Source organism: Rattus norvegicus, chromosome 17 (assembly GCF_021556685.1).
Source record: "Rattus norvegicus strain SHRSP/BbbUtx chromosome 17, alternate assembly SHRSP_T2T, whole genome shotgun sequence".
Lineage (NCBI taxonomy): Eukaryota > Metazoa > Chordata > Mammalia > Rodentia > Muridae > Rattus > Rattus norvegicus.
The window spans coordinates 65663430-65735518 of NC_141550.1; the positions used below are offsets into that span (position 1 = coordinate 65663430).

At 40.4% G+C, this 72089-nt stretch overlaps 1 long non-coding RNA gene across 1 annotated transcript; it reads left to right on the forward strand.

Annotated features, from left to right (window-relative positions):
• The first annotated feature begins 16171 nt into the window (after positions 1-16171).
• LOC120097813 (uncharacterized) lies at positions 16172-44754 on the forward strand. The gene is made up of 7 exons (XR_015641312.1): positions 16172-16328; positions 16700-16811; positions 19179-19417; positions 23683-23855; positions 25274-25457; positions 35561-35714; positions 43197-44754. It is a non-coding gene; the product is annotated as an uncharacterized LOC120097813 (long non-coding RNA).
• Positions 44755-72089: the final 27335 nt, after the last annotated feature.

The following is a 72089-nucleotide window of genomic DNA, read 5'->3' on the forward strand; positions in this document are numbered from 1 at the left end:
AGTCAGGTTCATCTGGGAAGAAGGAACCACAGCTGACAGAAAATGCCTCCATCGGACTGACCTGTAGCCATGTCTAGTGTATTTTGTTGGCCAGTGACTGAGGTGGGAGGGCATGATTCATTATGGATGGTGCTAGCCCCAAGGTAGTGGTCCTGTGTTGCAGAAGACAGCAGGCTTAACAGCCGAGGTAAACAATCCATGGGGCAGCATCCTTCCACAGCTTCAGCTTAAATTCTACCACTAGATACATGTTCTGTGTTCCTGCCCTGACTTTGCTTCATGACATGTAAGTAAGTCAAATAAACACTTTATTTCCCAAATTGCACTAAGTTATGGTATCTTATCACTGCAACAGAAGCCAATTGGAAGGGCTCTACAGAACACTGAAGATACAAGATAGACATATCTCTGACAGATAAAGGAGTATATGGTATAATGAGAGTAAGATTTAGAATTTGCCTTCATTTATAGTCAGAGTTCTCTAGGGCAGTGATTCTCAACCTTCCCAATGCTGCTGCCCTTTAATACAGTTCCTCATGTTTTGGTGACCCCCATCCGTAAATTTATTTTCATTGCTACTTTAGTACTTTTTTTTTTGCTACTGTTATGAATCATAATGTAAAGACCTGTGTTTTTACTGGCTTTTGTCAATCTGAATAGAACTAACCACCACAGTTCCTGTTTTTATGCTGCTTATAGCGAAAGAAATGAAGAAAGAGGAGGCTTAAAAGAGGGAGATTGGCAAGGCAGCTAGACAGGTTTTAAGCAACCTCTGTAAAAGGGTCATTCTTCCCCCAACAAGGTTAGGGAGCAGAACTAATAGAATGAATCTCTCTCTCTCTCTCTCTCTCTCTCTCTCTCTCTCTCTCTCTCTCTCTCTCTCTCTCTCTCTCTGTGTGTGTGTGTGTGTGAGAGAGAGAGAGAGAGAGACAGAGAGACAGAGAGACAGAGAGACAGAGAGAGAAACCTGAAACCTGATATAGCTATCTCCTAAGAGGCTCTGCCAGAGCATGATAAATACAGAGGCAAATGCTAGCAGCAAACCATTAGACTGAGAACTGGGTCCTCATTGGAGGAGTTAGAGAGGGGATTAAAGGAGCTGAAGGGGCTTGCAACCCCATAAGAACAGCAATACCAATTCCAACCAACAGAGCTCCCAGGAACTAAACCTTTACCCAAAGACTGCATATGGACAGATCCATGGCTCCAGCTACATTTGTAACAGAGGATGGCCTTGTTGGGCACCAATGGGAGGAGAAGCTCCCTCACCTCCCAACATACACGAAGCTTACAAGTTATGGTCCAGTTAGTCCAAAAATGGCTGTCATCCACCAATGGAAAGTCAAGAATCCAGAAGTTGTTAGGTCCATGAGGCTGGATGTCTTGACTGATCTTCAGTAAATGTTGGAGTCTGGAAGGAGTAGGCTTTTATGTTATTGAAGGATTGGACTTGCCAGCGTGGGTGAGGACAAGAACTTAAGATCAAAAGCGTCCTTCTTCCATGTTCTTTATATAGGCTGCTAGCAGATAGCTTGGCCCAGATTAAAGATGGCTTTTCCCACTTCAAAAGATGTGTGTTAGAGGCAGATCTTTAGATGACTTAACTAAAATTCCCTCTTAGGTGCAACCAGTGGCTTGGGTTTTAGTTAATTCCAGATATAGTCAAGTTGACAACCAAGAGCAGCCATCACAAACTGAAACTCAACAACAGTCATAATAGGAGCTTAGTGTGTGTATGTTGTAGCATGATTATGTTGAGTTGTGCATGGTATACAGAATCAGTAGGTAACTTTATCACTTGTCAGATCTACCTGCTAGGGTGTTATCACTTTCGTGGGACAAAAAATCAATAGTAAAGAATGAGCCCTTAATATTAATTAATCAATCTTAAAGCTTAATTATATTATTTTTAGTTATTCTCGTGGCTAGATTTCAAGCCACAACAGCTGAGAGAGTACTTATGATGACATTATGGTTTCCAGTAATTTACAAGATTAAAGTTGACCTCATAAAGACTTCTCACAGCAGTAATTGTAAGAACACATCAGAACATCTCATCTGAGATCTAATTAAGCCAATTCATAAGTAATTAATACAAACTCCTAGTTTTGAAAAACGCATCAAGAGAGAAAAGAAAAATCTTCCTCAGTTTGACAATTCAAGGCTGGAGCAATTTCAACTCTTTTCATCAAAACAGCTTCTTCATGTGATAAAGACTACATTAAAAAACATGAGGTTTCATATTGATTCTCCCTGTCTCTGTGGGTCTTCATCATTATGCATTATGACTTCAATCTCCAGAATTCACAGGATTTGTTGCAGGGGGAGCAAAATGACTGGAGCCTCATCATTTTTGACGCAGGCTACAATCTGCAAGCTCAGTCCGAACTGTGTGCGGTGAGTAGTTACTTGAAATTCATATTTAAATGGCTCTTCAATGGTATGTTGGAATGAAGCAATTTAAATCCATAAAATTAGAGTTAAACAATGCCACCTCAATACCATCCACCAGAGATCATTGCCTACTGAAGAAGAAATCTATCCAACAACTCTTTCAACTTCATATTTTCTCAGAGCTTTATATGGCTGTTCAGGTACACCAATCCATGTACAAATACACATAGTAGGTGAAGCTGCAACGTACACTTCTTTATTTAATTACCGCTTAATGCATGTTATTGGTACTGTGAGCAAAGACAGGAAGCAAAGAGCCCAAAGAACTGTCCTGTATAATGCAGAGTTAAGAGACCTGCATCAGGAAGCTTTGGAACAGGGCTCTGGTAGAACATTCTGGGTGCATGTCAGAATGGAATGGAGAATAGAAGAAGTGCTACACCTCCCAGAATCTATGTGCCCTAGAATTTTCAGATGAAAAGAGTGAGTTTAATATGTGACATTTAATGCTATTAATGCTGCAGTCTTCAGCAGATGTGTGTGCGTGTTTGTATTGTACACATGTGTATGCTGTGTGTCTGCTTGTTGTGTGTGTTGTGTATACTAGAATGCACTTGTGTTGTATGTATTGTATATTGCATATGTGTTATGTACAATCATCTGTGTTGTGTGCATACATACATCTATGTATGTTATAATTATGGTATATATTAATTATATAGTTTTGTGTGTGTAGTGTGTATGTTTTGTGTGTGATTGCATGTGTTGTGAGCATGTTTGTAGGTTGTGTGCATATATATGTTTGTGTGTATATGTGTCATTGCATGTGCATGTTGCATTTATGTCATTTGTATATGCTGTGTATGATTATGTATGTTAAGTACATATATTTCTTTTAGTATTTTTACACCTTGTTCTATGCCAGCATTTATTTTTGGACAGGCATTCTTCCAAGCTTTTTTCATATGATATATGTCATAGAAGTCATGTTATAAAAGCCAGGCCAACTTATTTTTCAAACTGGAGTCTTTGGTGAGAAATAACTCCCATCTATCTTACCCTGTCAAAGTTCAATGACTCAAAAATATTCAGAGTTCACCTTATATTACTTCTCTCAATTTTACAAGTTTCCATTGGCTTAATAAGAAGGCCCTGTACATGAAAATCATTCCAATACACACTTTGAACTTTGAACTTGAATATGTGACTCAACTTCTCTGGTTATGTTTCCTCAGCATAACAATGAAAGAAGAGATGTCATATACCTATTTGGTTGTTAAAACTAAATAGATAAATACATTTTTTTGTATAGTATTAGTTTCTTTTCCTCTTGCTCTGATAAAGCACCCTGGCAAAAGCAACCTAAAAGGTTGGCTTCTTTGGCTCAGAATTCCAATCGACAGCTCATTACAGCAGAGAAATCACAGCAGCGACAAACTGAGAACTGGTCACACTGAGAAAGAAGAGTTAAGAGCAGAACAGTGAACTAGGGCATGCCGCGGCTCAGCTTGCCTTTCCATTTCATACAGCCCAGGATTCCTCCAACAGTTAAGATGGCTTTTCCCATATCAATTGGCATGATTACAACAACCCCTCACAGACATTCTCCAAGGCTTACTTGAATTTAGATGATTCCTCATGGTGTGCCCAGAGACTTGCTCCCTAGGTGTCTAATCTGCAATTAATACTAAGCTTCCCAGAGGTCTTAGAGGTTCGTGCCCTTTGTTGATAGTGACAGAGCTTCTTTTAAAGGCTGTAAATATCACAGCATGTGCATGTTACATGCTTTCTATATCTATTCACCCACTGACAGATATAGGGATGGTTCCACACCTTGTCTGTGGTGACCAACAAGTCTGTGAGGAAAGGAGATATTTGGTTCCGTTTCTGCACAGTATACACCTAAAAGAAGTATCCTAAAGATTACTGATGAAATATAAAACTCATGACATGAGTTAGTTGCTTATAACTAACTCATGACCCTCAATTAATTTGATCTATTTTAAAAAGGGTTTAAAAAACAACTTTAAGATTTGTACAAGATCAAACCAATTAAAAGTCCAGCATGGACGGAGAAGGGGGCTCCAAGACCCCACTCGTCCTGGCTGAGGAACTATTGGCAGTTGATGGCTTCTGGGGGAGGAAAACTCTCTTTCTCTTGGAAATTGGGTTACTGGTAGGATGTCCAAGCACTTAGGGTTAGCACCAATTCAACTCTGTGGGATATATATGAATAAGACATGAGTTAGGAACATGTGTTGGGACAAACTAGGGGGAGAAGGGTAGATATGAGGATGATACATTGTATATATGCATGAAGATTTCAAAGAATAAATGAAAAATATAGTTGAAAGCAAAAATCACCCCTAAAACAAATATGCAAAAAATATAAAGCAGTATCTTTTTAAAAGTGAATAAAATATTCAACCATATCAGACACTGAGTAGCAGCAATTCCAAGAAACAAACAAGCCTGGAGTTGTGAGGTGATTAGTGGGATACAAATCCACTAAGTGCTGAATTTGAGTTACTTTTTAAATTGTGTTTTTGGTTTCAGTCACCTCCCATCTGCCCTATCTGTGTTCTAGATCAGGAAGCACTCAGTTCTCCTAATCCATGCCTGATCTTTGTAGAAATAAACAAAGACAGTAAATGACAAAAGCCAGGAATATTTACTGAGCACTGGCTATGGCAGAGAAAGTCGAGATCATCACTTGGCCTGGCAGAGACACCAGGCAGTGAGACAACTAAGGGAAACCTAGCAAAAAGGACCAGGTGTTCCCTGACTGGATACTGTGGGCATGGAGCAGCCAGGCCCAAGCAGGTGGAGTGTTCTCTGTGAATGCTTTTAGATGTAGATTTACTCTAGTTGGCGCTAAGTAGGAAATGCAAACCCAAATAGAGAAGTCATTAAGGATTAATCAAGCCATGTCTACTCAGAGACCATTTTCTCAGAAGCAAGTTTTGGATGCCATGGATTAATGCTAGTGAGAGCAGTCTGATGCCCCACAGTGTGACTTATCCTCAACTCATATGGAAAGATAGGCCAACTGCTCAGAGGGTCCAGGCACTGCTGCATATGTCTACCCATTGTCCTTTAGGACAGTAAGTCTCCTTCTTCTTCTTCTTCTTCTTCTTCTTCTTCTTCTTCTTCTTCTTCTTCTTCTTCTTCTTCTTCTTCTTCTTCTTCTTCTTCTTCTTCTTCTTCTTCTTCCTCCTCCTCCTCCTCCTCCTCCTCCTCCTCCTCCTCCTCTTCTTCTTCTTCTTCTTCTTCTTCCTCTCTCTCTCTCTCTCTCTCTCTCTCTCTCTCTCTCTCTCTCTCTCTCTCTCTCTTGACCATTTCAGAACCTATCTCATCTCCAGGATAAATTCATAGACCTGAATAGGCCACTCACAAAATTCTTGAGTGTTTTATTTTTACCATGTTTCCAGCCTCATCTAAAGTAGGGGCCTGTACTCTAAGAGCAAGAACAGTGTCGGGCTGGAGAGATGGCTCAGCGGTTAAGAGCACCCGACTGCTCTTTCAGAGGTCATGAGTTCAATTCCCAGCAACCACATGGTGGCTCACAACCATCTGTAAAGAGATCCGATGCCCTCTTCTGGTGTATCTGAAGACAGCTACAGTGTACTTATATATAATAAATAAATAAATCTTAAAAAAAAAAGAACAGTGTCTGACTTTCTCCTTCTTTGTGCATTAGACTGCTTGACAGTCCAGCTGCCTATCGTCTGTTCAAGGAAATCTCCCTTGCTTCTTCCAGAATCAGCTCAGCCTCTGCCCACTTTGGAAGTCACTGTGCTCCTCATTTGGAGCACAGAATCTCTTGCCTCACATGTGATATGTGCATGTGTGTGCATGTTTTCCTATATATGTACATACATGTGTGTGCACTCAAGTGGAGGCCTGAAAATGACATCGGATGTCTTTATTCATTTACTGGAACAGTGTCTCCTTCTGAACCTGGAGTTCCTCAGTCCAGGCTCATATCGTAGCTAGCTAGATCCAGGGTTTCTCTGTGCTGCCTTCCAAGTTCCAAAATTGCAGCCAGTCATCATTACACCTATAAAGAGTTTTGCATGAATTCTGGAAATCCAAACCCTGATCCACGTCTTTTCTCAGCCAAGTGCTTTATGGATCAAGGAATTTCTTCCGAACTCTGTGACCTGATCTCAATAAGCGTCTCACCCATCCTAGACAGTGAGTTTATCAAAGACAAGTGCCATTGTTTGTCTAGATCTCCGCACTCTGGTCAGCATACTATTAATGCACAGCATCAAATAAAAAAGCGGGGTTGGGGAGCAACACTTTCAGACTTCCTTTGGAAAGTTCTTCCAACACACTGCATGGTATGAAAATGTGACATTAGAAATGAACACTGGAAGATCAACTCAAGTGGTCAAGCAGAACGGACATGATTAAAATATTTTCAATGGGTCCTCATGACATTTCAGAAAATGTCTCTATTCTGAGTTTATTAATTGAGCAAATTTAAAGGTAAAGCCTGGTCTCTGCCTGGCATTCAAAACTTGAGTAAGGGGTTCTTTTTAGCAACATTTAGGTTGTTCTCTGGAATGGAAATACCCTCCTTTTCCTGGTTAAGACTTGCATAATAAACTTGGCACCCTGAGGTAAGAAGTAGTGTGAGGGGGTGACATTGAATCTCAGAAATGACCTTGATTTAAAGGACTTCAGTTTCTGAACTCTCACTGATGGAGAGTGATGAAGTTTTGTTCACATATTGGGCTTTGGTGGTAATAAGAGAATATTCTTAGTTGAAGGGCAGAGACTATCATTCCATTGAGGGAAAACCCATCAAAGCCTGGGCAACGAAATGAGAAAAAAGGGGTGTGGGCATGGTTCAGAGTTAAAGAGCTTGCTTCACAAGCAAGAGGACCTGAGTCTGTATCCCCAACTCCCATGTTAAAAAACTAGAAAATGAGGTGGACAGCTGTAATCTAAAAACTGGCTGACTGGTTGGGGGAGAGAAATGAGGATCCCTGGAGCTTTTTAGGTAACCAGACTAACCAATAGTAAGCTTACAGTCCTATGGTAGACAATATCTCAATAATTATTATAGAGGAAGATAACTGGTTATGACTTCTGATCTTTTGTATACAGCCAGATATCTACACAAACAGATGAGCATAAAACACACACACACACACACACACACACACACACACACACACACACACACACACAGAGAGAGAGAGAGAGAGAGAGAGAGAGAGAGAGAGAGAGAATGAAACAGAGATAGTAGAGAGAGCAGAGAGAATCTTGCTTTGATGTGAAAAACATTGTATTAGATATCAATTTAGAGGTGAAATCATGTCTAATTATGGTTCAGGACTGTATGTTAATTATAGTTCATAATCCTTGAGCTATTAATGGCATGTTTTGTTCTTAAACATAACCACATGTTTAGCTAAGATCCTGTTGTGATTTGAATGTGAAATGTCTGTCAGAGGCTCACATTTGATCATCTGATCGCCATGTGTTGCTGCTGGTTTGGGCATTTGGACTGATGGGATGAAGTGATTTTAAGGTTTATACCCCTGACTTACTTCCATTGTTTTCTCTGCTTCCTGGTCTTCCCAGATAGGAATAGGATCCCAGCTCCTCAGTCACAACCCATCCTTGTCCATATGCCTTCCATACCATGATGGACTTGTATCCCCTGACGCTATGGGCCTACCCGAGTTTTTACTCACTTAAGTTGCACAAGTCAGGCATTTTATCAGAGTCAGGAAAAGGATCCAGGCCAAATGCAAATAATATCAGATTCCGATATGCTAGGAGGAATCCCTACTGAATCCATAAAGTGATAAATTGGTAGGATTTAAACACGACAATGCATATAATCTTGCTTAGAAATGAACGCAGACGACTGTGGGTGCTCTCAACACTACACCTCCAGCAAGCTGTGTGGCACTTGTTTTGTGTTCTACGGTTTACTTGAAACCTAATTACTATCATATCATTAGTTAGCAAAAACACTTCACCCGAATTAATCCATTATCTAATTAATACTTACATAATTTTTTAACAATCGGGGCACATTGGTAAAGGATGACAGATGCTTGTGTGCATAATTGAGAGCGTACCAATTAAGCTCGTCAAATTTGGCAAATTGGAGGAAAAGATAATAGATCCAGGGAGATACTTAATGTTTTGTTTTGTACCTCACAGCTGTGATGTAGAATGAAAAAAATAATAGAATTTGGTATCTGCGAATTCATGCTAGGGTTAGTTATGACTCTGCTATGCTATGGAAGGTGGTTATGTTGAAACGTTACTTTATATGAGTAAATGTGGTCTAATGTGCTGTGTGGCTTTTATTTACTGTCCCCTTACGTTATTTTAAAGGTGTTGTTTTTATTTTTAATTATATGTGTGTGTGTCTATGTCGGGATAGATGTATGTGAGTGGAGTGCCTATGGAGGGCAAAAGGGGGCTCCGGACTCCTGAGAGCTGGAACTACAGGTGGTTGTAAGCCACATGGGTGCTGGGACCTGAATCTGGATCCTCTGAACGAGTGCTCTTGACCACTGACCCATCTTTTCAGCTCTCATGACATGATGTATGACATCATCTATCAATAGCCATCACACACTGGCTTGCTAGGACTGTCCAAGGCAAATGTTGGCCAGTGCTAAACAAAAGTGATGTAAAGAAAAATGAGGCCTTTACTTTTCAGCAGAAAGAGGAGGGCTGTGTGAGTCTCAAAGTTGTCCCTGTGTCAGCAGGTGTCAGAACAAGGATGGCAACTTGTGATCGGTCCTCCTATTCGGATCTCACTACCATTCTTCAGTAGGACCATACTTTAGTAGCAGCCACCTTTGCCCACAAGGACCCATATTATTCTAGGTATTGGAATAATTCTAGAAGTGATGAGTTAATGAAAATGACTGTTATCACATTTATGACTAGATCGTGTGTGTTGGGCAAATCATCAAACACGTGTGAGACTTCAAATCTTATGTGAAGTAGGCTAAAAAGAGAGGTATTTTTGGTTGCTGCCACAAGTGACCAAGTTTAGTGACAAGTTTATTTATTTATATTTGTATATTTATATGTGTGGTGGTTCGTTTTGTGTCAATATGATATAAGCTAAAGTTGTTTGGGGAGAGGGATTGAGAAAATGTCTCCATGATATTGGCCTATAATTGAGTCTGCTGTGCATTTTCTTGATTAATGATTGATTTGGGAAGGCCTAGCCCACTATGTGTGGTGCCACTTGAAGCAAGCTGGTCCTGAGCTGTGTAAGAAAGGAGTGTGAACAACTTAGTAAACAGTGTTCCTCACGGCTTCTGCACTTCACAGCGTTGGAGTGTGACCTGAGAGTTGTAAGCTGTTTCACTTTCCTCCCCAAGTTGCTTTTGGTCATGATGTTTTATCACAGCAATAGAAACTCTAAGACACTATAAGTGTTGCAAACACGGGACCTCAAATTGTTCCATATAAAATATTAATGCTCTTATCTACTTTCTTCATTGGGTTAAACAAACAAAGGAAAAGATACATTTCCATAGGTCTTCGACATTCTGTTGCTCAGGAGAAGGTGGCATAAGTATCAGGATTCCAAGGGCTACAGGCTTAACCCGTCCAGAACCAGAGGGCCAGTACAATCAATACCGCCATTATTAGATACTGAAAGTTGACCTCTTCACACAGCTTCAGATATTGATCCAAATGCGACGAATAATGAGTGCAATCCATTAGGGGTCACAGAACATTCAATTAGATTATAAATGAACTCAGTATGCTGCTTGCTGGTATAGTAGAACTGAATAAATATTTATTAAGATAATTAGGTAATGTTATTTAGGAATGTTTTATTCATTTTAAAGTGCTTCTGATTGATTGAAACATTTTCACGATGCTACCCCTGTTTCTGGAGCTTTCAGTTCTGAATTCTCTTCCTCCTGTATCATTTACTGCAGTCTCTGCTGCTGAGCATCTAATAATTGCTTTTTATATGAAAAATGATAAACTCAGCAAAGAATTCATGAAGGGAAAAAGTAACTATTTTTCATTTTTTTCTGGGTGGGATGCTGAGGTACTCTCAACTTCATTATCTTTTATATATTTTCGTGGTTTCTATGATAAGTATCTACCACTTCATGATTGGTTTAAAATGCTTCTTTTCAAAAAAAAAAGAACAATCAAACGGTTCTACTGAGGATAGATAGATTTACTCAGTAAACAGAATAATGCTGTTTCCTGTATTGGAGATATTATATTGAAAGCTACGAAAATCACTGATGATATTTAGGTGCATAACAAAAATTTTTACAATCAATAAATCTGTGTTATTAACATCATGAACTTCCTAAAAGCAAATGCAGACTTACTGCATCTCACTCTCTAATAACATTATGAGAAGATTGCAGAGCAACCCTGGACTCTTCCACAATCAGCAGTGGTTCCCCAGATAAAAGAATCGTGGCCCCATTTACTGCAGAATCACTCTGTTTAATTATGTGAGAAGAGTTTCTTTCCAGTGGGTTATGCAGGTGAGCATTTCTTCCCCACGACGATCAGGATGTGGTCCAGCCTGCTCACACTTTGAAGAGAGCACTTTTGAGTCTCTCATTTCTGACCGAATTGCTAAAGGTCAGACATTGTGTGGAAATTGATGTGGAGCAACCCACCCCAAGCAGGATCCTTTAGTATGCGGCAGGTGTGCTCGGCTCCCCTTTGAAGTCTGTTCAAGGGAAAGCCGCATGCTTTGCAACAACTCAGAGCTGATTCTTCTGGACTGCACTCAGAGTTTATCAATTTGTGGAGGTCATATCCAGAGCAGAACTACAAAGAATCACATTCTGCAAGCACACATGCCCTCTGCCAGGTGCGGCACTCAGCTAAGGTCCTCTGGGTGGTGATGACCAGGTACAAAGGAAAGGAGAATCAAAGACAATATTGACCACTCGAAATGCATACTTCACTTTTACTCTTTTGTTTCTAAACCCAAGTGTTTAGTTATGATAATATTTATCATCCTCTTACTTGGAATACGTTCTGTTCCTGGTGATTCGGGGACAGTAATGGTAATTGTGATGATGGTGGTGATGACCATGATGGTGATGAGAGGGTGATTGATGAAGGGGATGGTGATGGTGATGATGGTGACTGATAATTTCAAAGTTCACCGTTATGGTGATAATGGTAACAAGAAAATTAGTTTTTGATAATGATGACAATGGGGATGAGGATGAAATGACAGTGATGGCTACTGCTAATGATGGCGAAGACGGGGACAGGGATGAGAGACATTCATATTTTCTGATTTTGTATTCTCACAAGTCTTGGGTTATTTTCATAATTCATGTTTTGAGCCACATAGTCTTTAGGTTTCAATTAGAACCAAATTGTCAGTAACAACCTTTATCCATTGACATTTACCCACAGTGACAGTTGCAAAGGTCCTGGCCTTTGTTAAATATTTATAATGATTTTTGTCACTCTCCAGGGCATGTTCCAAGGATGCTTATGAGAGCATCTAAATTCTTAGGTTAATCCTTAACTTGTTCTTCAGCCATGTTTCTTCTGTCAGCACCACCAAAGCCACTACAAATGAGTCACCACAGGGACATCAGCACAATAAATTTCTGGCCTCTTGACTCTACTGATAGGAAGATACACGATACCTTGATACAGAGATCATCAATCCAAAATTTCCCTTTGGAAACACATCTCTCCATTCTTTTTCCCCGTTCCCCTTTGACTATTATTTAGAAAGCAGCTGGTAGAATCCGAGGACTGTTTCCAGGATAGACCTGGGATGCACCATTAGCTCTGTCCCATGTGGTGTTCAAATCCCTTTGATTATGTTTCTCTGTTTCAAGGCTATCTCTTTCCCATGAGGGCTTCATCATCAAGGACTTGAGCATGGGCAGAAGGGCACAGGGTCATTCTAACTTCTGTTACAGTATAAGAATTATATTAGAGAATATCAGTTTAATTTGTCATTAATTATTCACTCCATGAGTAGATGTGATTTCTCACCTTTATTTTTAACTAAAAAAAGAAAAAGACAAGGTGTTACTATATATAAACCAGTCTTGCCACTTGAAACTCATGATCCTCCCGACTCTGCCTCCTGAGTAGGGAGATTTGAGGCATGCTCTGACATGGTTGGTTTACAACCCTGGCTTGTGATTTCACCAGTCAAGTGGGAGGAAATCTCCCTGGGAACCATACCAATGACACCAGGCGATAAAGTCGGTGCTCAAAGTGCTTCTCTGTCACCACGAGTAGATAGCACAGAAAGGCCTTGCACTGTGGTCACTCAGGGAGCCAAGAATGTTCCAGAAGAGCAGGGAAGATGATTGATTTTGGGGCCAAACAAAGAAAGCATATTTTCCTACATATTTCCCTGCCCCAGGAATTGCCTATCTCGGGGACAAATGGAGCTATAGTGGAACTAATTAAACTTATCTTCAGCTAGTTTACAGATTGGAATTCAGATTATGGTTATTTTATTTGGCCGTGACAATTAGTGGCGTGGGGGGGAACCCCTAATCTACTTTTCTACCTGCTAGCCTGGTTACTTTCCTAGCAGTGTAACCCAGACACTTGCTGTTTCTCCAGGCCATGTGCTCTTGGTCCATCTTCTCTCATGGTGGCCTACTCTTCTCTCCCTCATGTGTCTTCTCTTTCTCCTTCTGCATCCCCCAACCAGATAACTAAAAAAAATGCCTATTTCTAATCCCTCCAGTAATTAGTTGTAGGCATTTTTTAAAGCGATAGTTTTAAATTAAGAAACAAGGTTTGTACAGCAAATGCCACTAGACCTTTGGGTACAGAATTTAGCATTACAATACACAACAACAGACCAAACCTCAACGAAGGAGGCAGTAGGTAGAAACATAGCAGACATTAAGATGCCGGCACAGAAACCAACCAGAGGAACATGGCAGTTATCAGTCTCAACTCTGTTAAAACACTGGTCACTATCATCATCAAGTTTTAACATTTTCTACAGAACTTTGTGATTTGTGGCAGAAGGGCCATAAATCTCACGGGGATGGCAGTATCCTAACAGTACTGGAGGGAAAGGTCACTGTGGACAGTAGAGGGTGAGTGTCTTGGGTTCTATATATTTCAAGAATGTGTATTGTGGCTTGAAATACAATATTCCCCACAGGATCCTGTGTTTAAAAACTTTGTCCCCAGTTATGGAAACTGAGAGATAATAATTAACTGAAGGAAGTAGTTCATTGTGGCAGGAATGGCCTCTGAAGGTCCTGTCATGCCCTGAGCTCCTGTATTACTTTTCTGTCTCCTGTCTATGGTGATGTGTATGTCTCTGCCTTGCTTTCCCCATCAAGATGGACTAGACACTCTGAAAGCATGAATCTTTTCTCCTTTAAGTTCTTTGTGCCATAGATTTTGTCATGGCAACAAAAATTGCTACAGTATGTATGAGAGCTAATTGTCATCTAAAGCCAGTGTGTCCATAGAACAATAACCTAGGAAATGGAAAACTGCAGACATAGCAGGAAATATGGCTCAGTGAGCACCTGACACTCAAATCACCTCCAAGCATAGAGAACCCGGGTGAGGTGGCACACATTTCTTATGACCATTGCACTGGGGAGGCAGAGACAGGTACAGCCTGCTGGGATACCTAGTCCAGCTGAAAAGACGAGATGTAGGGTCAGGGAGAGATCCCATCTCAAAGAATAAGGTAGGGAACAATAGAGGAGGATGCCTAACAGGAGACACTTATGCCATTCCCTTCCCAACATGTCTCCATAGACATATACACAAACATACACCACACACACACACACACACACACACACACACACACACATAAACACATATACCTCATACAAACAGTGCACACTACATATAGGTATACACATATGCATATATACATCACTACACACATGTACACGCACACACACACATTAGCACAAACCATGGTATTGTCAGTTCTTCATCTTCTCCACAGTTTTGTAACTTGGGTTAAGGAAACATGATTTTCTTGATTTTCTCACAATAAGCATTGACCTGCTTGTGAACAATAATGGCACAAACAAACATATTTGGGAGGAAAATGAAGCAAATGCTAGATTTGCTTAGAAAACGCATCTGTCTGCGCATCTGCAGCTCAGCTATGGCTTCTCCTGCTCCCTTCATGTTCTTATCCCTCACTCCCCACTAGCCTCTGACAGAGTTGATCTCACAGGACATAGATGAGTCTTTGTGGCTTCATGAGCTAGGGTGGCTGCCCTCTCCCGTCTCCTTTCTGATAGTCTGCTGCACTTCCTTGCCTCGTGTCATGATGTGTCCGTTCCTTGCTTGCCTCGTGCTAGGATGTTTCTTCCATATTTCATCTCTCTGACTTCTGCCCTATTAACCTCATTCAATCCGTGCAGGCGGCTGTTTCAGTATTAAGGCTTGACCTTGTTTCTTCCTTTCAGTGTAGAGACAGAGACTAATAAACATGACTTTCACTCTCAGAAACTGATGGCGATCCTGAGCCTCATTTTCCGAGGGCTTTGCCCTGCCACTTTCTGTTAAAGGGAATTTGTGGAAACGCAGGGATGTCTCTTGGATGGGGCTGTGCTGTTGCAGTCTCAGGGGCTGATGTAGAGAACAATCCAAGGATGGGTCAGACAAGCTCAAGATTTCAATCTGTGAGAGTTTCACCACATTAGAATTAATTCTGTAAGAGAAGCTGTGCCAGGCTGCTGTGCACTAGCAATAAAAGTCAAAGAGCAAGGAGGCAGAATAATGGAGGGGAATTCTTATTAAAGGTGACTGGTGGAAGACATCTTTCCATACTCAGCCTCATACAAAGCCGTGGAGAAGATGAAAAAAATGACAATACTGTGATTAAAGGACGCTATCAGAGTACAGATTGAGAACAACAAATTATAAACAGTTAATATGCCATCAGGATTCCAGTATCTACCTAGAACAATAGTGGGGTGCTAAATGTTAACAGGTGTTTATCAGTCTGTGCCTGGTAGGGATATGGTCTTGGGACAGAACCATTCCCACATACATCTGGCGACTTTAGAGTGAGATAATCCTTGTAAAAGCCCAACCTCCGTAACATGGAGTACATTGTTTTAAACCAGCTCATCTGAGAATATGGTAGCTTTACTTGTACCACTTTCTTTGAAGCATATTTTAATACTTCTGTGTAAGGTATCAGTATGACATTCCATTTGGAGCTAAATGTATCCAGCTTCAAGTGCAGAGAACCCGTGTTCCCAATGGTCTGCTACCGGAAACCACCACAACAGTCACACAGACCTCTACAGTAACCTCTACAAAGATGTGTCTGATTATTTCTCTGCAGCTTAAACTTCCATGATCCTGCAGGCCTCTAGGCATCTGATTAATCTTTTCTGCCTGTCTAAGCAGGTACAGGCAGTAGGTCTTTCCTTTTCCTGATCCAGGGTTAAGAGGGCACAGATGCCCTTTTTAACCTGTGGGTCAAGCACTTTTACCCACTGTGCTGTTTATTCCTCTGGAATCCTTAATAGTACTTATCATTTCCAGCAATGTCAGATTTGGATATTCAGACAAAATCTTTTGGGGAACAGTAAAAATCTGATTAAAAACAAAACAAACAAATAAACAAAACCAAGAAACTTCCTGGCCTAATGTCAACGACAAACAAAGAGAACAACCAGGTCCTTGAGCTCCTCAGGCAGATTGTCCTTGAGGGTCTGTGCATTATGATTTAGAGCCTATGATGTGTTCTAAGAATGGAGACCAACAGCGGATCCTTCATGTTACCTAAGATTCTAGAGGGCAACCTTCTTATAGAGGAGATGAGTTAGATTATCGTGTCCCTCTTCCTCCCACAGTGAACAGCTGGGAAGTGGCTACTTTGGATCTTAGTTTGGATTCCCACAGAAGCTTGTGTTAATCACCATGATCAAAGAAACAGAACCAACAGGACAATGGTCTCCTCTTTTTCTCTCTCTCTCCCTCTCCCTCTGTCTCTGTTTGTCTCTCTCCTTTTCTCTTTCTCTTTCTTCTTTTCCCTCTCTATTCATCTTTCTATTCATCTATCCACTAGGTCATCTGCCATTTATCTAACAATATGTCAGCCATCATCTACCATCTATTATTTGTCTCTCTCTAGCAGTCATCCATCTTCCAAGACTCTATTACCTGTCAATTATTTATCATTTATAATAATCTATTAATATTCATATATATCAACTGTTTGATATCTTTCAGTCCATTACCCCATGACTTTCTATGTCTGTTTAATCTATAACCCATCGTTTATATAAGAGATTAGCTAATATGTTTATGATTATTGTGGCAGCTTATGGAGTTAGCATTTACCAAGTAGAGACCTAGAGAAGATTTCAGTTTACTTTGATCCAAGTCTGATGGCCTGAGATCCAGGAGCTGACAGTATCAATCTCAGCCTGAAGGTAGGAGAGTTTACAAAAGAAATCCCAGCTCACTGAGTGAAGCAAAATTATAGCGAAGAATATCAGTGAAGCAGGAAAAAAAATGAACACACTTTCTCCATATGGACTGTGCTCTACTCAGGCCTTCGAGGGATTGGATGATGCCGAATTGTCTTGGAAACAAGCAGCTTGACCCATTGATTTTTGTGCAAACTTTATCCAGCAATGGCCTCCATTGGCTTACTCCAAAGCACTGTTTATCTGGGAGCCCTGAGGCTCCATCAGATTGACACAGGTTAATGACCACAGAGACAGTCTTGAGGAAAAGTGGTTTATTGACATGTACAGTGGCTGCTCCATTGTGGGGCTTCAACTTTCTTACAAAGCTGACATATGCCCCCTAGCTGGTGATGATGGGCTGCAGCAGGCTCTGCTGTCCTCGGCTTATCATCCAAGCTTACATCTACCATTTTTGATAGTACTACTCCACGCACATGAAGGCTTAACCTCCATGTTTGAGTGCGAACTGTTTCCCAAGGCCATTACCACCTCCAAGCTCCCTGTGGAATCTTGTAAGGCAAGAGTCAGCTGTACTATATGCCAGCATTGCCTCCTCTTATTGTTCCCTAAATGTAATTGAAGTCAATGTGTGATGTAGAATTGACAGGTGCCTCTGCCCCTGCCCCCTGCAACCCCAGGTTTCACAGTCATCAAGCATCTGAGAAGCTGGAAGATGCTAAGGAAGCTAGGTAGCAGAAACAAAAATAAATAAATAAATATACAACAGTAACGATCAGAACTACAACCAGTTCTCAGTCATCCCTCTGGATGCGCAGCACCCTAGGCACTCCATGTTTCTTGCCTTGCCTTACTGACTTAATGTTCACAGTAAGTCCATGTAATGGAACAAGTTGTTTTCCTTATTTTATAGTTTAGAAATGGAGGCTCAGGTACACAGTGGAAGTTGCTTGAGGCAGTAGAGCACAGCAGAGCCCCTGCTGGATTTCCACTTTGTCCAGTTGCTAGTTGGCAACTGTATTAATGTCCTTGTCATGGGGATAAAGTATCTGCCAACAGCAGGTACATCGGTCACTTTTCTATTGCTGTGATGGAATGCCGTGTCCAGAAGCAACTTAAAGAAATAAGTTTAATTTGGATTATGGATCCAGAGTGTTAGAGTCCATAGAGTCAGGAAGGCTTGGCTGCAAAAAGCCAGAGAAGGAATAAGAGAAATCATCTCTTAACTACACACAAGAAGTAGAGCTAGCAAGCAGAAAGCAGGGTAAGGTTAAGTCCACCCCATCTGACGTACTTCCTCAATCAAGTCTCCCTGTCCTAAAGATTCCATGATTTTCCCAAACAATGTAAGAAGCTGGAATGAATGGGGACCCAGTGTTCAGATATATTGTTAATGCATGTATATTTGGGGCATGGGGGAGGCACAGCAGTAACTTAAGGGAGGGCTTATTTTGGCTTGTAGTGTGAAGGTCCAACTGTCATGATAGAGAAATCATGGCTGCAGTAGTAGATGGCTGGTCACTTTGTAACTGTCATCAGAGACTACTTAAGATGGGTGCTGGTACTCAGTTCACTTCTTCCTTTTGATTTTTCCCAAGTCACAAGCCCATGGCATGATGCTACCCACATTTAGAGTGGGTTTTGCAGTTTATACAGTCTAGACTCTCACTAACAGACATGACTGGGACTTTGTATCCTAGGTGATTCTAGCTTCTCTCAAGCTGACATCAATAACATCTATCCATGTAGGAAGAGCTCAAAAAAATCATACTTTTGGGTCTGTGTTAGTGCTATTTCTAATACAACATAGTTAACTAAGACATGATATGTTTCAAATAGTTAACTATTTTGTATAAACATCATGACTTCAAAATCAGTGGTTTGGTGATGAGACAACATATTATGCAATAATTATTAATTAAAGGACAGGGAAAGATATTGAACCAAATAATGAACCAGTTGCTAAATAGATCTTATAGTTCTACAACTAAATTAGATGCAGTAACATCTGTTGATACACAAAAATCATTATAGGTAAAGTTAAGTAACTCAGGTATTTCCCCACTTCAGAGTGGCCACAGAGTTTAAGAAACATTTTACTTTTCAAAGGGGTGTGGTGATACATGCTTATAAATTCAGTACTCAGGAAACAAAAATATAAAGATCATGAGTCCCAGGCTAGCCTGAGCTACATACCTATATTCGATTGTTTTAAGCTCACATTTTCCCTTTGCTTATCTCTTTTATTTTTCACAAGAATCACACAAATATCGTTTTCCCAAGATCACTTTATGAGTTGCCAAAATGTTAATTAACAGTTTTTTTCCTCTGTTATCATTATTATAACACACTTGCCTCTTGGCTCTGCAGCTCCAGATATTAATGAAGCCAGAATTGCTGTTGGTTTTCAAACCCAAACACAAGTAAATAGCTATGCACACGTCAAGGGCGATGCCTGGGAAATCCTGGATGTGAAAATGTCAGCTCTAAGCCAAGGTTCTCCTATGAGGCGGACATGCGGCCACTGTGACTGTTTTTCCAGGGAGCATTGATCTGGTGACTATTTCTATGAGGGATTGAGAGGAGGAGTGAAACCAAAATGTTATGTGGTAAGTCAGTCTCCCCTGCAGGTTCAATAGTTGCAGTCCTGATTCAATATATTCTGACCTTCTGGGGTCTGATATTGGGTTGCTGTTAAAATGGGTGAAAAACTGTTGTGGTTTGGTTGAAAATTGTCCCCCATAAGGTCACATATTTGACATGTGGACTGCAGGTGATAGTGTGGATAGGAAGGTTCTGGAATCATTAGGAGGTAGATTCTTTCTACCTGGGATGGCTGGGGATGGACGGGCCTTTAAATTTTATATTTCGTTCTTATTTTCTGTCCTTTCTCTCCTCACTAGATATAGATGGGATATGACCAGTCACCTCCTCTCCTTTTTTTTTTTTTTTTTTTTTTGCAGCCACACTTTGCCCGCCATGGTAGGTTGTCATACCTAGAACTACAAGTCAAAGTAAATCCTTCCTGGTAACAGAGTATCAGTAAAAGATCGCCTAGATAATGTTCACATGTAAACACGACAATGTCTTAATTATGTTAATATGGGAAGTCCTGAAAGTGGGTGTCATCACTCCCAACTTTGGGGTGTTTAAATAGCACAGAGCTGGGTAGAAGGCTTATGTGCACTCATTTTCTCTCTGCTCTTGGGTGTGGATGCAGCTAGCTGCTTCAATTGATTTCCCCAAAATGCTGGAGTGTAATCTGGAATTACAAGCAAAATGAACCATATCTCCATCCAAGATACCCAAGACATCCTATAGCAGGAAGGGTTTATCTGGGCCCGCCGTTCAGGATGGTCAGAATCTACTGCAGTGGAGAGGGACGGAGGCAGACTTATGTGATGGTCGTAGCAGGCTGTTGAGATCCGCCATCCCCAATCGCAAGCCTGAAGCAGAGGAAATAGGCAGGCAGAGGAGACTTTTGATCTCATGGTTGCACCCATTCAAAGCACTGCAAATTGCTTTTGTTAATATATATATTATATATAATATATATTATTATATATAACACATAGCACCAGGGTAGGAAACTAGAACAATCCCTTAAGTCACCTGCGAGGTATTTTGTTACAGCAGCAAGAAAAACGAGTAATAGAGACAGATCCTATTCGTTTGGTTTTGGAGGAGTTGAAAGACAAGGTGCCACCACTGAGAGACGCACATCCAAAAGAGGCTTGGGCTCAGACCAAAGAACATCAGACAGTCAGGTTTCACCAGTGAAAACAGAATCTAAAATAAAATTAAAAAAAAATCCAAGAATAAAAGCGATGGGAGAGATCATGCTTCTACAGTATAAACTAGTTAACATTTTCCTTTCAAATCCTTCCCTTTCTGTATTTGTAAAATATGACTTTACATTTTTAACCATCTTTGTGTGAATTCAGTGTTTGTGGTACACAAGAATGTTTTCACACATAGCACACCTCAAACTCACTCTAGCCACACTCTCTTTCCCATGGCCTATTTTTACCCCCCATTTCCCATTATTCCTCTGTTTCCTTAGCTAGTTGATTTTACTTACATGTCATAAACACAGGTATGATTTTATGTATCTACATGAAATCTAGGAAGCATAAATGAGAGAAAACACTTTTGTCTTTCTGAAACTTACTTAATTCATTTAGCTTGGCTACCTTCAGTCACCTCCATTTTCCTGCAAGCTTAACTGGATTCTTCTTCATGGCTGAAGAAGTTTCCTTTGTGCATACAATATCCTTTATTCATTCATTCCTCTGTGGTCAAACATGGCAGTTGACTCTGTTTCTAGATTTCTGAGTATGATGTGTCTCTCTTGCAGGTCAACTTCAGGTCCATTGGGCAAATAGCCAGAAGTCATATTATTGACTCATAGGATGGATTGCTTTTTAGATTTTTGTGTGTTTGTTTGCTTGCTTGCATGCTTGAAGTTATTGTTATTTCCCCATTTTTACAAAGGAAGAACCTAAATTAAACTTTATAGAGAGTTAATCTCTCAGTTGTCTTTAATTTACCACTGAATTAAACATTGTGTCATATTTGCCTCAACTATACCTTCTCCTTTAACTTTATGATAATTCACCTCACAAAGGGAAATAGTGTGTTCTCAAAGTCCTGTTCTACCTCACCTGTCAATTTCTACAGCTTTCTTTGGCTAGGTGTGTGATTTACGTCTCTTAATCATTTCATGCCTTCATTTTTCATCAGTATACTGAACGATAATCACCTCAGATGACTGTTTTGAGCACTAGATGTTAGTGAAGATGAAGCCCTTTGAAGAATACCAAAAGTATCTTAAGAATGACAGGAGATGGTGACTGAAATTCTCACTTCACCAAGAAAAGCATCAAGTTGCTGGAGAGATGGTTCAGTGCTTGATAGCCCTGGCTGTTCTTATAGAGGGCCCCGAGTTTAAATGCCAGCACCTGCAAAGCAGCTTGAAACTGTGACTCCCTCCTGGTCCTCTGAGATACTCCTGCACCCACATAATCAGTATCTGGAGAGATAGCTTTGCTAAGAAGAACACTTGCTGTTCTTCCAGAGGACCCAACCCTGATTCCCAGCACCAAAATCATCTAGCTTACAACTACTTATGCCTCTGGATCCATCCTTACTCTGCTGGACTCTGTGGGAAACTTTACATAGGTAGCATGCACATACATAGATACAGACACATTTACATACCTATCAATAATAAAAATCAAACCAAAAATAAATCCTCATTATACAGAGAAGTAAACAAACAAGAATGATTCCAGCCTTTGTCCCCTCTGTGTCTTTTGCCATCAAAATCCTCATGATAGCCTACAAATCTAGGAATCTCTGCTTCTCAGGGATCTCACATTCATGATGATTTTTCAACTACTTTTTTTCTTGGATTATAGGCAGACTCTTCATTTAACCTAGATCCTTTGTCTGCTGAAAAGCCTCTTCTCTTTAGACCCAGGACTACTAGATATAGGCTTGGTCTTTGCATTTTATGCTGGGTTGGCTTGAAATCAGACAAACATGAGAATCTAAATATGATTGCTGGGTAGCTATTCTCATAAATGCATGGATCCTGGGACTCCATAGGAATGAAGCACAGTGAGGGTGATGATGACTAAGGAATCAGGGTGCCCAGTGTGGTTCAGGAGAGAGTGCTAAAAATGAGAGGCCTGCCTTTGTTACCTAAACAGCAGTGATCCAACACATTTCTAGCTCCTTCATTAAGTTTTATTTCTACATAGTTTTAAGGTAGAGCCTTACTCTGGAGTGCTGGATGGACTTGAACTCACAGAGATCTGCCTGCCTCTGCCTCTGCCTCTGCCTCTGCCTCTGCCTCTGCCTCTGCCTCTGCCTCTGCCTCTGCCTCTGCCTCTGCCTCTGCCTCTGCCTCTGCCTCTGCTTCTGCCTCTGCCTCTTCCTCTGCCTCCCAAGTCCCAGGATTAAAGACTGCCACCACACCAGATTTGTGTGTGTGTGTGTGTGTGTGTGTGTGTGTGTGTGTTGTATTGTGTATGTGTCTGTTTGACAGTCTGTGTCTGTGTCTATGTCTGTGTCTCTGTGTGCATGTGTGGGTATGTGCATATGTGAGTACAGTGCCTCCTGAGCCTAGAAGAGGTTTGTTGCCAGTGTTAGAAGTGTCTTTGAGTCACCCAACTTGGATGCTGGGAACCAAACTCAGGTTCTCTGGAAGAACAGTATGCACTTTTAACTGCTGAGCTATCTCTCTAGCCCCTTCCATTTCTTTCTTATTGTCTTGGGTGTTTCTGTCTACAACTACTCCAAGTTCTGAATTCTCTGTTGCCTTTGATTATAGGGTATTTTCTAGAAATTATATAGTAGGCATGGATACTAATCAGAGGTTCCCACTATTTTTGGGAAAATGCATGTTGCTTCCTTTTTCCTTTAAATACTCATCTTTGACCTCTGTTTAATTGCGTCAATTGTTCCTAACCCCGTCTGCCTTCTCTGTATCCACTGTCTGATGGTCCAGCGCAGTGCAGCTGTCTCATTTATGTAATTCAGCAATCGTACAAAGAGACAGAACTGTGAACACAATTGTTCCTAGGTATAAATAGCAGCAAGCTGGATAATCTCATCTGTGCTTCCATTCAAACACCCTCACAAATGCTTCTGTCTTGAGAATAGTTTAGATCCTCATTCCTCTACCCCATCAGGGAAATGTATTTGCTATACATTTAGCAAACACTTCTATTGAACTTGCTAAATTTTATTTTTTTCATGCCTTCCCTATTATATCATGCCTACCTGCATGCAGTGGGCTCTGTACAAGTAGCCTGGAAAAATTTGAGTGCTGAAGTCACTAAAACCTAGGGATTTTGTGCTCTGAAAGGTTTCATGATTGTCCAGTTGCTTCCTCGTCAATGTGACAAAAGCCACTTAAGGATAAGGCAGGGAAGGATTTACTTGGCTCACAGTTTGAGGGCACAGTCCATCATGAAGGGAAATGTGTGCTGGGAGGATCAAGAAGCACATGGTCACATTGCATCCAGTGAAGAATCAGAGGTGAGTGCTGGTTCTGCCTTTATTCTCTGCTTTTGATTCAGTCCAAGACCTCAGCCCAAGGAATGATACTGCCTTTATTTATGGTAAATCTTCTTCCATCTGCTAAACAAATCAAGAAACTCTCTCATAGACTGAGGGAACATTCAGTATACCGCACCTCTTTTATTTGTTTATTTTATTCTTTTCTCATACATTGCATCCTAACCACAGTTTCTCCTCCCTCCATGCGTTCCACCCCTTTTCCCCAGATCAACTCTTCCTCTGTTTCCCTCCAAAAAGGACAGGCCTCACAGGCATGTAAATGGCATAACAATTTGCAGTAAGACTAAGCACAAACTCTCATATCAAGGCCGGGTGAGGTAGGAGGAAAAGAGTCCTAAGTGCAGATGAAAGACTCCCACTATTAGACCCACAAAGGATACTAACTAACAACTATGATGTAAATATGCAGGGAACCTAGCTCAGAGCCATGCAGGCTCTGTGGTTGTTCTATAACTAGGCAAAACTTCCATTGGTGGGACTGGAGACATCAACCCCACTATAAAACCTATGATGTACAATTTATTCCCACCTGTTAGATGTGCTGGGCAAACAGTGATGCAGAACTTATGAGAGTGGCCAACCAGTGACTGATCCAACTTGAGGCTCACACCATGAGAGGGAGCCTATTCAAGGCATTGCCTGGATGACCAGAAACTAGTGGTTGGACATTCCAGAGACCTAGGATAGAACCACACATGACTGGCAATAAATAAATAAATAAATAAATAAATAAATAAATAAATAAATAAATAAATAAATAATAAACTCCACCTCTTCTTCATAGTGCCCCCCTATAGAGCCACACCAGGGATTTAGCCTTGAACGTAGGGGCCATTGGTAGAAATTTAAGATCCAAACCACATAGCACTGTCAACCCCAGGGATCACTTTCAAATTTTTGCTTACACGTCCTGATGCTGTAGCAACAATGATGTTTTTTCTATGTATGTCATTACCCAAATTACTGCAGTATAAGGTGAGCTAATCACACAAGGGGGGGCACGTTATTTACCTTGTAGAACAGCTAAGAAGCATTCAGAGTGTTCGTCTTCCAATTGTTGACAATATTAATTTGCAGTAACTAATAACTTTGTATATGGGCAATAATATCAATCGACATGTTTCACCTCATCTAAACCTTTGAAAGCCACAAAGACGACCTTCACATCTGTGTTTTTGCTGAACTGTGCACAACAGAGAGTAATTGGAATGCCCTTTGACTGGAGGATGCCTAGTGTGGATATGGCACATACACAATGGGCACTTACCAAGCTACAAAGAACAACAACACTGTAAAATGTGCCAAGAAAAATGAATGTATCTGAAAATATTATATGAAGTGATATAAAAGCAAAGCTTTCACTTTTTCATGTGCAGACACTAATTTTTAATGCTAGTGTGTAGGAGAATGGACTCAGGAGAAAAGGGGAGGAGGAAGAGAAACACCTTGTATGAATTTTGATTGAAGAGAGTATCCAAGACATGGTCAAATGAATTTACTAACCGTCTCAACTCAGCCTCTTTCCACATGAAATGAGGGATTTGATACGACAGATTACAGGTGAGTTTAATTAAAGGGTAGTGGAGTACCATGAGGAATCTTGAATCAAACAAAAACATTTCCCGAGTAAATGTTTGGATGGCCACATGAGGGGAGAGAGGATAGAAAGAGAAATCAAAAGGAGGAGGAAGGGAAAGTGGGGGAGGAGGAGAGAAGAGGGACCTTTGCTATCATGGCAAGGTCTCACTGTGGTCAGAAATATAACATCAGAGCAGGGGAGGCCTGGCAGCAGGGCCTTGAGGTAGCTGACCATTTGAGTACCCAGTCAATAAGCAGAGATGAAGGCATAGCAGCTCATGCTCTTTTTCCACGAGTCCAACCATTAAAGTGGGTCTTTCTTCCTCAACAAACATAATCTAGACAATGCCTCATAGACATTCCCAGAGGTTTTTCTCCTAGGTGGTTTTAGAACCATCACACCTCCAGGCCTGATGACTAGTCTCTGTCCGGGTTGCCTGTTAATGGCTCATAGACGATCTATGCTGCTTTCTTGAGCTTCTGTCCTCTTCCCACTTCCGCAATATTAAACCAAGCACAGATGTTGGGGGGAAAATAAAATGTAAATCAGGCCACTCTTTCGGTAGAGCAAATTTGCGATTGTGGACCACAGAAAGTCACTTCTGGCTCCTTTCTTACTGGTGTATCTCAATAGTATTGCTGGATTGGATAAGCATACGGGAAACCACAAGGATATTCCTCCAAAACCGAAAGTGTCTTGGGTGAATTCTGTCTTGTGTTCATGCTAGCCTTATACTTTCATGGGAACACAAGAAAGCTTTTTGGTGTCTATTTCTAGAGAAGATTCTTAATCCTCAATCCATGCTGTGATTAAAGCTAGCTCTGAAAATTATAAAGAGTTGTACACATTTTTATCCACTCCAAAGAGACCTTTCCACAGTTATGGTCGCCACTTAGAAACATGGATCTGATGATTCTTTTGAGTAGAGCCTGGTATAAGAGGGAGAAGACCATTCTCCCCCTCAAATTCTACCCCAAAGAAAAGTAGATCTGACACATGGTGCAGCTGGTCAAGAGGGTGCTCCTTTGTGTTTAAAATGGAAACAACCAACTTTATCCATTAGACATGTTTACTTCAAGGGCGCTGTAAACTCTTTTCTTTGTTTTGGTTCTTTGTCAGCCCAGAGTGGTTAGTTCTACTTTTAAAGAATTCTAAACTCATGCTTTAACCAATGAGAAAAACAAAACATTTGTGTTTTCTCAGTTATTAAGGAGAAAACAATTTAATTCTAATAAATATTTTCCCCTTGGAGTTCTGAGTCTTTTATCTTTAATTCCTAATTCACAGTAAGCTAGAGAATGATAATTAGCTCATTTCCTTCTTCTATAAATATTTTCCCTTTTAAAAATACACTGGGCTTCTTGGCTCCCATCTGTATTCTAAATATTTGGATGATAAAGGCAGGAATCACCTTGAGTTCCAGGCTAGCCTGAGCTACAAAGTGAGGCATTGCCTAACAAAAGGAAGAGGGACACATATAGTGTAGAATTTTTATTCCAGTTTGAAATTATACACATATACACAGGCATGTTCTGGCACACACATGCATAAGCATGCATTTAGTGAAAAGTCACATGACTCTTAGTTCTCTGATGTGGTCTGATAGATGTGCTCTCATAGGGAAGTTCTCTCTTTTGTTTAATAACTAATAGTCAAGAATTATTTATTCATTTACAATGACAGATAAAAAATGTGAAGTTCCATTCTGAATACTCAAAGAAGCTTTGCTTTTATAACTATTGACAATTAGAATAGTTAAATGAGACTGACCTTACTCATAATAGATGATTTGATATCATCATGGGGCAGGTCATCTTGCACAAGTTCATACTTCCTCTGGAGGGAACATGTCCTCTAGAGTTCTAGTATTTGAATACCACAGAATTCTACCAGAACTAAGATACCAGTGGACTCATGTGCATTAGCTAAGGTCATAAGGGAATAGCACATAGGGTTCTCAGAGTTACCACCAAAAATGTAAATTGTTTTGCACTTGTTTATTTCTCTCCCAGTTGTGCTGAGTTATAAAATGTATTTTAGAAGGGTGTAGAACAGCCTATAGTTCTTTGATGATGTTGAATATTCTTAATGGATTGTTTTATCTCAATAACAAGGTTGGGATGGTAACAATGATGTCTCCTCTCTGTTATTAAAGCCACTCATTTTGCTGAACTGCAGTATCAGGTATTCAATATCCATCCCTGAAGCTTAATGTTTGCAGAAAGATGTCCCAAAGCCTCTGGGCAATACTCTACTGACTCTTCGACACTCTCCCCATGAGAGCTCTTTCTGACATCTTTCTGTAACCAATACTTTCTCATTGTTACTAGAATTTACCTTTTAAATGCATTGCAATTTAAATCTAAGCTTTTGACCCATCTGTGGTCTCCAGTAGTTCTAATAATGGATTTCATGCTCTCTGGTTTGTGTAGAGGTGTGGGTACATATGCACACATGTGGTCATATGTGTTGAGACTACATGTCAATATATTCTCTTTTTGCTCACTCTCTGGCCACTTAGATTTTGTGTCATAGTCTTTCTGTGGCCTTGAGATCACCTAGTAGGCTATGCTGGCTGGCAGGGAAGCCCCACAGATGCCTGTATCCATCTCCATGCCGGGGTCATTGATTGGCATCATAAGTGTGCATCAGCCCTGCTCTTTTTATAAGGTGAGTTCTGAGGTCTGAAGCTTAAGTTTTCATGGTTGCATAGCAAGTGCTTGACTTACTGAACCTGAGTACAAATCTTACTAAGGCTTTGGCTTCATGTATATTTGACCCATTTCCCAATCAGCTACAGTGTTTGACCCTCTTCTCACCATCTCTCTAGACGTGTGAGTCTGGATCTTTCTGTTAGCTGTCTAAGCCAGTCCTTTTGTTTTCTACTCTTTCCCTTGGAAATGTTTACTGGAAATGGTTGCTTGCACTCTTCAGCTTCTTGTTCAAGGCATTACTTCATGCTTGGATTCCTCTGTGCATCACGCCAGAGTGTCCATCACACTTTCCTCTCCTGCATTTTGTATCTACTGAACTGCAGAAAGCTGTATTAGTCAGGGTTCCCTAGAGTCACAGAACTTATGGAATGTCTCTCTATATTAAGGGAATTTATTGTGGTGAATTATGGTCTATAGTCCGACTACCCCAACAATGGTTAGATGTAGATAGGAAGTCCAAGAATCTAGTAGTTGCTCAGTCCCATGAGGCTGGTTGTTTCAGCTGCTCTTCTGTAGAAGTAGGTTCCAACAGATGTGCTAGCAAGTAAATGCAAGCAGGCAAAGAAGAGTGAATCTTCCTCCTTCTAATATCCTTATGTAGGTCTCCAGTAGAAGGCGTTACCCAAATTAAAAGTATGTACCACCATGTCTGGATCCGGGACTTGCTTTGTCCCAGGCTGACCTTGAACTCAGAGATCTCTTTGCCATAGTCTCCTTGGATTAAATTTGTGAACTAACTTGCCTGGGCCTAAGCTTTTCATGGCCACTATGCCTTAATATCTGCATGCCAAGAAACTTGTGTCTTCCAGCTTCAAGGTCTGGATCACAGGTGAGCCCTCCAATTCTGGATTGCAGTTTATTCTAGATTCAAGTTGACAACCAGGAATAACCATTACAAACTGTGAAGCACTTTCCTTCATGCTCTGTAAAACATTCCTATTTCCCTTTGCTGTAGTCACCGTGGGTTTCTAGAACATATGCTTTGCAAGGGAAGAGACCAGAATTTGCTAGTGAATGCAAAAAGAGATATCATAAAAAAACCAAAAACAAAACAATATGCTCTAATCTTTGGTTACTTTCACCATCTCATGATGATTTGTAACATCCTGGTCTAATTGAAGTAAGTGTGAGTCAAGAAATACCTGCAATTGGTCAGTGAGCCAACCTCAATACATTTCTATTGATAGAACTCAAGAACTATTGCTTACTAGTATCTCAGTCATTGTCTCTGTTGCCATAACAAAATACCTGACTCTGAGCACTTACTAAAGAAAGTAAGGTTTTATTTAACTTATAGTTCTAAAAGCTAAATGGTCAGGATGATCATCCCTAAGAGTTCACAACAAAATATTATATAATGATAAAAATAGACTGTTGATGTATTTATCAGGCTAGGAAACAAATGAAAAGTAAGGAAAATAAGTTACTGAAAAAGGTATATATTCTGTAATATTGCATGCATGGCTCTCTGCAAAAACTATACAGGGCTAGAAAACTGGGCCATGTCACAGAGGGAATAGAACATGGACATTAGGGGACATGAGAGAATATTTGTAGAGATGGAAATTATCTGTATCTTGATTGTCAAAACTCATTTATTTCTAGATAGTAAAGTATAAATGTAATTTCTAAGGGTTATCTTGTACCCTTTTGCTCTCAAATAATAATAAGGTGTTTCTATACCACTCTAAACTCTTTTTAACTCCTGGAAAAAGATGCAGAGACCTGGTATTTTTATTTAAAAGTTAATGTTACTAAGCTGGGTAGGTTTTGAACTATTCTTATGCGACTAGGGTATTACTACCCAGCAAATGCCCCATTACTTGCCATCTGGCCTTACCCTAGCTCACCTTGGTCCATGTGTGTCCTAACGGCTGCTCTCTCATTCATGATCTCATGACGAATCCTACTGGTTCTTCCACATGGTCTCATTATACGTTCCTCTTTTCTCTTTCTTTCCTCTCTCTCCTCTCTATTCTCTGGTTCCTTTGGAAGCCCCCAGACTAGAACCAGCACCATTGTCCTATTCTCTTCTCTTTCCCCACCAATTGGCTGATCAGCTCTTTGATTATCCAATCAGAGGTGATGGAAAACAATTTTTGCATAACATTGAGACTGGAGACTGGAGATACTTGACCAAGTGTTGGCCTTCATACTGGAGGCTTTTCACAGAGATCTCTGGCCCCTCCAGCCACGTGCGAGGGTTCAGGCGAAGGGGAGAGAACTCAGGCAGAGAGGAGGAATCACCTCTGCTGTCTCTGTTGCTACAGCTTCAGTTGCTCTAAGACATCAGCTGGGCTGAGCCTGCAGGTAGCTGACTAGCCAGCAAGGGGTGCGGGGGAGCTTCTGGCAGGGATTTCAGAAGAGCAGATCCCTTCCCCAAGTGGCAGTGTTACACCTCTTATGGCAGAAGCTCTCAGATGACGGAATAGTTCTTGCATACCTTTAATCCTTCTGGATAGAATTCTTATATACAGTTTTGGGGTTGAGTTAGTGTCTGACATCCGGTACTTCCTATTGGCTTGGCCTGAGAGCTTGGAGACACCTCATCTACATATGTATGTGGGAGGGTGGTTAGTTAGGGTCTCACAGTAGGTACTTCCTATTGGCTTGGTCTGAGAGCGTGGGAATACCTCATCTACATGTGAGAGGGCATGGTTCTGTGTCTATGTGACTGATGGCCACAAGCCTCTCTACAGGGGGATGAGGAGGTGCTGTAGCTATATGACAGGGGTCTGGCCAACTAGGAGTTTAGGGAAATGCCTACCATCCCTTAGGGTCACCAGGGTTTCAACCTTACCTCCACCAGGAACCAGGATACCTTTCACAGCCCTCCACTGCACAACTATGCCATGTCTGACTGTACCCAGATGTCTGGGCATAGAAATCAGCATCTGAATACACAGTGCATAAAACCCTCCCCCCAACATTTTCCCCTTTTAGTCCAACAAAAGGTTCTTTCTCTCATATGTGTTAAACTATATATAATGATAACAATTATGTTAGGAAACTTCTCAAATAAAATTACATTCACGATGTCCAGTCCATTTGTGTTTGTAAACCTTGGAGAAAGTATTTTATTATCTGCTGTATCTAGTGAGTTTGAAAGACTCCCGGAGCGGGGAGACCCTCACTCAAGTCTCGGGATGACGAGAAACACCCCCCCCCAAGAACTCACGTAAGACTGTCCTTGCTGTAATTTACACAAGGTTTATTGATAGGAACCAGTGTACTGGGGTCGAGACTCGTATCCCACGCAGGGGCAGAAGCGTTCGCCCACCAGTAGCTAAGAGAAGGGGAATTTAAAGGAAGAAACCACAACCCAAGGGGGTAGGGAGGGTGTCACTGGAAAATGTTGAGAATACCAGTGAAAAATCACAAGGAGGAGCTTCCTGTTTCTCAAGATTGTTTAACTTTATGGTCCACCTGTTCCTGGGAGAAGCTTCCTGCTTCTCAAGATTGTTCTCTAAGAATTTAATCTAACTTTATGGTCAGCTAGTTCCTGGGAGAGAGTTGTCGAACCGGCTGATGTAATTGTAGTTCCAGGGCCCGACCAGTTCTTTTCTTCGGCTCTAAACTTTTGTCTAGGGGGGCAATCTTAAAACTTCTACTTTTCAAGTTTTCTGTACTCAAATCATTTTCTATCATAACGTGCTTACATCAACCTATAAATATCCTTTTAGACATAAAAACACTTTCTTAAATCCTAAACAGCATATCCTTAATTGTGAAACTCTATCTAGTCTTCAATCCCATTCAGAGACCTGAGAAGAATAAATATCCGTAACTGGGAAGTACAAAGTAAGCAGCTTCCAAAACTATAGAAATGGTAGAGGAGCTGGGTGCCTGGACAGTTACCAAAGGCTTCTTGAGTCATACGAGCAGCACCTTCAGCCTTCTGGCCCAGAATAGGAAAGAATGTTCTGCGAAGCAGGAATTATGAATGAATGCTTGCCCTGTCTTGGCAAAGCTCAGCAGTCAACTTCCCTGCTTGTCTATAGTTTAGACAGTGTACTGTCAGCACTTGAAACAAGGGAAGTTTTTGCCTGATGGCTAGCTCACCACATTTGAAGCCAACCCCATTAGGAAGTTCTTAATGCTCACCAGCTTCTTTGAAATAGAATGGGGGCTGCTGCCAGGAGTAGACATGTCCCACTGTCATAAAAGCCTTTTATTAACAAAACGTCTTTAAATGCCATATTTTGTAGATCTCTGAGGTTTTTTGCAGACCATCTATTTATCCATAGGACATCTGAATTGCTTGTTTCTATCTGTTTACTATCTGTTTAACCTAGAAAATATATCTCTGTAATTAATTAAACTAATGCCTAACATGACTAATAAGTTTGATTGACTACTAACTTGCATTTCTACTTTATCCTAAACAGTTTGTAAAGCACTATTTAAAAGTTCTAGAACTTAACATTGTATTTTAAAGAATTACATAGGTACAATACCTTAAACAAGAGTTTGAACATATATAAATAATACGTTGTAACAAAAAAAAATCAAAAGAACCTTAGATTTCTATCACTCTCAAAGACCATATCCAATGTTAATTATTTGGCTTATTAATGCTCTTTGGTCTAAAAGTGGATTCAATAATCTATCCCTTATCTTATCATTCCTATATCCTCCTTTTTCTTTTCCTCCCTTCTCTCTCCCTTTCCCAACTAACACTAGATAGGAGAGAAAGAAGGCTAGAGAAAAGAGACAGAGAAAATGAGAACCTTGAATCTAACCTCCCTTACTTTGTTTCCTCCCTGACCAAGACCATTAATAATTCACTCATTGAACAACTAAAAGCTACCCACCCTCCTTTTTTTGGAATGGGATATTGTTCTCTTAAAATTGCTTTCTGATATCTAGGAGCATCATTTTGGGGAAGAGCAAAGAACATTGGGATATTGTCCAGTCTTATGAAATCTAACTGTAACATTTGTTTTCTAATTTCTGTGTCTGCTATGAACGTGCAGGGTTTAAGTGACGTTCTGACTGGAACAGGCTGTGACACTGGACGATCTAGCTAGCCATTTTAAAATTGCCCCAGTTGCAGATTTTTGAGGAAACAAGTATTGAGGCTGTATGAGGTCGGATCAAGCAGGATGTTGGAATAAATATGTCTCTGAATCTCAGCATTCTTTTTAGTATCCTCAAGTTTAATCTTGTCTGGTAGTTCTCGGTGAACATATAAGATTTCACAGTAATATACATTTTTGTATTAACACATGTATGGAATGTAAAATGTATACAATTTAGCTAAAGATGATTCTTTGTTCTTTCTTCAAGCAGGTAAGGTGTCTTTCTTTTATAAGTTAGTTTGGTTTGTATAACCAAAGTTTAATATACTTTTTTATTGGTTATTTTATTTATTTACATTTCAAATGTTATCCCCTTCCCAGTTTCCCCTCTGCAAACTCACTATCCCATCCCCCTCCCACTGCTTCTATTAGGGTGCTCCCCCACCCACCCACTCCTGCCTCACCACCCAACCCTTCTTCAACACTGAAGCATCAAGTCTTCCCTGGACCAAGAGCCTCCTCTCCCATTGAAGCCAGATAAGATCATCCTCTGCTACATATGTAGTTGGAGCCATGGGTCCCTCCATGTGTACTCTTTGGTTGATGGTTTAATCCTTGGGAGCTCTGGGGTGTCTGGTTGGTTGATATTGTTGTTCTCCCTGTGGGGTTGCCAACCCCTCCAGCTTCTTTAGTTCTTTCTCTAACTCCTCCATTGTGGTTCCTATGCTCAGACTGATGATTGGCTGAGAACATCATCATCTGTATTGGTCAGGCTCTGGCAGAGCCTTTCAGGAGACATCCATATCAGGTTCCTGTCAGCAAGCACTTCTTTTTATCCATGCCATATAACAGGATAACATTAAAAGTCCCGAGGATTCTGTAGCCATAAGATTTATTGATTATGCTTAGCTGAAGTCCTGGCTAGAGACATTTTTATGTCTAAGCCACTCTCAGAGCTGTTCCCATGTAGAGGGCTCAGCAATACATGTTGTCCGTTTTGTTGATCTTCTTGATTTCTTTCATGTCTGCAGTCAGGATCTTCAGGAGGTCTCCCCGAGTCAAATCTTATTTTTATTAATTGAAAATCCATAGTTTTTCTCTTCATGTTGAAATAAACACAAAACTTCTTCCCCAATGTAATTACATTCCATTCTGAAGTTATCACTTATATAAGCTGATATCACATATATAGGTCTTCAGTCTTTTCTAAAATCCAGTGATTTTCGGCTGTATTACCTGTTTCATTGACAGTTAAAAATTTAAAGTCAATAAAGCATCATTTAATCTATCTCTGGGGGGTATTCATATCCCCCTTTTGTTTTATGAGCATTTCCTTTAAAGTTCTGTTAGATCTCTCTACAATTGCTTGTCCTGCAGGATTCTGAGATATGTCAGTAACATGTTTTATACAATAATGTCTAAAAATGTACTATTTTATTGGTTACCTATGCTGGAGCTATATCAGCGTCAGTCTGCAAAGGGATTTCCAAAATAGCTATCATCCTTAGTAAATGCACCATCTCAGCATCAGCCTCTGCAGAACTTAAGGCAAAAGCCCATTGAAATTCTAAATACTTATCAATAGTGTAATGTATCAATATTTTACCAGAGGTAAGTTATATGTTGATGCAACTGATTGGAAAATGGATTTTTTCAATCAGTCTCTCTGCCAATGATGCAATCAACAAATCGGGAGACAATATGAGTCACTATGGGCCATATAATTTATATTTGTGGCAATTAAGTCAAAATGCCAAGTCAGTTTGATAAAATGGAGCAAACTTCTCACTGTATTTCAACTTCAGATTTGATCTTTGGTTTGTCTTCCTATATAGTAAGCTGAACGCAATACAAACAGGTTGTAAACGAAGCTGACGGGCGAAGCTTCACTGTAAAGTGCACAGGTAATGAAATGAGTTTCTGCACTGGCTCCAGTTCATAGACACCCTTAGCAGTGAACTCAGTCATCAATCTAAAAGGCAACACAGAACCCTGGTGCAGGTGCTTGAATTCTTTCCCTCTGTTTAGAAGGTGGACTGGCACACATACAAGTCTCAAGACAGAGTCCAGTGGTGAAGAGAGAAACAGGGTGAATGGTGACTGGTAGTCTGGCTGATGTGTAAGCACAACTCTTGCATACACATCAGGTATCAGCCTCTGTGCCCCTTATGAGATGGATGTGGGACAGAAAGGGATAACTGCAAAGACACAGGAATGTAATGGAACCGCCTACTAAGGGCCCTGGAGGAGCCTCTGAGCTGAGAAGTGAGAATTCCAACACACTTAACAGCTGCTTAAGGCCTTTTTCCCCCTTCCCAGCTGTTAACTGTTAACTTTCTTTGTTTTCAGCAGAACCATTTTTGGAATCTTGGTGGCTTTGATTTTCACATGATCAGATTATAAACCCACCCAAGGCACCCCTGCACTAATTAAAAAAGAAAAGGAAAGAAAAGAATAAGAAAGAAAGGATGGAAGGAAGGAAAGAAAGAAGAAAGGAAAGGAGGTAAGGAGGAAATGAGGGAAGGAGGGAGGGAGGAAGGAAAGAAAGGAGGAAGGAAGGAAGAAAGGAAGGGAAATCCAGAAATGTTTTTATGAACCTTCAGATATAAGTTGGGAGCCACCAAACTTGAATACATGGTGACTATTAAGACACTTAATTGTGCCTCTCCCTTGATGGACTTATGTCTACACTTGGGTTTATCTCCTATGAGAAGCCCACATCCATGATCATAGGTTTGTTTTTACTCATTAATGAATGTCTATTTTTAATGAAAATCTTTTTTTTTTATTAACTTGAGTATTTCTTATATACATTTCGAGTGTTATTCCCTTTCCCGGTTTCCGGGCAAACATCCCCCTCCCCCCTCCCCTTCCTTATGGGTGTTCCCCTCCCAACCCTCCCCCCATTGCCGCCCTCCCCCCATAGACTAGTTCACTGTGGGTTCAGTCTTAGCAGGACCCAGGGCTTCCCCTTCCACTGGTGCTCTTACTAGGATATTCATTGCTACCTATGGGGTCAGAGTCCAGGGTCAGTCCATGTATAGTCTTTAGGTAGTGGCTTAGTCCCTGGAAGCTCTGGTTGCTTGGCATTGTTGTACTTTTGGGGTCTCGAGCCCCTTCAAGCTCTTCCAGTTCTTTCTCTGATTCCTTCAATAGGGGACCTATTCTCAGTTCAGTGGTTTGCTGCTGGCATTCGCCTCTATATTTGCTGTATTCTGGCTGTGTCTCTCAGGAGCGATCTACATCCGGCTCCTGTCGGTCTGCACTTCTTTGCTTCATCCATCTTGTCTAATTGGGTGGCTGTATATGTATGGGCCACATGTGGGGCAGGCTCTGAATGGGTGTTCCTTCTGCCTCTGTTCTAAACTTTGCCTCCCTATTCCCTGCCAAGGGTATTCTTGTTCCCCTTTTAAAGAAGGAGTGAAGCATTCACATTTTGGTCATCCGTCTTGAGTTTCGTTTGTTCTAGGGATCTAGGGTAATTCAAGCATTTGGGCTAATAGCCACTTATCAATGAGTGCATACCATGTATGTCTTTCTGTGATTGGGTTAGCTCACTCAGGATGATATTTTCCAGTTCCAACCATTTGCCTACGAATTTCATAAACTCGTTGTTTTTGATAGCTGAGTAATATTCCATTGTGTAGATGTACCACATTTTCTGTATCCATTCCTCTGTTGAAGGGCATCTGGGTTCTTTCCAGCTTCTGGCTATTATAAATAAGGCTGCGATGAACATAGTGGAGCACGTGTCTCTTTTATATGTTGAGGCATCTTTTGGGTATATGCCCAAGAGAGGTATAGCTGGATCATCAGGCAGTTCAATGTCCAATTTTCTGAGGAACCTCCAGACTGATTTCCAGAATGGTTTTACCAGTCTGCAATCCCACCAACAATGGAGGAGTGTTCCTCTTTCTCCACATCCTCGCCAGCATCTGCTGTCACCTGAGTTTTTGATCTTAGCCAATCGCACTGGTGTGAGGTGAAATCTCAGGGTTGTTTTGATTTGCATTTCCCTTATGACTAAAGATGTTGAACATTTCTTTAGGTGTTTCTCAGCCATTCGGCATTCCTCAGCTGTGAATTCTTTGTTTAGCTCTGAACCCCATTTTTTAATAGGGTTATTTGTTTCCCTGCGGTCTAACTTCTTGAGTTCTTTGTATATTTTGGAAATAAGGCCTCTATCTGTTGTAGGATTGGTAAAGATCTTTTCCCAATCTGTTGGTTGCCGTTTTGTCCTAACCACAGTGTCCTTTGCCTTACAGAAGCTTTGCAGTTTTATGAGATCCCATTTGTCGATTCTTGATCTTAGAGCATAAGCCATTGGTGTTTTGTTCAGGAAATTTTTTCCAGTGCCCATGTGTTCCAGATGCTTCCCTAGTTTTTCTTCTATTAGTTTGAGTGTGTCTGGTTTGATGTGGAGGTCCTTGATCCACTTGGACTTAAGCTTTGTACAGGGTGATAAGGATGGATCGATCTGCATTCTTCTACATGTTGCCCTCCAGTTGAACCAGCACCATTTGCTGAAAATACTATCTTTTTTCCATTGGATGGTTTTGGCTCCTTTGTCAAAAATCAAGTGACCATAGGTGTGTGGGTTCATTTCTGGGTCTTCAATTCTATTCCATTGGTCTATCTGTCTGTCTCTGTACCAATACCATGCAGTTTTTATCACTATTGCTCTGTAATACTGCTTGAGTTCAGGGATAGTGATTCCCCCTGAAGTCCTTTTATTGTTGAGGATAGCTTTAGCTATCCTGGGTTTTTTGTTATTCCAGATGAATTTGCAAATTGTTCTGTCTAACTCTTTGAAGAATTGGATTGGTATTTTGATGGGGATTGCATTGAATCTGTAGATTGCTTTTGGTAAAATGGCCATTTTTACCATATTAATCCTGCCAATCCATGAGCATGGGAGATCTTTCCATCTTCTGAGGTCTTCTTCAATTTCTTTCCTCAGTGTCTTGAAGTTCTTATTGTACAGATCTTTTACTTGCTTGGTTAAAGTCACACCGAGGTACTTTATATTATTTGGGTCTATTATGAAGGGTGTCGTTTCCCTAATTTCTTTCTCGGCTTGTTTCTCTTTTGTATAGAGGAAGGCAACTGATTTATTTGAGTTAATTTTATACCCAGCCACTTTGCTGAAGTTGTTTATCAGCTTTAGTAGTTCTCTGGTGGAACTTTTGGGATCACTTAAATATACTATCATGTCATCTGCAAATAGTGATATTTTGACCTCTTCTTTTCCGAACTGTATCCCTTTGATCTCCTTTTGTTGTCTGATTGCTCTGGCTAGAACTTCAAGAACTATATTGAATAAGTAGGGAGAGAGTGGGCAGCCTTGTCTAGTCCCTGATTTTAGTGGGATTGCTTCAAGTTTCTCTCCATTTAGTTTAATGTTAGCAACTGGTTTGCTGTATATGGCTTTTACTATGTTTAGGTATGGGCCTTGAATTCCTATTCTTTCCAGGACTTTTATCATGAAGGGGTGTTGAATTTTGTCAAATGCTTTCTCAGCATCTAATGAAATGATCATGTGGTTCTGTTCTTTCAGTTTGTTTATATAATGGATCACGTTGATGGTTTTCCGTATATTAAACCATCCCTGCATGCCTGGGATGAAGCCTACTTGATCATGGTGGATGATTGTTTTGATGTGCTCTTGAATTCGGTTTGCCAGAATTTTATTGAGTATTTTTGCGTCGATATTCATAAGGGAAATTGGTCTGAAGTTCTCTTTCTTTGTTGTGTCTTTGTGTGGTTTAGTATAAGAGTAATTGTGGCTTCGTAGAAGGAATTCGGTAGGGCTCCATCTGTTTCAATTTTGTGGAATAGTTTGGATAATATTGGTATGAGGTCTTCTATGAAGGTTTGATAGAATTCTGCACTAAACCCGTCTGGACCTGGGCTCTTTTTGGTTGGGAGACCTTTAATGACTGCTTCTATTTCCTTAGGAGTTATGGGGTTGTTTAACTGGTTTATCTGTTCCTGATTTAACTTCGATACCTGGTATCTGTCTAGGAAATTGTCCATTTCCTGAAGATTTTCAAATTTTGTTGAATATAGGTTTTTATAGTAAGATCTGATGATTTTTTGAATTTCCTCCGAATCTGTAGTTATGTCTCCCTTTTCATTTCTGATTTTGTTAATTTGGACACACTCTCTGTGTCCTCTCGTTAGTCTGGCTAAGGGTTTATCTATCTTGTTGATTTTCTCAAAGAACCAACTTTTGGTTCTGTTGATTCGTTCTATGGTCCTTTTTGTTTCTACTTGGTTGATTTCAGCTCTGAGTTTGATTATTTCCTGCCTTCTACTCCTCCTGGGTGTATTTGCTTCTTTTTGTTCTAGAGCTTTTAGGTGTGCTGTCAAGCTGCTGACATATGCTCTTTCCTGTTTCTTTCTGCAGGCACTCAGCACTATGAGTTTTCCTCTTAGCACAGCTTTCATTGTGTCCCATAAGTTTGAGTATGTTGTATCTTCATTTTCATTAAATTCTAAAAAGTTTTTAATTTCTTTCTTTATTTCTTCCTTGACCAGGTTATCATTGAGTAGAGCATTGTTCAATTTCCACGTATATGTGGGCATTCTTCCCTTATTGTTATTGAAGACCAGTTTTAGGCCGTGGTGGTCCGATAGCACGCATGGGATTATTTCTATCTTTCTGTACCTGTTGAGGCCCGTTTTTTGACCAATTATATGGTCAATTTTGGAGAAAGTACCATGAGGAGCTGAGAAGAAGGTATATCCTTTTGCTTTAGGATAGAATGTTCTATAAATATCCGTTAAGTCCATTTGGCTCATGACTTCTCTTAGTCTGTCTACATCACTGTTTAATTTCTGTTTCCATGATCTGTCCATTGATGAGAGTGGGGTGTTGAAATCTCCCACTATTATTGTGTGAGGTGCAATGTGTGTTTTGAGCTTTAGTAAGGTTTCTTTTACATATGTAGGTGCCCTTGTATTTGGGGCATAGATATTTAGGATTGAGAGTTCATCTTGGTTGATTTTTCCTTTGATGAATATGAAGTGTCCTTCCTTATCTTTTTTGATGACTTTTAGTTGGAAATTGATTTTATTTGATATTAGAATGGCTACTCCAGCTTGCTTCTTCTGACCATTTGCTTGGAAAGTTGTTTTCCAGCCTTTCACTCTGAGGTAGTGTCTGTCTTTGTCTCTGAGGTGTGTTTCCTGTAGGCAGCAGAATGCAGGGTCCTCGTTGCGTATCCAGTTTGTTAATCTATGTCTTTTTATTGGGGAGTTGAGGCCATTGATATTGAGAGATATTAAGGAATAGTGATTATTGCTTCCCGTTATATTCATATTTGATGTGAGGTTATGTTTGTGTGCTTTCATTCTCTTTGTTTTGTTGCCAAGACGATTAGTTTCTTGCTTCTTCTAGGGTATAGCTTGCCTCCTTATGTTGGGCTTTACCATTTATTATCCTTTGTAGTGCTGGATTTGTAGAAAGATATTGTGTAAATTTGGTTTTGTCATGGAATATCTTGGTTTCTCCATCAATGTTAATTGAGAGTTTTGCTGGATACAGTAATCTGGGCTGGCATTTGTGTTCTCTTAGGGTCTGTATAACATCAGTCCAGGATCTTCTGGCCTTCATAGTTTCTGGCGAGAAGTCTGGTGTGATTCTGATAGGTCTCCCTTTATATGTTACTTGACCTTTTTCCCTTACTGCTTTTAATATTCTTTCTTTATTTTGTGCGTTTGGTGTTTTGACAATTATGTGACGGGAGGTGTTTCTTTTCTGGTCCAATCTATTTGGAGTTCTGTAGGCTTCCTGTATGTCTATGGGTATCTCTTTTTTTAGGTTAGGGAAGTTTTCTTCTATGATTTTGTTGAAGATATTTACTGGTCCTTTGAGCTGGGAGTCTTCACTCTCTTCTATACCTATTATCCTTAGGTTTGATCTTCTCATTGAGTCCTGGATTTCCTGTATGTTTTGGACCAGTAGCTTTTTCCGCTTTACATTATCTTTGACAGTTGAGTCAATGATTTCTATGGAATCTTCTGCTCCTGAGATTCTCTCTTCCATCTCTTGTATTCTGTTGGTGAAGCTTGTATCTACAGCTCCTTGTCTCTTCTTTTGGTTTTCTATATCCAGGGTTGTTTCCATGTGTTCTTTCTTGATTGCTTCTATTTCCATTTTTAATTCCTTCAACTGTTTGATTGTGTTTTCCTGGAATTCTTTCAGGGATTTTTGCGATTCCTCTCTGTAGGCTTTTACTTGTTTATTAATGTTTTCCTGTGCTTCCCTAAGTGTGTTCAGGTCTTTCCTGAAGTCCTCCAGCATCATGATCAAATATGATTTTGAAACTAGATCTTGCTTTTCTGGTGTGTTTGGATATTCCATGTTTGTTTTGGTGGGAGAATTGGGCTCCGATGATGGCATGTAGTCTTGGTTTCTGTTGCTTGGGTTCCTGCGCTTGCCTCTCGCCATCAGATTATCTCTAGTGTTACTTTGTTCTGCTATTTCTGACAGTGGCTAGACTGTCCTATAAGCCTGTGTGTCAGGAGTGCTGTATACCTGTTTTCCTCTCTTTCAGTCAGTTATGGGGACAGAGTGTTCTGCTTTCGGGCGTGTAGTTTTTCCTCTCTACAGGTCTTCAGCTGTTCCTGTGGGCCTGTGTCTTGAGTTCACCAGGCAGCTTTCTTGCAGCAAAAAATTTGGTCTTACCTGTGGTCCCGAGGCTCAGGTTTGCTCGTGGGGTGCTGTCCAGGGGCTCTCTGCAGCGGCGGCAACCAGGAAGACCTGTGCCGCCCCTTCCGGGAGCTTCAGTGCACCAGGGTTCCAGATGGTCTTTGGCTTTTTCCTCTGGCGTCCAAGATGTGTGTGCAGGGAGCAGTCTCTTCTGGTTTCCCAGGCCTGTCTGCCTCTCTGAAGGTTTAGCTCTCCCTCCCACGGGATTTGGGTGCAGAGAACTGTTTATCCGGTCTGTTTCCTTCAGGGTCTGGCAGTGTCTCCGGCAGGGGTCCTGCCGCTCCTGGGCCCTCCCCCACGGGAGCCCAGAGGCCTTATACAGTTTCCTCTTGGGCCAGGGATGTGGGCAGGGGTGAGCAGTGTTGGTGGTCTCTTCCGCTCTGCAGCCTCAGGAGTGCCCACCTGACCAGGCGGTTGGGTCTCTCTCTCACCGGGTCTGGGAGCAGAGAGCTGCTGCGGGCCGGGATCCGCGGGTGTGGGACTTCCGGTAAACACAGAACGTGCCCGGTTCTAGAGAAATTCTGCTTCTGTGTGTCCCAAGCTCACCAGGCAGCTTTCTTGCAGCAGAAAATTTGGTCTTACCTGTGGTCCCGAGGCTCAAGTTCGCTCGTGGGGTGCTGCCCAGGGGCTCTCTGCAACGGCAGCAACCAGGAAGACCTGTGCCGCCCCTTCCGGGAGCTTCAGTGCACCAGGGTTCCAGATGGTCTTTGGCTTTTTCCTCTGGCGTCCGAGATGTGTGTGCAGGGAGCAGTCTCTTCTGGTTTCCCAGGCCTGTCTGCCTCTCTGAAGGTTTAGCTCTCCCTCCCACGGGATTTGGGTGCAGAGAACTGTTTATCCGTTCTGTTTCCTTCAGGGTCTGGCGGTGTCTCCGGCAGGGGTCCTGCCGCTCCTGGGCCCTCCCCCACGGGAGCCCAGAGGCCTTATACAGTTTCCTCTTGGGCCAGGGATGTGGGCAGGGGTGAGCAGTGTTGGTGGTCTCTTCCGCTCTGCAGCCTCAGGAGTGCCCACCTGACCAGGCGGTTGGGTCTCTTTAATGAAAATCTTAAACTCTAAATCACACTGTCTACCTCATACAAAATTCTTTTGCACATTGAAGCCATGAATCCTAGCATGGCTTGAGTCAAAATTCCTAGAAGATGAAAGGTAGCTATTAGGCTGCTGAGAGGGGCTTTGGAGACATAGATGAGAATAAAAGAGAGGAGGGGGTGAGGCAAGACAAGGCTTTCTCCTGGACACCATGCTTATAAGTAACTGTGGCATTATTTGCAGAACATTCCTCTGATATCACATCAGGAAAAGAGCCATTGCCCTAGAGCATCTCTGCAGTGTCAAGAGCTTATTCCGCTGGGGAGATATAAACAACATCTACCCCAGCCTCCGATGGTACCAACAAACCAAAGTATAATTCTGTCAGATTTTACCCCAGGAACCAGTGAATTGATAGGTAGGAGAGGGGCTTCTCAAAGAAACGTGGCTGAATCAAAAGCAGACATAATGTAACTTCCTTTAGCAGTGAGAAGTTCCCTGTAGCTGCATAGAGGGGGGCCTTCTTCAGTTAAGTTCTTCCACTCTAGCACCTCTCTAGCCCTCAAAGCCACGTGGGTCCTCAAGGATCTGGTAACCCTTGCCAACCCCTTTGGTGAAGGAATATCAACAATCAACAAAGCCTTTTGCTATGGACTCTTACGAGCTGATAAGTTTGAGCTGATGAAGATTTGCTCAGATTCTGTTCTCCAGCACCTTCTCAGTGGGTGTCATCGACAGAAATATGTTTCTAGGAATATGAGATTCTCTAAGGACAGAAGCACAGCCACATAACTGAACACTTCTGAAGGCCACCAAACACTCATGCATACACTGCCTTCCTGGGGCAGCAGTGGGTCTTAGCTACCACCCCTTGACCTTTTCAGGTACAGTAGGAGCCATAATTCTTTTTCCTCTCTAAATTTATGACCAGACTGTCAAATCTATTTCATCAGTGGTATATTGTTTTCTCTTTCTGTCAACAGTATAGTGATGTGATCAAACAACCAAGTAAAACATTATGGTGAAAATAAATGCTAGGGTTAAAGGGAAAGTAAAGTTTAAAATGGTGTGGTCAGGAACACAAGGGTTGAGAAATAACAGAGTTTGTCTCTGGCTATGACAGCCAAGCTGACCAGAAAAGGATAGGGCTCTGGGAAGACAACTATAATGTCACCAGGGTGGCTGGCTCCTATGAAGTCTCCCTGAAACATAGATTTGACACTGTTGTCCTTTTGCACAGTGTTCATTGTGGGCAACAATGACTCCGAAAATTCCTTCACTTCTTCCAGGAGAAAGAGCACCTCAGTCCATCCCAAAGACAAGGGCTAAATCTGAGCAACCAAGAAAACTGCAGCTACATTTTGCTGTTGTTATGAGTTCCTGTGGTACAGTGTTTATCCACAGGTCAGAGTTTCCTTAACAGCTACCAGACTCAACCAGGTCATAGACTGGCAATATATACAGTGTCAGCAACACTCAATGCTAGCCAAGGCTAGTGTCCTGGTGATGAACTAAGGTCAGCTGATAGCAAACAAGGCAAAGGTGTCCAGAGAAGGATTTCTGCTACCCTTATTAGGGGTTTATGATCATCCTCCTCATTGGGACAGAGGTGTGACCAGAGTGTACCCCACTGTTGACTCATCTGTAATATATAGACATCTAACAGATCTCAGAGAAATTACATTGCTCTTTAAAAAGTCCCTAGGTTGTCAGCTCAAGACACCCCTCTATTCCAGTAACCTAACCCTAGCTTGAAAGGAAGGAAACTCTGCTTGTTTGATTTATAAACAAATCCCCAACTCTCTACTCTTTCTGAGTTCTTTCTATATTCAAACTCCTTTTTAAATCTCACCCTTCTCTGTCCATGAAATTCACTCACCGAGTTTGCAAGACAAAGGATCCAGAAACACGGACTCAGGGGAGGATGCTGTGGACCCCAGCATTCTAACTCCTGAGATAACTGCAGGAGAGAAGACAATGAATCCTTTGCATTCAAGACCCTGGTCCCCCTCCCCCACCCTTATCAATAGGGCTTTGAGTTCTAAAAAACTTGTACATAAATATAGTACATAAAAAACTTGTCTCATAAAGAGAAAAACAGTTAGGATAGTCACGACCCCTCAAAACCATTGGCAATATGTGCATCCCCCCCCCAAATGCTATGATTTTAAATGTGACAAAGTATACCAATGCCAGAGCACCTAGCACCTCTCAACAAGGTTCATGTACACTCATAATAATACGACATTATATAAAACAGGTTATTCCCATTTTGCCATTTCCCTTATTCTACTGTTACCTCTTCGCTTAGGACGTCACACATGAGATGTTTGAAAATGCAAACACTTTTATATCTGGTTTGTGTCAAAAAGTGTGTTACAGGATAATGCAACAATTGCCCATGCTGTGAGAACAGCAGCAATGTGCTCAGTTTTGTGTTGAAATTAATTTTTCTGTACTTTTTCATATTTTATTAGTGATGCTACATTTGGAATGAGGCTTCTCTGTGTGGTATCTGTTAGACATGTGTTCTAATTTTGCGATGGGGGACGTGGAGGGCTGGTAAATGCCTAGGTGTATATCAGTGGGTGCCTGTATTTTACATTATATAGGAAACTGATCAAATACCTTCCAATGTGGTATATGCAGGTCCCTCTCACAGGAACCATATATGTTAGAATTATATCACATTCTTCTTAACACTTAGTGATGCCAGATTTTAAAAGCTTCTGTAAGGCAAAGGACACTGTTGTTAGGACAAAATGGAAACCAACAGATTGGGAAAAGATCTTTACCAATCCTACAACTGATAGATAGATACAAAGAACTCAAGAAGTTAGACTGCAGGGAGCCAAATAACCCTATTGAAAAATGGGGTTGAGAGCTAAACAAAGAATTTGCAGCTGAGGAATGCCGAATGGCTGAGAAACACCTAAAGAAATGTTCAACATCTTTAGTCATAAGGAAAATGCAAATCAAAACAACCCCTGAGATTTCACCTCACACCAGTGAGGATTGCTAAGATCAAAAACTCAGGTGACAGCAGATGCTGGCGAGGATGTGGAGAAAGAGGAACACTCCTCCATTGTTGGTGGGATTGCAGACTGGTACAACCATTCTGGAAATCAGTCTGGAGTTTCCTCAGAAAATTGGACATTGAACTACCTGAGAACCCAGCTATACCTCTCTTGGGCATATACCCAAAAGATACCCTAACATATAACAAAGACACATGCTCCATTATGTTCATAGCAGCCTTATTTAAAATAGCCAGAAGCTGGAAAGAGCCCAGATACCCTTCAACAGAGGAATGGATACAGAAAATGTGGTACATCTACACAATGGGATATTACTCAGCTATCAAAAACAATGACTTTATGAAATTCGTAGGCAAATGGATGGAACTGGAAAATATTATCCTGAGTGAGGTAACTCAATCACAGAAAAACACACATGGTATGCACTCATTGATAAGTGGCTATTAGCCCAAATGCTTGAATTACCCTAGATACACAGAACACATGAAACTCAAGACGGATGACCAAAATTCGAATGCTTCACTCCTTCTTTAAAAGGGGAACAAGAATACCCTTGGCAGGGAATAGGGAGGCAAAGTTTAGAACAGAGGCAGAAGGAACACCCATTCAGAGCCTGCCCCACATGTGGCCCATACATATACAGCCACCCAATTAGACAAGATGGATGAAGCAAAGAAGTGCAGGCCGACAGAAACGGGATGTAGATCTGTCCTGAGAGACACAGCCAGAATACAGCAAATATATAGGCGAATGCCAGCAGCAAACCACTGAAGTGAGAACGGGACCCCCATTGAAGGAATCAGAGAAAGGACTGGAAGAACTTGAAGGGGCTTGAGACCCCATATGAATAACAATGCCAAGCAACCAGAGCTTCCAGGGACTAAGCCACTACTCAAAGACTATATACATGGACTGACCCTGGGCTCCAACCTCATAGGTAGCAATGAATAGCCTAGTAAGAGCACCAATGGAAGGGGAAGCCCTTGGTCCTGCTAAGACTGAACCCATTGAACGTGATTGTTGGGGGGAAGGCGGTAATGGGGGGAGGATGGGGAGGGGAACACCTATAGAGAAGGGGAGGGGGAGGGGTTAGGGGTATGTTGGCCTAGAAACCGGGAAAGGGAATAACAATAGAAATGTAAATAAGAAATAACCAAGTTAATAAAGATGAAAAAAATCTTATTCACTCCAAAATATTAAATAAACAAAACAAAATGTTATTCACTTCAAAACAAACTTGGTCTTAGGTCCTAGGTCATTTAGATTTTAATTTGCATTTCTCAGAGAGCTTGATGACTTTTTCAGGTCCACAGTTTTTTTTGTAAATGTTTATGTATTGGGACATTTGTTAAATTGGATTATATGTCTTTTTATTTACTTATGATAAATGCTTGATGTGGTACTTTTAAAAATGTGTGTGTGTGTGTGTACATGAATGCCCATAGAGGACTGAAATGAATCTGGAGATCCGGTTGCAGGTACTTTGTGAGCTTCCTGATAGGACATAAAGTAGAGCTATGAATTACCCATCATTTTCTTCACCCTGTCATATCCCTGGAGAATGAATTAGTCATGTGTGATCCTGAAAGGTGAGTAATTGAAATCATTAATAGTTACTGGTCTTGAGAAAATCTTAAAACAAAAATTCTCTGGAAAATAATCATTAATTTTTTAATGCAGTAATAAAAAGTGTAATCCAAAGTGAGAAATCTTCTCCATAATACGTAGCTCATATTACAGTTTTTATATGAAGCGTTGGGTGAACAGTGATTGTTGACTATTTTAAAATGTGCCATTGTGTTACTTCCATTTCTTTGTGTGTGTAGTTACTCATGGATGTTGTCTTAGGGTTTTACTGCTGCGAACAGACACCGTGACCAAGGCAATTCCTATAAGGATAATTGGGGCTGGCTTACAGCTTCGCAGGTTCCATTACCATCATCATTACCATCAAAGTGGGAGCATGGCAGCATTCAAGCAGGCATGGTGCAGGCAGAACTGAGAACTCTACATCTTCCGGGTGTTAGTTAAAGACTGGCTTCCAGGGAGCTAGGAAGATGATCTTAAAGCTCATGCCTATCTACTACCTACTCCAACAGGACCACACCTTCTAATAGTGCCACTCCCTGAACGAACATATACAAACCATCACAGATGTGCACATGTGAATGTGAATATGCATAAGGATGCTAGAGGCTAACATCAGGTATCTTACGTCATTGTTCTTTACCTCCCCTCCACCCTCCACCCCCGGGAAAGCAATCTTCCTTACTGTACACAGTACAGAATAAAATGCAGTTCAGAAAGATGTTCAAAGCCCTGTGCAGGGGAAGTAATTTACATCAACTGGCTGGCTAAAACCTGTCTGCATTGTAGGCATCCACTCCTAGAAAAGAAGCAAAAGGGTGAAAGAAGCCCCACACCTGGACAGGGATGGCTCTCTGGGAGGTCCAATGAGTCCAGTGGGAATGCAAAATGTCATGTGTCCCTTAATGGTACAGCGCCATCACAAAAGAGGAGCAGCAACTCAGGCTACAGAAGAGTCCTCCCAACCCCCCCAAAATAGCATAAACTCATTAAAGAAAACTAAAACAAACTCTAAAACAGTATAAGTAAAGAGAGGAAAAACAAAAAAAGAACCCCCAAAATCTATACAGCATTAACAACAAATAAATCTCTAGCCAGCTGGAATAAAATATGCATCTATGTCTAGACTGTGTGAAGATTAGAAAGCTATAAATATGCTTAGGAAAGAGTCCTCTCCTTAGAGTACAATGCTAATTAAGGTCCAAACTTCAGGTTTGACACCTCTGTGGGCTGAGTAGCTTTCAAGAGGAAAACCTTAGGTTCTCATAGCTCTGAAGCATACCGCCCTCATTCCTGTGAGCATCTTCTCACAAGTTATGAGAAGGCTGTGGAGTGCCTCACTCTTGGGACAGCAAAGAATGTCCCATGCTCACTCAGTCAGCTCTGTGTCCCTCATGTGAGGAACACAATGAGTGCAGTGTATCAAGGACAGCAAACTCATGCCAACAGGGAGTCAGGTGGCAAAGCACTGGCGCTTCCTGCTGACTTTCCCACCACTTCAAACCCAATTTTTATACAGTTTTAGTGTGGTTGTTTTGAACATTCCCAATATAATACAGCAATCAGAATAAAAAAAGATTTAAAAAAAAAGAAAAAAAGAAGCAGGAAGTCAGAACACTATGACTGTTTTACCTGTAAGGGACAGGTAAGTTTAAGACAGCATCTCTCACTGAACCTGGAGCTCACTGGCAAGGCTGCCTGGACAACCAGTCACTGCTTCTCAAGTGCTCTGGCTATAGATATGCATATTCCACTCTTCCTGTTTCTTTGGTGGGTGCTGGGGATCTGATCCTGGGTCCCCATGATTGTGTAACAAGCCACTTATTCTCTAAGCCTTCTTTCCTGCCCCGTTCTTTGTACTTGTAAAACTTTTCCTTGTGCTTTGAATGAGGAAGCCCCAGCGTTCCTTAGGGCTATTTGATGAAGATGGCCTCGGAAGTGGAATGTGTGGGTTGATCAATATTGCACTGTGACCCTTTCATCTGCTAAAGCAAGCAAGGATTGCGAATTTTCTTAGCTTTTCAGTGTCAGAATCTTACAAGTGTCTTCTCTGAGGGAGTCGCCTGTAAGAGGTATTATTTCTCTTTCCCAGAAGAATAGAGCTCATCCTGAGAGGTTATGATGTTCTCTTTGAGAGACACACATTCTGAATCCTTAGTGCTTGCTTGACTCAAGCAGACAGGAGAGCTGGCCTACTCCCTCTGAGATGCAGGTGGCTTTCCAAAGATAATTAATAAAGAGGCTTCATGAGGGGCACCTGAATGACCCTTCTTGCTTAAAATCCCACTCTGAAGGGCCATCCACTCCAGAAAACTATACCATGTAAATATAAAAACAACTAGAATATTGCCAGTAACATGCAAGAGAAAAGTTGATGTAAGTCAATTCATAGTGTTCTCAAGAGACAACATGGACAAAGAAGGCTCTGGCAGTTGGCTCCCTCTAACCTTCTTCAAAGAGCCAGTCAGATTGTTTGCTGACTTCGGCACATTTCTGTTTCATTTGCTGAAGTTCAACACTTTATTTTCTATTTGTAGCCTGATTGTGTTGATTTCATCCCACAACATCCTTTCATAAATTAAAAGTCTCAAGTTAATCGAGGTGTAATTTATAAGCAAGGAAGTAGCCCTTTAAATGGGAGATTCAGTATCGTTCCTGTGTATTCTTCCATTCCTATCTCTCTTCCTACCCACAGGTGCCATGTGAGTGTGTAATAATTTTAACACTCTCCAAAGTTTCCTAGAGTCCCTTGGGAGTCTACCCTCTGTGAGAAATAGCTTTATTGTTTTGTTTAGTTTGTGTATTGGGTTAGGATAGCTTAACTGTGAGTTCGTAAATAAAGAAGAGAGGCTGAGAATGTTCCTCCCTGCTTCTTAAGCTGTGTTTACAGCCTCAGCTAACCTCAGACTCCCTCATAGCAATCTGGCTTCCTCATCTTCTTGAGTGCTGGGATTTTCAGGTGTGCTCTGATATCTTGGGCACACACACACATCATACAGTTGTTCTTTTGCAGAGTATTATCTATATCCCCACATCTATAAACAGATTAAGTGTCTTAGCTCCTTTTGTGCTTCTTCATAGTCCTGAAGCCAGATTAAAGGAGGCCCGGCTTGGCTAAGTTTGTAGCTTTAACTAACTGCCACACATTCTATGGCTGCTCAAAACAACAGGAATGTATATTCTTAAGTTCTGGAGACCAAAAGTTTGGGATTAAGGTATTGTCTAACAGACTCCTACTTTTCTCTAAAGTACTAACTTTAGTGTCTTCCAGGAAGAGAGCAAGAATGTTCTATTGTTAGAAGATAAAGATTTACGAAGCCTCAAAATGCTGTGTATCATTTGTACCTAAAATTATACAAGTGTGCATAGCCATTTATGTGTTGTACAAATCTATCTATCTATCTATCTATCTATCTATCTATCTATCATCTATCTGCCTACCTACCTACCTATTTATCTATCTATCCATCCATATACATAAGGCCAATATATGTGTAATGTACATAAGCATATACATAATATATACTAATACATTGCATATATTATTACTTATAATTAATATATTACTAATTATATTATTTTATTATATTAATTTAAAATATTGTATTAAATATATATATATGTTTTATATTAAAATTATATGTTACAATTATATAAATATAATTAATATATTACTAATGTGTAATGTACATAAGCATATGTACACTGACACACTAGTAATGTATTATCACTTATAATTAATATATTATTAATTGTATTATTTTATTATATTAATTTAAGCATATTATATATTATGTTAAATATGTAATATGTTATACTAAACATGTAATATTTTATATTAAAATTATATGTTATTAATATATAAATATAATAATATATTGCTAATATATTAATTATGTATTAGCATGTATCATACATGAACATGTTGATGACATGCACACATATACATATTGTTGCACCCATTTTGCATATCATTTTATGAGGATTATCCTTGTGTTTAGCTTAGCAATTATTACAGCTGGATCTCAGGGAGACATTTCCTCAAGGGAGGCTCCTTCCTCTGTGATAACTCCAGCTTGTGTCAAGTTGACAAACAAAAACCAGCCAGTACACCATTTAAATGGGAGAAGCCAGTTTATAACCTGAACACTTTGAGAGTGGTAACACACAACTCAGATAGATGATCACAATATTTCTGAAGTCCTTCAAGCCATGACTGGTCACACCACACTCTTCTTAACTTCCTTGGAGGTAATGGGTGTGGTCTCTGAGCCACGGGTGGGGAAGGTGGCCCTGTTGGTAGCTCACAGATGCTGGGCTGTGCACAGGGCATCTGCTCCTCTGCAGTGGTAGTCTCCAGGTGGATAATCTCAAATAAGCAAGCAAGCAACCACCTAGAGATGTGTCCCACTGAAGTCACTTGAGCTTTAATTGCTACTGGGTAAATGCTTGTCATGTACAATTTTTATAGGATTATCTCACTTTAAAGTAATAAGCTGACCACACACACACACACACACACACACACACACACACACACACAGAAATACAGGGAGAGACACAATGAGACACAAGAATGTATAAACTATGTTTTTGGAAAAATACATTTTTTATCTTTCTCTTCTCTTTTTCTACCCATTAGACATCAATTTCTATTTTCCTTCATTTCTGAGGGGCCATTGAAAAACACAATGCAAGTTTTGCTTATCCCGATGGTTGGGTGAGTGTTTTTTGTTGCTTACCAGCCACACCAGACACCACACCACCACCCATAGGACGTTTGCTGGCTACCCTCCCAGAAGGTGTAGCCAAAAGAGAGAGAGGAAACTTACAGCTTTTTATCATCTCTGTAACTTTCTTGCCTGTGGCAAATTATACTAAAATGATATGAAAGTATCTTTCTTTATTCAGTGGTCAGCACAGTGACTAGCCACAAAAAGGGGTACCAAGGCATAGATGCTTCAGATACTGTGATCTAAAGCATTCTGAGTTAGCTCTCCGGGCTAATCTCGAGGTTAATGCATCTTTTTATCTTATTAAAACTATTTTTGACTACCTCTTTGGCTACATATAAATTATATTGCACATAATTTATAGGCCTACATAGTTGATATGAGTGTCAGTTATTCTGGTTTTGTTGTTGTTTTGGGTTTTTGTTGTTTTTTGTTTGTTTGTTTGTTTTTGCTTGTTACTCTTTATCTGATTTTTAATTTTTTCTATATTGGTTATTTTATTTATTTGCATTTCAAGTGTTGTCCCCCTTCCAAGTCTCTGGCCTCCTCTCTGAAAACCTCCCATTTCATCCCCCCTCCCCTTTGCCCTGACAGGGTGCTCCCCACACATCTACCCAGCCACTCTTGCCTTACTGCTTTAGCATCCCCGTCTGCTGGGGCATCAGGCCTCCACAGGACTAAGGGCCTTCCCTCCCATTAATGCCAGATAAGGCCATCCTCTGCTGTCTATATAGCTGAAGCCATGGAAGCATCCATGTATATGCTCTTTGGCCAGTGGTTTAGTCCCTGGAAGCTCTGGGGGGGTCCAGATAGTTGCTATTGTTTTTCTTCCTATGAGGTTGCAATCTCCTTCAGTTCTTTTAGTCCTTCCCCAAATTCTTCAATTGGGGTCCCCGGCTCAGTCTGATAGTTGGCTGTGAGTGTCTTCATCTGTATTAGGTGCCTGCAAAGCCTGTCAGAGGACAGCTATACTGGGTTCCTGTCAGCAAGCACTTCTTGGAATCAGCAATAGCGTCAGGGTTTGGTGTCTGCAGATGGGACGGATCCCAAGTTGGGGAAGTCTCTGGATGGCCTTTCCTTCAATGTCTGATCCATTTTTTGTCTCTGTGTTTCCTTTGAACATGAACAATTCTGAATTAAAATTTTTGAGATGGGTGGGTAAGCCCCTTCCCTAACCCTCAACTGAGGGCCATGCCTATCTACTAGAGGCCTTTACAGATTCTACCTTCGCTCTGTTGGATTCACATTGGGTCCTGGAAACCTCTTGCTTCCCTGGCATCTGGGACTTTCTAATGGTTACCCTATTCCCCAACCCTCACTGCTACATATTTCTATTCATTTTCCTAACTCTCTGGACTTCTCTGAATGTATGCATGCCAACTGTGCAAACTGAATCATATTAAACAACTCAACCTTGTGTTGCTCTGAAGTTTCTCCTTACGTGCTAGCTTCTGATGGACTCTTACTACCATTTGCAACTTAAAAATAAGCTATGCATGCATTTGCTTGACACATTTACACATACACAGACACACTCAGATAGACATTGGCTCACACACACACACACACACACACACACACACATTTACACAGGCATACATGTACTCAGCCACACACATTTATACATACATGAACACAATTGGGCATATTCATTTACATGAACTTAGACATGCATACAATTTGTCATAAGGGTGGTTAATTGATAAGAAAATATATTTCTCATCTCAAGTGGAAAAGAAGAAATTTGTTGCTCTAAGCTGAAAAGATAGGAAGCCAAAAAGCACAGTGGAGCTGATGGGACTTGAGATTTAATTTTAAGGAAAAAAAAATCCTTACCTGTTGTCATTTAAATTAGTTTGGGGAAATTAAAATGGAATGTGAACATGGGGTTGTCTACTTGCATTCTAGAATTTAAAACAATGTTTTTCCTGTGCTACAATCAACATAAAACAGACTGAGAAGGATGTCATTACGGAGAGGAGAATGCTCAGCCTTGGTGAATCACACTGGGATAATTGAACAATTCTAAGGAGCTTGGCTGGCAGAGATTTTAAACAGAGAAACAGTCAGTAGGATGATCGGTGCTCATAGAGGCACAGAGAGTAGGCCCGCAGAATGATCGGTGCTCATAGAGACACAGAGCGAAAAAGCCTTGCACAATCTGACCATTTACAGCACTGTAAAGTCAACTCCCAGGAAAATAATTTAGGAGAAAGTGAAATAGACATTGTATCCGGTGGGTGTGACGGGCAAGAGCAGGATGCCTATGTGAAGGTCGGTCTGCAGTCTCCCGCCTAACCCGGGATTTCCATCTGTAAGTGAGTGACGGTGGGTACGTAGTCTTCCCCACTCTCCCTACCCTGGCCCGGGCTTTGTGTCTGTATGTGCAGAACCACTGTTTCAACTTCTTCTCTTCCGCACACAAAACAATGAATGGTGGATTTTATTAATTTTGCGTGCGTGTGCACGTGCTACGTCTGTGCACACATTATGGAGGACACAGGAAGGCATCAGATTCCTGGAGTTGGAGTTATATGTGGTTGTGAGCCACCCACATGGGTGCAAGCAGCTGAGCTGCAGGTCTGGAATCACTCCTAACTGCTGATCCATCTCTAGTCCCCAGTCCCTTCTGTCTTATTTACTCATTAACTAAAAACTTGTAAACCCATTTTTGCATAGCACATTCCAGAAACGGATGCGAGTTGGCTACTATGTTAATTATGTTACTTGTTTTGTGACTAAATACCTGACAGAAAAAGCCTGTGGGAGGAAGAGTTTGTTTGGCTTGTACTTTAAAGGGGCAACAATTTGTCCATGAAGAAGGCATGGTGGCAGATGTATGAAGTGGTTGGTTATATCATAGTCTCAGTCCTGAGGCAGACAACAGACAGGAAGTGAGGCAATAGTATAACACCTCAAGGCCCCCCCATGAGTGACCCTCTTTCTACAGGGATGCTCCACACATTCTAGTTTCTAGGACATTCCACAACAGCACAGCCAGCTGGAAACAAATGTTCAAATACACGAGCTAATGGTTTGAGGGGCACATTTCACATGCACACTGTGATGTTATAATTTTCCTTATTTTCTCATGCATTTTCCTCTTCTTCATTTATGTGATTAGCGTAAGCCATGTCTATATTCACTAGAATTCATTCTATTTACAATTTTATCTTTTTTTTAAGTTGAAACATCAAAATAATCCCCTACCACCGCACAAGAAACTTTCTGCCTTGTTTACTTTCTTTTTTGTTTGAAGAGAAGTTTTCTCATTTGCACATTGAATAACTGATTAAATTCTATTTTCATCTAAAACCCTTTGCAGAGGATCAGCACGACACTATGATTTTTTTTCACAATTGACTTTAGAAAAACAGATCTTTGTGATCATAGAGGGACTTGGCGAGCCCAGTGAGACATGCGGCCCCAGTCCAATCAAGAGTTGCAATGATGGCCTGGTCTGACTGAGATCTCTGTGTGCCAGAATCGGGGCCTCCTTATTCCCATCAGATCAGGACATTGCTCTCAGCTCATTTCTCTCACCAAGTTGTTTAGCACGTAATTTTTTTTCTATTATCAATCCAAGTTTTATTCTCCATCATGAGTACTCCATATTTAATGATGAACTAGTTATTTTTTAAAAAGTTAATTATTTTTGAATTCCTGAATCCATCCCAGACATAAACAATAAGACAACCCATTAAAATAATTTCTGAGGGACATCCAGATAGAAGTAAATGTTTTGATACAAACATGCTTGTACTATTGTCTCTTATGCTTTCATTATAATAGCCAGAAGACATACTTACATTTACATTTGCACAAGCAGCCTAAGCCAGTGTAGTTGTCTTTTACTATGCACATGAAAATGTTATACTAAAACTGGCTGAACTCGATTAATATATGCCAATACAAACCGTTCCCACTTCTGGGTGAAGGAATTATATTTTTTTTAAATTTTCCTTTCAGTATTCTGAAATTCATATTTTAAATCTAAGATCATGTACTATAATGTTCACACATGATGTAAATAAGTCGAAGTAACCTCATTTTGAATCTTTGGTTGCCATAGGTGATATCAAATGACAAGGGCAGGTGCATACATTAAGTAAGAGGACAAGACCACAGCTCCTGATTATTGGTCTTGACAATGTATAAATTGGGATAAGTTGAGTTCCTCACTAAGCGGTCACGCAGATATGGGTTAGCACAGATTGTGTTACATCTTTCTCTCTGACTCTGTCTGCTAGTGATGGGTTATATGCAGTGGTTCTCAACGTTCCTAACTCTGCAAACTTTTAATACAGTTCCTCATGCTGTGTTGACCCCAACCGTAAAATCATTTTTCTTGCTATTTCATAGATATGATTTTGCTACTGTTATGAATCATAATATAAAAATCTGTGTTTTCTGGTGGTCGTACCTGATCCCCATGAAAGGGTCATTTGAAAAACTCTTCAAGAAGCTGATGGAAGTTTGAACCTGAAGGTAAAGTGTAAGTTTCACTCAGTCACTCATAACTATTCATGTATGTTTTAAAAGCTTTGCTTGCATATTTCAAAACACTTGTTTGGTTTCATGAATCTCTTAAGTCTGTTCCATTCACCTAGACACATGCATTTTTATATTGAAACTGTAAAAAAAATTGGTAATTAAAAATATACTATAGTTTGGGTTTCACTCTGATCTAGCTGCAAAGGAATAAAATTCAGGTTTTTAACTAAACATCCACATGAATAAAATGTGTTCTCCTCTAATGCCTGATGGCATTCCCTTTTCTGCCTCCAGACATTCTTAAGGGTTGAATCAGCCCAATGCAGAATACATGTAAAACTATGAAGTGAGAATATATGAAATATTCATGGTTATAGAATATGTAGCCGCTTTCTACTTTTGAATTAATGCAATGAGAAGTGACTTGTTTTCTAATTAAGATTCATTCATTTGGGGGATATCTCATTAAAAATGTTAATTAATCTTCAAAATTGATAATGTGTGTATCAGTATGAGTTGTGGGAGGAAAACAAAGCCATGAGTTTGGGTTTCTTTTGATCAAAAGAGAGAAGACTGAGGCAACCTGTCAATGGATCACATGTTAACTTGAGGGCATGGGGAGATGTAAATTGAGAACTTAAATGTATGTGAAACATTTGGCATGTACCTGTAATACTAGAACTCAGAAAGCAGATTAGGTCAGCCCTTCTAGTCAGATCTGTGAGCTCTAGGTTGAGCAGGAGATCCTGCATATATATATATATATATATATATATATATATATATATATATTCAAAGAAAAGCAGAGAAAGACACAGGGTGTTGATATCTGGCCTCCACATGTATAGGTGTACACAAACAGAAGTACACACACACACACACACACACACACACACACACAGAAAGAGAGAGAGACAGAGAGACAGAGAGACACACATACACAGAGAGAGTGAGAGAGAATGAGAGAGAGAGAGAGAGAGAGCAACTTTGAAGAAAAATTTACACTATTCATTTATTCATGGCTAAAAAAAGTGTGTTAGATTCTTTTCAGAAAATGGAATTCTGGCCCTCTAGTCTTTTGTTGTTTGTTTGTTTGTTTGTTTTAGTGGAACTGCTGCACAAGAATTTTGAAAAGCTATGGAGAACACAGGCAGCACAGCCAGTGCTAGAAACCTCAGTCCTAACAGAGAGTCCAAAGCAAAAGTTCTGAGGTGTATTCATTCCCAGTAACCTAAGAGGCATATACTGGGGTTGGGCAGGGAGCAGGTAATGGTAGCCTCTCTCTGACTTTAACTTTCTGGCTCTCTCTTTGGGTTTCCAGAAAAAAAAATGAAATGAATATTTCACATAATCTTTGTCTGGAGAAGCAAAACTAAATAGCACTCATTCACTTGAGGTCAGTTCTGACTTTTCATGTTCACATGCTAATAGCCCCCAAACAAACCAGAACAGTAATGTGAGTGGCTCAAAGAAAGACCTTGAGAGCCACATCAATGGTTTCTCTATTCAGTGGTAAAGACTCCTGAGAAAACATGACCAGTGCCAGGAGAGGCCGGGAAACATCACTGTATGTTACAATGTTTCCCATATCCCAAATTGAATAATGTGCAAATGAGAATTTTAAAAACTCTGCTATCTGGACTTGTCTGCTTTATGAGAGATTTATTTAACATGTTTTTATTTTGAGATGAATTATTAATAGGAGTCCTGCTTTGGGAATTTTGTCAGACTTTCATTACTCAGGAAGCTAATCTCTTGTATGTGCAGTGGAAAGAGACCAATCCCAGTGGCTAGCTGGGTTGTAGGTTTGCATTGTGAGCCAAACTAGCCATGCTGTGCGGTTTTGCATTGTGCTTGCTTCCTATGTTTGGTTATCTTTAAAGAAAAGAGTCAGTTCAAAAAGGCCTATAAGTCCCAATAATAGGAAAGAATCTCTCTTAATCCATGCAAGGCGGAGTAAAAATTACAAAACTACAAGTTATCCGTATAAATTAAGTATAGAGTCAGGATTTACTGTTGAGGGAAGCATACATTGCTTAGCCATTGGAAATAGGAGTTGAAGATGCTGGCTGGGTTTATTTAAAGTTCCCAGAGCGTGGATGTAAAGGTACCGGTTAGATTTGGACCCTGTCCTTTTTACAATCTATTTAGTAATTTCCTATGTGTTCTATTTTAATGTGACACAGTAGCAGTGAGCTGAGGTGCTAGGCAAACCTGTAATCTATAAAATGGACATATAATAGTCTTTGCCCTCATGTTACTTTGGCCTGAAATAGTAACCGGGCATATCCCCATACTTATGAATGTAACACACTATTTCCCAGTGTGCATGTATTCATGAGTGTGCAGGTGTGAATGTGTGTGTGGAGTCATGCAGAGGACAGAATTCCATGTTGCCCATCTTCCTGGATCTCTGTCTGTCTTCCCTTTAAAGAAAGTATCACACTGAACTCAACACTCACTGATTTCTAGATTGGAGGTCCAGAAGTTCCAGGGATGCATCTGTCCTTGTCACCTTGTGGTAAGATTACAGATATACCAGACTGTCCAGCTTTATATGTAGGTGCTGGAAATTTGAATTCTGATCCTCATGCAAGTGCAGTAAGCACTTGGCCCCTAAGCCATTTCCCCAGCCCAGTGGGGACTCATTGTTTTTAATAGACTATAAAATCCATTTGCTAATACAATGTATTCATCATATTTTAATTAACTAATTAATTTACTTTGCACCCTGACCATAGTTTCCCCTCCCTCCTCTCCTCACAGTTCCACCCTAACTCCCCACACCCATCCTCTCCTCCTCCCTTTCTCTTCAGAAAAGGGAAGGTCTCCCATGCATATAAATCAGCCTTATACAGTAAGACTGCGTGTATATTCTTCTATTGAGGCTAGAAGAGGCAGCTCACTAGGGGAATAAGCTCCCAAAGGCAGGCATCAGATCAGAGACAGCCCCCTGCTCCTGCTGTTAGGAGTCCCATATGAAGACCAAGCTACAGAACTATTACATATGTGTAGAGGGCCTAGGTCATCCAATACAGGCTCCCTGGTTGGACAGTTCAATCTCTGTGGGCCCAGGCCGGTTTTCTTGTGGTGTCCTTGACCTTTCTGGCTCCTTCAATCCTTCATTCCCTTCTTACACAGGATTCCCCAAGGTCTGCCTAATGTTTGGTTGTGGGTCTCTACATCTGTTTCCATCAGTTGCTGAGTGAAGCCTTCCTAATGACAGTTATGCTAGGTTCATGACTGAAACTAAAGCAGAATATCATTGACAGTATCAGGGGTGGGCTCCCTCTCATGGCATGGGTCTTAAACTGGACCAATTATTGGTTGACCATTTCCTCAACTTCTTTTCCATCTTTAGTCCTGTATATCTTGTAGGCAGGATAACTTGCAGGGAGAAGGTTTTGTGGCTGGGTTGGTGTCCCAATCCCTCCGCTGGAAGCCTTGTGTGGTTAAAGGAAATGGTTGGTTCAGGCTCCATATCACTCATTACTAGGAGTCTTAGCTGGGGTCATCCTCATAGATACCTGAAGATTTCCATTGTCCTAGGTTTATAGCAAACCTCTTTACCTCCAATTGTTTCTCTGAGTCTCTCTCCCTCCATCCTCTGCCCACCTCCCTACTTGATCTATTCCTGTTCCTTTTCCCTGCATCCAGCACACCCCCTCTTTATACACCCACAATGTCTATTCTATTTCATGGGAACTCATTTTAAGACCTCTGTGACTGATATAAGTACTGCGATATTTAGATTTCACCAAAGCGTTATTAGTTTCCCTATTTTAATACCTTTACAGCCATCCATTAGACTGTCAATAGAACAGTTCTACATTTGTGCCTTTGCATGGGGACATTACTTAATATTGTAGACTCAGTAGTTACAATTTATCTGATTATGCAAATGTAATCATACTGTCAGGTTTCAATGTATCACTGTTTAAATTTTTCTTGGTTCCACATTTTCTCCTTTCAGACTCCCTCAGGCTGCTTTGAAAAGCTAAACGTGTTTGGACTTTCAAAAAATGGTACAAATAGAATAATAGTCGTCAATATCATTATGAAGAGTGTATTAGAAAAAACAAGACGCACACTCAAGGAGCAGCTCAGTAGGATGGTGAAAGCCGCAGAACTGCAAACCAAACCTAAATGCTGGCAAAGCTTATTCCTAGGGCTTGTTTTTAGGGAAATCCATATCCCTAAAAGTTGTGAAATCAGAACCTGCTGACAAGCTGGGAACTGATTGTTCACTTCCTCATTCTGTGAACATCTACCAAGAACACCGCATGCACTTGTTTACTTTCCCTTTGAGAAGAGCCAGACGACCCCATCTACACATGCATGAATAAAAGGCTTTGTCTGTGGTACCCAAAAAAATCATAAAAAGCAAGCCAGACAAATAGCCCTGACCAAAAATGACTTCTACCGTGCAAGTATTAACATTTTATCATATTTACTTATCTATCTATCATCTATCTACTTATCTATTAACATTTTATTATATTTACCTATCATCTATCTATCCATATATATATCTACCTATATGTTAATATTTTATCTTATTTACTTATCTATCTATCATCTATCTACCTATTAACATTTTATATTTACTTATCTATCTATGATCTATCTAACTACCTATCAACATTTTATCATATTTACTTATCTATCATCTATCTATTAACATTTTATCATATCTATCTATCATCTATATATCTATTTACCTATCTATTAACATTTCATCACATTTACTTATCTCTATCTACCTATCAATATTTTATCATATTTACTTATCTATCATCTATCTACTTATCTATTAACATTTTATTATATTTACCTATCATCTACCTATCCATATATATATATCTACCTATATGTTAATATTTTATCTTATTTACTTATCTATCTATCATCTATCTACCTATTAACATTTTATATTTACTTATCTATCTATGATCTATCTAACTACCTATCAACATTTTATCATATTTACTTATCTATCATCTATCTATTAACATTTTATCATATCTATCTATCATCTATATATCTATTTACCTATCTATTAACATTTCATCACATTTACTTATCTCTATCTACCTATCAATATTTTATCATATTTACTTATCTATCATCTATCTACTTATCTATTAACATTTTATTATATTTACCTATCATCTACCTATCCATATATATATATCTACCTATATGTTAATATTTTATCTTATTTACTTATCTATCTATCATCTATCTACCTATTAACATTTTATATTTACTTATCTATCTATGATCTATCTAACTACCTATCAACATTTTATCATATTTACTTATCTATCATCTATCTATTAACATTTTATCATATCTATCTATCATCTATATATCTATTTACCTATCTATTAACATTTCATCACATTTACTTATCTCTATCTACCTATCAATATTTTATCATATTTACTTATCTATCTATCTCTCTATCTATCTATCTATTTATCTATCTATCATCTATCTATCTAGACCTACTTGAGGAGCATGCATGTGTCACCTTACATATGGAGTACAGATATGCACATATGCACTGCACATATGGAAGCCAGAGGGCAACTTGCAGGAATCTATTTTCTTCTCTTTCCATAAGGAGATAATGGCTCAAAATCAGGTTGTATGATTGGCAGCAGGTACCTTGACCCATTGAGATATCTCGACAGCTCACTTTTGATATTTCTTGTAGTCAACCATGAACACATTTAATTAAAATGCATATAGATTATGAATATCTAATTGTTAACATGATATTTGGTCAAATATTTTACTGATAGGAAAATGATATTTGTGAAGAGAATTCTGACCATTTTTGAGATAGTGGTTTTTTATTTTTCTCTTGTGTTTAGTGAATGGCTGCAGCTTTGGAAGGGTTTACAATTGCTGAGTAGAAGAACCTGCTGTATTTAATGACAGTCCACTTGCCTAATTTATAGAAAATTTGCCACCTTTATTTCGAGGTGAGAATATGAAATTTAAATGTTGAAAAACTTCATCCTTACTTCTTAGTTGTCATGGCAACAGAAAATGAAACAAAGAGGTAAGAAATTTTCCTGCAAAATCATTTTCAAATTGGGACAATAGCACAGAGAATTTCTTGTGTCACAAGAAGTACCTAGAATCTGGAGATGGTTACTTGTCTACGGGATACAAAGTAAGCCACAGCATTGCCCATAATCAATTACTATCCCCCCAAAACAACATATGCTAGGTGTTTGAAAATTGCTTTGTTCACTTAATCACAGAATAGTTTGAGAATGCTTTGCCTCTAAATAGTTTATATCCCATGATGCTTTAGTTAACATACAATAAGGTAAATGCATGTAGAAAGACATTCTGTTCTGCAACAAGGTAAAAAGTCATAATACACTAATTATTCACTGCCGCATGTCTTAATCTGGGAACCCATCCTTTTCAATGCTAATGAATTCAGTATATAATATAGCAAGACACATGATTAAAGGACTTACACTATATTTGTAGTGCAAGTTCAAGCCTAATTGTAATTACTCACAAAATTCCAGCTGGAAATAAAAGGGTTTGGAGAAGCTATTTTATTTCAAGTCACCGAGAACAGGGGTTCTGAGTGTTCATGTTGCTCATTCTTTGAAAAGTAGAAGGGTTAGTGTGTTGGGCTAGAGTCACAACTCTTACCTTGTTTGTAGAAACACTGACTGCATGGAGGCTTTTGACTATGGATATGCATTTACTGGAGAAATGCGGGGACCTGAGCATCTGAGACAGAATCTCTCACTCTTGAAATGCAGGATAACTTCTTAGTTTTGGTATCATCTCATGTATTCCAAGTTGGCCAGATAGCTGAAGATGACCTTGAACTCTTGTCCTTCCTGACTCCACCTCCCCGATGCTGGGAGTATAAGAATGTACCACTGCACTCAGTTTTGTATGGTGCTTGGGAATGAATGCAGGGCTTTGCGCATGCTAGGCAAGAGCTCTATCAATTGGAACCACGTCTCCAGGATGGCGACTATGTCTACAGTTATTTTTCTTGAGCTATTGCTCATGCTTCTTCAGTGCTCACAGCAGACTTTTGGCCAGGCTAGAGGTGCTTTCGCTAAGTGCAAACTTGAGCCTCCTTTTAAACTTAAACCAATGTCATAACATAATTTGAATCCACCATGATTATGCTCTACTGAGCTTTATGTTTGCTTCACAATTTACTCAAATAATCTCCAAATGATCCAATGAGTTAATTTCCTAGCTTAAGGATTTCCAAAGTGATGAGACCCATTTTCATTCTGATTCTTCAGTCATACACAATATAGTGCTAAGATGTGCAAAAATTAATTCTAAGCACAGCTGCTCCTTGACATTCAATGGCGTTGCCTCCTGATTAAACCCATTGGAACATAGCATCTCTGGAAAATGTATAACCTTCTGAATAATGGCGTTCAGTACACAGAGCACTGCAGACTGCCACTGTGTACCCCCATCGACATAGAGTAACAGGAAGCTGGGGCCCACTGCTATTGCCTAGCAACCCAAGAGAGCATTTTTGTATTTATGTTTTCATTGAACAGGATCAAACTTGAAGTATGACATCTGTGAGTGTCGCGCCCACCTCGGCCAGCAAGGAAGATGCAACACGGTCAGATTCTTCTCAACAGCCTTTATTGCAGGACCACCTTCATTGCTGATATGGGGACGTCGAGCAGCAAAAGCACTCGCCTTATATACACAACAGGCTGAGGCTATGCTAATTGTCCTTCAGGGATTGGCAGAGCATGTATCACCCCACCATCACCCCTGCTACTTGTCCTCCAAGGATTGGCGGAGCACAAATCGCCTCATTAGCATGGTACCGCCTTGGCCAGGCTGATGCCAGGTGCAAAACCCGCGCATGCGCAGTACTTCTGTGTCACAGGCAGGCGCCGGATCACCTCATTATCCTACAGCTGCCCTGGCAAGGGGACAAGCCTGCGCATGCGCAATAAGTTGTTTACACAGGTGGGATTGGATGTCAGCGCCATCTTTGCTCCACCGAGCGGCTCCCCACATGTGAGTATATTTTCCCATAATACTATATCTCTACATTGAGATATAGTATTATGGTGAAGAATGGTACTGGTGTACATAAACTTCAAAAATGGGGAGTAAATGATTTGTAGAGAAGCATGTGATGTTCAAAGAAGTCAGATGGTGAGAGGTATGGTTCAGCTCACAGTTCAAAAAAGGAGCTTTTTAGCACACAAAGCTGCTCTTCTGATCCTTTTCTGTTGGAACTACTTACAAATGGATATTCCTTTCTTTCACAGCATAATGGAGTGATTCTGGAACCCTTCAGAGACACACAGCAGTACCTTCTGTGATCCTGATGTGGGTCATTGATAAAGTATTCAAAAGGTGGGGTCAGGAAGCACTGCCCATGGCTGATGTTAGGAAACAAACCATTCCTTTGAAGTTTTCTTATTTTCTATTTGACATTAAACAAAACTGAGACATCTGGGACAGTAGAAAGCATAGCCTACTGTACTCTGAAGGGAAGAAAAAATGAAATTCTGCATGAGGCAAAGTTAGAATTTTTTTAAGTTATATCTGGGTCCCACCCTGTATTTATTACTATTGAAACTTAGGCAGTTTAATTGTTCTGAATTTAAAGTAGATCTGTAAACAATTTCTAAACTACTTATTTTATTTGGTGCAAATAGTAAGACAAGATAAAGGATTTGCTTCTGTAGGTTTGGTGATGGTCCCTTTCTAGCATTTATAAGTAATCACCATCATCATTCTGTTTGTAATGATATTTCATTTCTACTTTCCGTTCTGTTGCTATGATAAAACACTTTCACCAAAGCAACTTAGGGGAGGAATGTTTTTAGTTGGCTTACACAGTTTATCATTGAGGGAAGTCAGGGCAAGAACTCAAGTAAAAACTTGGAGGCAAGTCTGCTTGCTATTCAACAAAGCATGACCTCTAACCAGAGAACTCATAACCAAGGAAATACAACAGAAACCATAAAGGTACACCACTTACTGGAACACAGGAACACTCATACTTAAGTAGTTTTCCTATATAGCCCAGGGCCACCTGCCTAGGGAATGATGCTGTCCACAGTGGACTGGGTCCTCCTACATCTATTAAAAATTGAAACAATCTTCCCTCTCCCCAAAAAAATGTTCACAACCCAAGCTGATCTGGGGAACCACTAAATTGAAAGTCCCTTCTCAGGTGACTCCAGGCTGTGAGAAGTGACAGTTAAAGCTCTGTGAGAAACTTCCCTAAGGATTTATCTGAAAACAAGGAGAGCATCAAGTTTTCAAAGGCAAACTTAAATGTTAATGTTCTACAAATCCTGGGATTTCTACAGGTGCTATGACACAGTGCCCTAAGTGCCTGTTGATTTGAAGTAACTGCAGGGAGACTTTTATTCATTTGGGAAAGATTCAAGAAAAAAAATAACGATTTCAAAACAGTCTTGATTTTAATAATGGCAATCCAAATAGCAATGAGTGACTATGTGACCTAAGACAAATCCTTCAGTGCCTTTTGAAATGAAAATATTGGATGAAGTTACTGTTTTATTGAAAGTTAGTGACTCTTATTGTATTCTTACCATAACTGTTTTATTAGAAATAATTTTTAAAAAACGATTTAACATAATTTTTTGTTTTCTGCTAAAAATAAGAAGAGGACATGGCTGAACAGATATGGTGCTTATTACGCAAACATAACAAGTGGTGCTCAGAGGTCAGACTGTGTGTACAGACTACCAGGTGATTGTAGTGGCCCCTGGGACCTCAGAAAGGAGCCCTGGATCAGATTAGCCAATTAGATTAGCTGAAGCAGTAAGCTCTGGGTTCAAATTAGAGCTTTCACCTCAATATATAAGATAAAGAATATTCAAAGAAGATGCCTGACCTTCTCAGGCACACACACACGCACACACACACACACACACACACACACACACACACACACACACTGTCACTCTACACATTACACACGTCAACATGCATACCTGCATACATGCATAGGTGCATACACATCATACACAGATGGAAAGAAGATGAGATGAACTTATACAATGCTTTTTAAAATTTAGTAAATAATAAGAGGGAAAATAGCAACCTGAATTGTACTTAGTAATAATGAATTCTATGCGATCATCCCTTACGTTGGAGTTAGATGTGTGTACAAATGGAGAATACTTGCAGTATCCACCCTCCAACATGGCAGCTATTCTTTGAAGATTATTAAGTATCCTTACCTGGGGAAGATGGGCTCATGAACTGCTGGCCTCTCTCTGTTTTTCAAATCCCTGAGCTTTTGTTCCTCCAAAGTTGTAACCAGGAGAAGCAAAGGCAATGTATTAATCTCAGTGGAGTGGATTTCAGGTTTTTTTGTTTGTTTGTTTGTTTGTTTGTTTTATATGATTTTATTTACATTCCAAATGTTATCCCCTTTCCCGGTTTCCTGTCCATAAACCTCTATGAGGGTGTTGCCCCACCCATCCACCTACCCCTTCCCACCTTCCTGCCCTGATGTTCCCTTGCACTGGGGGCTCAGGCCTTTGCAGGACCAAGGGCTTCCCCTCCCATAGGTGCCCAACAAAGCCATCCTCTGCTACATATGCAGCTGGAGTCATGGGTCTGTCCATGTGTACTCTTTTTTTGGTGGTTTAGTCCCTGGGAACCCTGGTTGGTTGGTATTGTTGTTCTTATGGGGTTGAAAACCCCTTCAGATCCTTTAATTCTTTCTCTCACTCCTCCATTGGGGACCCCGTTCTCAGTAATGATTGGCTGCAAGCATTCCCCTCTGTATTTGTCATGCTCTGGCAGAGTCTCTCAGGAGACAACTATATCAAGCTCCTGTCAGCATGCATTTCTTGCCATCAGCCATATTGTCTGGGTTTGGTGTTTGTATGTGTATGGGTTGGATCCCCAGGTGGAGCAGTCTCTGAATGGCCATTCCTTCAATCTCTGCTCCAAACTTTGTCTCTGCATTTCCTCCTATGAATATTTTTGTTCCCCTTCTAAGAAGGACTGATGCATCTACACTTTGGTCATCCTTCTTGAGCTTCATGTGGTCTGTGGATTGTATGTTGGGTAATTCAAGCTTTTGGACTAATATCCACTTATCAGTGAATGCACACTGGTAATGTGTGGTATTTTTTTTTCAGTTTTATGTGTTCATGTGGTGAGAGCCTGCTTTCCATTCCCACCCGAGCTCAAATGTGGGAGCTGTGCACAAACACTGCAATTGTTAATCCTTTAAACTTGGACTTAACTAATTAAGAACTATAATCCCTAAATCTAGGCCTTTAGATCTATTTATACACTATCTAGAGAGTGAGGATTTAGAAATACGTTTAACAGTAGGTTAGGAGGCTGTGTCTGATAACTATAACAGAATACCTTATTTTCAAGTACTCCAAGGTAATTTGCATTACTACAATATAAAATAAACCTGGAATCTTTAAAAAATACAGATAGATAGATAGATAGATAGATAGATAGATAGATAGATAGATAGACAGACAGATGGCTAGATGGGCAGATCTAAAAATAATGTCTGAAGTACATGATATCTTTAGCATTAAGGAGTTAACCTCTACCTGGGGGGCAACCAAAGAAAATATCAGCACTATGTTTTGAGAGTCTGAGGGACAACTGTGAACAACTTCAAAGAGGGGGTCTCGTGCCTGGGGTTGGGATTTTTTGTTAGGTGGGATTTGGCTCTTGGAGGTCAGCCTCGATCAGATAGTTTTGTTTAAACTATGTATGTATATCTGTATATAGACTTACACCTAGGTTTTGCCTTTAGGTAAATAGTTAATATTGTGATTTCATAAGACCATTCCAGATATTCTTGCTTTTATTTTCCCCTCCTCTCTTCTGAATTCATCTTCCTCCTTCTAATTAGAATCTCTTTTGCCCATTTCCCTGATCAGATCAGGTGTATCTTGCTCGTCCCCTCTTTATTGCTCACCCGCCCCCCTGCCCTGGCAACAGTCCCTTTTTACTGTCCTCCTTTCTGCATTTACTGTAGGATATGTCCTCCTCACATCTGCAGGTTTAGAGCTAGGATCCTTCAATGATAAAGATCATCTGACATGTGTCTTTCTGAGTCTGGGTTACCTGAGCAAATATTATTCTTTTTTTTAAGATTTATTCATTTATTATATATAAGTACACTGTAGCTGTCTTCAGATACACCAGAAGAGGGCATTGGATTTCTTTTACAGATGGTTGTGAGCCACCATGTGGTTGCTGGGAAATGAACTCAGGACCTCTGGAAGAGTAGTCGGGTGCTCTTAACCGCTGAGCCATCTCTCCAGCCCAATATTATTCTTTCTATTAGTCTTTTCTAGTTTCACCCATTTACCTACAAAGTTCATGATTTTATTCTTCTTTAATTCTGAATACTATCTCACAGTGTTTATGTGCCACATTTTCATTTTCCTTCCATTGGTTCAGTTGAAGGATACTTGGGTTGTCTCCAAACTGTTGTGGTGAATGTGGATGAGCCTAAGCTTTCTCTGAATCAAGTCTTTTGGGCATATGCCAAGGATTGGTATATATGGGTCATATGGTTTTTGCCTTTTTGAGAGTTCTCCATGCTGACATATATGGAGGCTAAAGTTTGCAGTCTCCCAATACCCTCTCCAGCATTTATTAGTTGGTTCATTGATATCTTCCATTGTCATTTTGACTGGGTTAAGATGGACCCTCCAAGTTGTTTTGATTTGAATTTTATTAATGCTGGATGAAAATCCAGACTCAGTACATTCAAAGAAAGATAACTTAAGGTTTAAATAATGATAGGTATCAGCCAGTTTATGTGCAAGTTTGGAAGGCTTTATTAGGAATCCTCAGATCTCAAATCAACTGGTCCCCAAATCAAATGTGGTTGCTAAGAGATCACACAAGATAAAAGGTCTCTTCTGAATACCCCCGAATGTGCATTAGCATCCTAACAAACCAAATACCATATCCACAATAATATACTTAGTCGTATTTTGTCTTTATTGTAGAAGACAATTCTTTAGTTAGCCCCCACCCCCAATAAATAAAGCAGCATTTGTTCTAATAATTCTGAAAGCTTTTTTCATGAGTGAATTCTCTTATAAAAATACCAGCTGTCTGTTGCAGGAAATATTAAAAAGCTGGCTAGCATTTTATCCCACGCTAGTGTCTAGCACCCGCGGGGCCACATGGCACTGAGGGGTATCCTTATCTCAGAGGCTCCACACTGCCCCCAAGTACTCTTTGACCCAGGAGGTTCATAGGCTGTTCCAGCATGGCACCTTGCCACACTGGTCTCTGAAACAGTTAGTTCCAGCACCCATGGGGCCAGATGGAACCAATCCCACACTAGCACCAGCACTGGTGGGGTCTTATGGCACTTTATCTTAGCAGCTCCACGCTGGCCCCCAAGGTACTCTCTGACCTGGGTGGTCTAGGAGCAGTTCCAGTGTGGTACCTTGCCATGTTGCTTTCACTCACAATTGCCTTGGCAGGTTGTTACCACGCCAGGCATATACATCCCAATTCTGTGGCAGGCTTGGTGCATCCTGTCACCGCACCTTCTCTTGAACTCAATTAGGTCACCACATGAAGGAACACAGCACACAATAACCTCTGATCTAACTGATAAGATATAATTTGCCCATCTAAACAGCACGAAATCCTGTACACACCCATCTCTTAAAAAATATTCATAAAAAATATTCATAACAATCTGTATCTACACACAGAGAAGAATCTTAACATCTGCCACTATGTTCTCCAAGCCCCTCCTCCTGGCTCCGGCTCCTTCTCCTCTTTCTAAAACTTTGTTCCACCTACCCTTCCTTCTCGTCCAATGACAGACCTTGTTCTATCCTGTACCTGCCTTCCTGCATGAAGCTATCAACCTACACTTCACCCTTTCTGTCTAATTATAAAAAAACCAACTTTTCTCTCAAATGTAAACTGAGCACAACTATTATCATTTTGTAATTTATAAAGCATAAAATACACCTAACACCCAGTCCAACATTTTATCAGTTAAAAAGAACATAATAAGACAATGCACATAACCGTTATGATCTCTTTTGGCAAAACAAACAAACAAAAACAATTTCAGACTCATTATGAATTCAAGATGTATATTAAAAAAATTAGATTATTTTGAGATTTACAAAATTGATTATATATAGTATATATATATACATATATATATATATATGTTTGTGTGTGGGTGTTAGGGACACATATGGAGGTTTGAGTCAGCTGTCAGTATGACAAGTCAGTTGTCTCCAACCAACATGTGGATCTTGGGTTTGAATTCCAGCCCTCGGTATGGGTGGCAGCTGGGACATCTTTCCAGCCCCTGACCATTATATTTTAAGTTGACTTGAGATGGAGTTTTATCAATCAAAATGTGATTGAACTACACTGGTTTCTTTGTAAAACAAATAAAAGATAAAACTTCCCTAATAAGGGCATGAAACGGTTTTAGCTTTTGCATGTCTTGTATGTCTCTTTTTACTCGCACTGCATAGGCAGCTCTGCTTGAATTGAATGCACCTTGGTATTTGCATTAATCACCTGAACAAAATCAGAGACTGGGTGCTATTAATCAAGTGTCTTGATTGAAGGAATCACCTTGTGGTCTTCTAGCAAGGGAAGAGTCTTCCCTCCAAACTAAGAAATGGAATTTTCCATTTTTACCAAGACATACAGATAGTTCCCAGAAAATAAGTTAATAAAGCCCATGGATGCAGAGTTGTTTTTTATTAACGGGCTGGCAAGTCTCGGCAAGTGTTGCTACGGAGAAGTTTGAAGCAGGCAAACACTTCTCAGAATAGTGTTTTTGCATTTGCTGTTCTGCCATCTCTCTTTTTCTGCAAATCCTAGGGGGAAGAAGTATGGAGGATGGAGATAATTTGAAGGTATTGTTAAGTGCTACAATGGAAATAAATTCAGCTGGAAATGGTTCAGCTCAGCCTTAATCAGCCTGTGTAGGGTGAGCCCTAGGTGACAGGAAAGACCGCCCGGGGAATGAAGCCTCCTTTGCAAACTGGGCAGGGAAAAGCATTTCCACAGTCTAAAGCTGCCACAGAGATATTCACCAGCCAAGAGACACAGTTTATCTTTATTAGATTCAATGAAGAAATCTGTTTTCCTACTACAGAAAACAAACATTGTCTAGTTTCTATGTGGTCAGCTGAACATCTGACATTAGTTTTGTATCGGTTGGTCAAAGATCATTTCTTTCCTCTAGATGAATTAATTGACTCCAAGAC